Below are 72,089 nucleotides of genomic sequence, written 5' to 3' on the forward strand. Positions count from 1 at the left end.
ACTTCTTTTTCCAATAATTGGGATGCCTTTAAGGCCTCTTTCCGTGCCTTCACTATCTTGTATGTTGCAAAAAAAAAGAAAATCACTCGAAATAAGTATGCAGCTCGACTACAACAACTTAAATTATTGGAACACAATTATTTCACCTCCAAATCGTCCTTGGCTCTTCATGAGCTGATCAAGGCCAAATCTGAACTTAACAAACTTGCTACAGTCGAAGCTTGCAATATCCTTCTTAAAATTAAATCTAAATACCATGGAGCTCAAAATAAAGCTGGTAAGCTGTTAGCTAATTACTTACAAATTAAATCTGAACGCAAAAATATTGGACCCATCTTAAATTAATCCACTAAAAGCTTAGCGTCCTCAGATGTAGATATTGCTAATATATTTCATGAATACTATCAATCACTCTACTTTGATGATACGAATCCCTCTAATCAAAATCTAGATACTTTTTTCACAGGCCTTCCCACTCCTCCTTCCATGCCCGATGAATTTGCCTCATCAGAAGGTGAGGTTACTGCCCAAGAAATAACTAATGCCATTAAATCTTTAAAAAAATCAAAAGCACCAGGGCCAGATGGCCTCTCTGTTGAATTTTATTCTACTTTTTCATCCATTTTTGTTCCTAAACTTTTGGATCTTTTTAATTCTTTTATTGACAAAGCTAAAGCTTCCGGTTCCTTTATGGATGCTTTAATAATTCTCATTCCTAAACCTGATAAAGACCACTCCCTTTGTAAAAACTACCGTCCTATATCATTAATCAACTATGATTGTAAAATTTTTGCTAAAATTCTTGCTTCTCGTCTTGAATGTATTATTCCGTTATTGGTGAAGACTGATCAAGTTGGATTTGTTAAGGGCAGGTTGGCTGCAGACAATGCTCGTATGTTTGCAAATGTTGTTTCCTGTAGGAAAAAATTTAAATCCCCTCTTGCAGCGCTATCTCTAGATGCCGAAAAGGCTTTTGATCGTATTAATTGGCAATATATGTTTAGAACTCTCCAATGGTTTGGCTTTGGTCCTACTTTCATTTCCTATATTAAATTGTTATATTCCTGCCCCCTCGCCAGTATTATTGTAAATACACGTCAGCGGTGTCCCCTTTCTCCCCTGTTATTTGTTTTATGCCTTGAACCCTTCCTTGAACGTATCCGTGTTAATACACATATTTCTGGCTTAACGCATAATTCCTTAGAAACCAAAATATCAGCATATGCTGATGATATATTAATATATACGTCCAATCCTCACCTTTCCCTCCCTCCATTTTTGGATGATGTTCGGTTATATTCCAGTATTTCTGGATAAGTTAAACCTCTCGAAAACAGAAGTTTTACCTTTGAACTCTTTATGTTATCAATACATGTTTAATGAATCTGATTTTACGTGGTGCCCCAATAAAATTAAATACCTTGGTATTTGGTTCTCTCCCTCTTTATCTACCACCTTTAGATTTACGTTCACTAAAATTAAATCACTCCTGCTTACTTGGTCGCCCCTTTATCTCTCCTGGTGGGGTAGGCTAGATACTATCAAAATGATGATTGTTCCCCATGTCCTATACACACTACCTATTTTGCCTATTCGAGTTCCCATTTCGTATTTTTCACAAATCAACTACACCTGTACAAAATTTTTATGGAATAAGAAACACCCGCGAATTGCCCTTACAAAACTTAAACGCCCTAAATCTGAAGGTGGCGTTCGTTTTCATTATTTTAAAGCCTTTCACTCGGCATTTTTGATTAAACAATCCTTTGCTCTAGCTTATGATTTTGCTGATATTCCTATACCCAGATGGATTGTTTTTGAACGTTCCTCATTAGAGGATTTTTCTTTTCATAATGTAATATATATGTCTAATTGTACTTTCATATCAAATAACCCTATATTAAAACACTCCCAAAATATAATGTATAATATATTCACTAATGGTCTCACTCCATTTCAATGTTTTTTATCTGCTACTATCTGGTATAAAAAAATTCTCACATATAAGGGTAAATCATTCTATTACAAACACTGGAAGGAGAAGGGAATTATTTTTGTGTATCAATTGATTCAACAAAGATCTGTTATTCCCTTCATTGACTTACAATCACGCTATCACTTACCTGACACATCTCTTAATGAATACATCTTAATTTCAACTGCTTTACAATCACAATTAGCTTCTTATGACCTTCCCAATGTCTTACCCTCTCTTACTCCATCTACACAACTATACAGTTTGTTTCCGGTGCACAGACCTAAAGCCGCTCATGTCTATAAATTATTGTCGTTACATGTTACTGAAAGACCGAAATCACTTGTTGCATGGGAAACAGACTTGTCCTTTTCATTTTCTATCTCTGTATGGGACAATATTTGGTCTAAGTTATTTAAAGTTTCTGCAGCTGCTCGTATAACCCAATCTTTGTATTTTCTTTACAATAGAGCAGTAATTACTCCTGTTTGTATTTCCAAGTTTTCACCTTCCTCTTCTCTATTATGCTGGTCGTGTTCTCAATACACCGGCACTTTGAGACATCAAATATTTGAATGTTCCAATGTATTGTTATTTTGGAAATCTGTTTGGTCTACTTGCATGAACATTTTTAATTGTAATATTCCATTATCATTACAAAATGTTTTTCTAGGTTCCTCTTCACCTGATTTTGATGACTCCACTTCTATTTTTTTATTGTTCGACCTTTTTATTGCATTAGCATTTAAAGTTATTTTGTCATCATGGAAAGATACTTCTAAAGTATCCTCAGTGACTTGGTGGAACTTTATTTGCGATGAACATAGAATTGCTAATGTCTCTTCCTCTACTCTTTCTCAAAAAATCAAATCTGATCTCCTCTGACTACCATTTACATCGTATCTTTCTACACATGCTCCTATGTCCTAAATTTATTTTTCTTCCTATTCTCCTATAAAGTTTTAGAGCATTTTATATCTTCTTTATTTACTTTGGTATAGTATATACCGAGCCAGCATCCTATAGTAATTTGTTACAAAAATAGATTACTATCAGTTTAATATAAATCAGATTAAAAAATGCTGTAGCTCATCAATTTTTTCCAATCACTTAGGAAAGTAGATTTCCAATGAGCTGTCATTTAGAGGATGCACACATTTTGAGTTACTATAAAATTCAAAGCAGGGAATTTGTTTTAGAGACATTTCGAAATGAATTTAATCACTTGCTATTACAGCATGCACACTAGCATGCAAAGAGCCACTCATATGTACAAGTGATGTGTTTAATGAAAACAAATACACAGATTAAAAAATATATTCCAACATTATTTACCACTTATATGATCAAGCCAAATTAATGAATCCTATACATCTGCAATTATTTGCTACACTGTGAATGAACCTGCAAATGGATCAAATGGAAGTAAACAGTGGAGATTCATTGTTGTATGTCTTCATTGTAAGTGATTTCATGCTATATTTCAGTACCATGCTTAGAAAAGGATAGCTGTCCCATCCTGACATAGAGAAAAAGATCCTTCCATCAGTAGGTTTCTTTTTTCTGTTCAGTGTTGCTAGGAGTGATGTTTAGCATCTAGGATAATCTCTATATAAATGTAAGCTAAACAAAATAAAGAATCTAAAATGTATTAGATTATAAAATTACTTTAGGTTGTTAGCTTAATTGCACTGAGGGGGCTCTAAATGCTAAATGTCATCTCGGGTCCTGAGATTTCAATTATCAAATTGCCACTAGACGGCTCCTCGCAAAGAAATTGCCTCTGCCCCTGGAAAGGTTTCCACTATGATTTGACGCTCTACACCAGCAGCTTCAATTGATTTTTACGATCTATTACGAAACAGCACTCTGGGACTATTTCCTGCCTATCAAAGTACTGACGTCCACAGCATCCTCTTCCCACTTCTTCTTCTGGAAATCCTCCTTTCCAGGTTCTACATCCCTATTAATAGAATGACGTTTTGAAACCAACTCCTTATGAATAAAACGACGTTTTGAAACTCTGGCCTTCTGACTCCATTAATTTTCATGGATCGGGATGTCTACTCTCACTCCCTGTCCTGAAGAAGACCCATCACAACAATCTTTATTGCTGCGTTTGTTAGGGTCGAAACGTCGATAACTTTATTCTCCAATTTCTTTAGGGTCTCTTAGTCCTCAAATGATAAGGCAACTTTGTGCTTGGACAAGGAAAATTTGTAATATAGATAGTTTGGACCTACAAAATGTATTCCTTCTTTCTTGTAAAATTTCTTCACTCAATATGTATATACACCCAGTCACCACCCTTCACTTGGGCACTTTATTCACTATATATTGATGTCACCTACGTCATTTCGCCGTTTTGAATAATTAGAAAGCCCTCATATGCAATCTTGACTTTATTAATTGTTCTTGCTGAAATAGAAAAAAAGAAAAAAATTAAAAAACGGTTTTTGATACTATCAGAAATTGTTTTGTTTCTTGTGTTCCCTTTGTATAAAAAATTTGTCGATATTACTAAAAATCTGTTGACATCACAAATGTTCTGATTTGTAAAGACATTTTCTTACCCGACAGAAACAATTTTTTTTTATGATATATATGCCCAGGTTCTGAGGGATACTGGGTCACCCCGTTGCACATATACATTACTATTAAACACAACAGATAAACTGCTTCTGATAATGTTTGGGAGATCTTGAGCCAAGCTGATACAAAAGCTTTGACCCATCTAATCCTGCTTGACATTATCAAAACTTTCTCAAAATATTCACTGGATTAATTGATTTATGTGTTTCTAGAAAGCATGGTTGCCTAAGATTGGGTGTCCTGGAACTAAACCGAAAATTAAGAAATTCAGGTGTATCAGTTCAACCAGTGAAGAAAATAAGTCAGATTTAAGATGTCTCCTAAAAGCTATGTAAGATGAAATAGTCTTCATGGAATAAGGGAGCTTGTTCCACAACCTACAATTAAGATATTGAAAAGAGCACCTTCCCAGTCTAATTTTATTTGTTTGTGGGATCTTTATTAGTCTAGCAGAAGAAGATCCAAAAAAGTCCACAGGGACATAGTTACAAAATATGACAACAAGGTACTTTGGGCCTTGATCATTCAGGCCATAAAGCAGAGACAAAGCACTGCAAATAAACATCTCTTGTTGCCTGGCGAACAATGGAGACGCCTGAGGTGATTGGAGAGAGGCTAATATTTTTTAACTCTCAAACGATCCCGAGCCACTTGATTTTGAAGTACTGGCAGGATAGCCAGCTGTTTCTAAAGCAGTCTGAGAAACATCAAACTCCAATTCTCAAGCTGCGAAATAATGAAAGCTTGTTTTCTTGTCTTCCAGCACTCTTTAGGAAGGAAAGAATGCATTTTTTAAGGACTTTGGGGCACATGCATCAAGGTATGATTTTGAGAGTCCTTAATTGCGATTATTAAGGAATCGCAATTAAGGACTCACAAAAGCCTATGCATGTAGGAATCACTATAGAAATAGCGATTCCTAAACATTCCTTAATTGCGACTCGCAAATTGTGAGCCGCAATTAAGGAATGGCTCCCCATTCATTTGGGCCTACAGGCCCATAGGAATGAACGGGAAATAGCATGCGCAATTTGTGAGTACCAATAGGTACTCTCAAATTGTGCATGCAATTTCAAGGGTGTCAAAAGGACACCCTGTTGCACCCCTGGATTTGTGATGTGTACCCATCTTGCGCATGCACGTGTCCCAAGAGAGTTTTTCAAAGTTTCTGCAAATTACCGACTAGTTAAATTGCTCCGTAATTTGCATCCCCCAAATAGCAAAATCGCTATTTAAAAGTGGTTATTGCATTGCATTTAAGGAATCGCATTTTGTGATTCCTTAAATGCAATCACAATTTAAGAAATTGCAGTAAATTGCGATTTCTTATATTGCCAGTGCCTTACAGTTTGCTGCATCGCAAAAGCCCTTTTTGCGGGCGCAAACAGCAAATTTTGGCAAATCGCACTGTTTGCGCTCGCAAAAAAGGTTGATGCATGTGCCTGTTTCAGAATAAACAACCAAGGCAAAACGAGTATAGAAATAAGTTCTTAAAAGGAAATGTTTGTGTCAAATATCACTCCAAGAATATGCACTATGCTGGAAGGAATAATAAGAAATGGACCTAGCTGCAGAAGTCATCAACGCACATTCCATAATAAAGTGTTCCCAACAACCAAAACATCGGAATTCGGAGTAAAAAAAAATCAGTGATGTGCATTCTGCATTCTTAGTCATGCATTCCCTAAATCTTATATTTAGAGGAGCTCAGTCCTCTTGAAGTCTGTTGATCAATTATGCACCATTATCATAATCAAATGAAGGAGGCCAAGGACGATATAATGGACTCTAAAGTGTCACATATATATTAAAAAGAGAAGGGCTCAAAACTGAACTCTGAGGGACACTTTTCTTAGCAGATTTGTAGGAAGGAGTCTGTTGTACAAGAAATAGGCAAACCAGTTGAGAACTTGGCAACCATTCCTACGGTCTATAATCTATGTCATACAACTCTATGGGTGACCCTGTTGGCCAAACCTAATCTTTCCTTTTTTAATACTTATAAGTAAGGCTTCCAGTTTTCCATCTTCACAGATTTGTCATCATCATCATCATAAAACTTTATTTCGGTTAAAAACCATAAAAGCGCATATATGCAATACTTATTGCACATTAGTAAGAGTTCATAGATCGTACTACTCCACAATACATTTTCTAAAATAGGAATACAGTACAATAAAAGTTAAATACAACATAGAATCAGTTAAAATGCTTAGAAGTGAAACTAAAGAAATAAGACATTAAAACAAATCAAGGGCCAATTTGAGGACAATAAAGTTCAGGGGGTAGCGTCGTGAGGCTAGGCGCCTTTTAACTTGATTATTGCACTTCTTGCGTACCACATAGAAAGAAGGAATCTCGAAGTTACGAACACAAATACGGGGGTCGTATCATATTTTAATAACCTGAAGACCTCCCTATAGTCCCTAAGGCCCCTCGATTTGCAAAGGGGGACAATCCATTCGGTTCGTGCCCCGATGTAAGAGGGACAAAAAAGCAAAACATGCAGATCAGTATGCATAGTCACATCCAGGGCAAGGGCTCCATGTGGAGGGAATACCCGACCATTTATTTGACAGAGCCCGCAACGGGATAGATCCGTGTCTGAAGATATAATTTTTTGCTAGCGAGGGCTGGATGTCATCCAGAAATTTTTCCACAAAATAATGATCTTTCACCTCCAAAAATCGGAGGGACAACCTGCCCAAGCTAGAATTCAGATCACAGAGATTCAGGTGGTGCTGTTTAAGAATAACCCCCAGTGCCCTCTTACTAATCAAAGGACAAGATGTTTCGGGCGAAATCCACAGATCCTCCCTCTGCAAATCGTAGCAGATTTGTTTTACATGTTTAAGCCATAAAATGTTCCCCGATCCCCTTATAGACAGTAAATCGATTAACTCCTCCTTATAGCTTAAGAGCTCTAAAGTGGACCAATGTCTCCTCCAATATAGCAGAGGTCGATGTAGGATGGTCTCCTGAATAGGAGCCAGTCCTAGATCCAATCTTAGAGGGGTCAAGGGAGTGCTCTTGGGGAGATTTAAAAGACGCCTGATAAAGTTATTCTCAGTAGTGGACATAGAGCTGGCGTGCACATGGCCCCAGAGCTCTACGCCATATAGAGCCTCTCCCCTAGCCTGTGCCCTGTATATTTCAACTGGGGGACCTAGAGGTTTGTGGGAACATTCATTAAAAACCTTCAGGATGCCACTTGTTGATTGGATCAGCCTAAGGTTAGTCTTAGCCATATGAGAATCCCACTCCATCCTATCATTCAGGGTGACTCCCAGGTAATCAAAAGTGGAGACTCTCTCCAAAATGCATCCCTCTAGGTGTGGGTGGGGGTAAGTTGATGGTTTAAAATTGAAAACAATAAATTTGGTTTTTGAAAGGTTTTTCTCCAGATTTCTAGAGCGGCAGAAAGAGCAAAAAGCCTCCAAAGTTCGCAGGACACCCATTGGAGATTTTGAGAGTAAAAGTGTGTCATCAGCAAACATTAGGGCAGGTATTCTGCATGCTACTAGAATCGGAGAGTCTAAATCTTTCGCCCCCAATAGGTGTAAAATCAGACCATTGATAAACAGGGAAAAAAGAGTGGGAGCCAACACACACCCCTGCCTTACACCCCTGTCTACCGGGAAGGGAGCAGAAAGCTCACCATTCTTACCATACCAGACCCTCGCATACGTTCCAGAATGGAGATGCTTGAAGAGGTCACAGAGGTATGGGGGACCACCCATCTCAAATAAGATTGACCAAAGCTTATCCCTCTGAACCAGATAAAATGCGGATCTAAGATCCACAAAGATCAGGTAGAGGGAACCCTTCCCCAACATCACCGTCTTCCAGTATACCAACTGTAACCTGAACAGTCGGTTAGTTGTTGAGACCCTAGAGCGAAAGCCCGCTTGAAGGGAGGATAGGATATGATGTTCATCCATCCAACTTTCAAGCCTAGTTAATAAAAGACGGGCAAACACTTTCTGTAAGACGTCAATAAGGCTAATGGGCTGATAGTTTGCCGGATCTAGTGGAGAGGCCTTCTTGTGGATGGGAATAATTTCTGCACCCTTCCAAGTATAGGGGATGTCCATACCCAAGAGGATTGCATTAAAATATAACAATAGGTATGGTACCCAAACCAACGGTTCACTTATGAATAAGTCCCCAGGGATCCTATCTAAACCGGGAGCTTTACCAGGGGAGAGGCTCTTTAAGGCAGCCTGAATTTCACAAGAGGTGCAGAGTGGAAGGTCAGACGGCCATACTTCAGTGGACACTTGGAGAGATAGACCAGTCAAAAATGGTGCTGACTCAACTAAAATGTCCCTCGTCGGGAGACAAATGAGGGGCTTGAAGTGCGCCAGCCAAACCTCTTCATTCAAGCCGGGAGTTATAGCAAAAGATCCCTCTTGCCTACCACACCTAACTAAGTTCCAGAAGGTCCTGGAATCATGGTTGTCCAAGGCATCCTTTATATTATCCCACCTGGCAGCCTCCCACTCCCTTTTAGATTCCGATATTATGGACTTATACACGTGTCTGGCTCTTCTAATACTATGCGGGGTACCACTTTTCACCTCCCGCAAAAGTGCCCGTTTTGCATCCCTGCAACTAGAGTTGAACCAGTTAACTTGTTTCCTCACCCCATTCAACTTAGAATTGTCCGTAACATAAAAAAAATTAGCAGCCATGGTAATGAGTTTAGAGTGAGTGATCACTAGTTCTAGAAAATATGATGGATCCTGTCTACCCTCCATAAGAACAAACATTTCAGCTAGAAGGATGGGCACATGGGAATAGAGTACAGCAATTTTATCTGGAGTAGTCAAAAACTTTGACCACCTAATACGACGACCACCTGTCACCACTGGTAAATTAGATACTATAGACTGGTCCGGGGTCCTTGTGGCTCGTTTGGGACCCAAGTAATGCAATAATTCCAATCTGAGAAGATTGTGATCACTATCAGCCCTATCCACTATGGTAAAAGATTTAAGATAGGACCAAAACTCCACATTTACCAAAATGTAATCAATAGTTGAGTTTTTCCCAATCTATTATAAGTATACTTCCCCGGGGCATCAGGTACAAGTCTGCCATTACAAGCTCGAAGAGAGTGGATAACTAAGAGCTTGTTGATCTCAATAGCCAATGGAGTTAAACGTTTAGCAGGATACATAAGGCAGTCCTGAATAGCCCAGGTTGAATTCTCCTCAGAGGTAATGGAGGGGATACCAGCCAGGGGTTCGAAGTGGCAGTTGAAATTACCCCCAATGACTTTGTGGACCGATGCAGGAAACAAGGTCAACAGGTCATCGAGGGTGTTAAGAATGGTAAGTCCCAACCGTAGTGGAGTGGGCCGTAGATAGATGTTGATTACCAGTCCTGAAGTACCGTCCCCAAATTTCAGGATGATACAAAGAATATCTAATGAGTGGGAGTCAATCACTCTTACTGTACACCCCATGTGAGTAGCCACCCAGATGCATAAACCCCCCGAGGGTCGCCCCCTAGGAACCTGCACAGCCGGAAAACTATAGGAGGCAAAACCAACCCTAACCGGAGGAGTCACCATCCAAGTCTCTTGAAAGAGGCATAGGTCATAATCATCCACCAAAGCTTCCCAATCAGGAGTGGTACCCAACCCTGCTACACTCCATGATCCAATTTGAGAACCAGATTTGACATCCCCAAGTGAGCCACGGGGTACAATTTCAGAACCTATGAGTGACGGGGGACCTCGGTGGGTCACCAAGGCCAAACCTGCACCGTCTGAAAGATTACCAGTGCTTGAGCCAAAGGAAGTCATTGATGTATTTAGATAACAAGCAGTAGGAAGACCAGCCTCTACACTCTCCCCCACCATCTTGATGGCAGCAACCCCATCATGTATTAAACCTGAAACCCGCAGACAGGGGACTAGTCAAACTTGCTGCCCAGAATACCAAAAGAGTTGGCAACTGGAATGTTATAAACAGCCGTCTGCAAACCACAATAAGAATTCCTTAGGGCAGGCCCGCCCAAACCAGCCGACCGTTGATAAAAATAACCCAGAGGAAGAGGTAAAATCGGGCTCTGGGAAGGCGACCCTTGCCATTCAAGAATGTAATTTACCACTCTAGGATCCCTAAAGTTGATTATGACACAGTCACCCCCCTTTTCTTTTTGATTCACCCCCAACCAACTCACCCTTCTCACAAACAAAATTTCCCCCTGACCCCCTCTTGGCAAATGTCTAGAGATGTTCAACCAGTGAGTAACCTTATTCTTCAGCTCGAGAAAAGATTCCTGGCGTGCACCAGACAATGTGGGGACGCCTGTTAAAACCACCACATATGGCGAGGCCTCCGGAGGCAACTGGGGAAGGAATGATGATGGTAATTGCTCAGTGCTATGGTCGTTCCTGCCTATAGAGTGAGGTATCAAGTCACAGTCCACTCTCCTCTTACCAGATGTAGAAATAGAAAAAGAAGAGAGGGGAGATGGCAAGTTGGATACAGACACAGATGGCCTGATAGGTGGAAGAAGAGCAGGTGCATTAGAACTTAAAGTGGGGGAAAGTCTGTTTGTAATAGCTGATACCCATGCCCCAATATCATTAGAACTAAGTACAGTAGGACAAGTGGCTTGAAGAATAGGCATGGAAGTCACGGGGACCGTATGAGTAGTCTCACTTCCGGAAGGGGCAGGTGTGTGCCCAGCATTTTTATTATTATTAATTAAAGAGACAACTCTATCAATTTTGCTCATCAAGCTTTTAAATTGAGAAGTGATGAGTTGTTCCAAATGGGTTTGCAAATCAATTAATAGATGAGTAGCCCATACCGGAGGAGCTAAGGAAACAAACGGTTGAGTTGGTCCTAGATTTAGAGGTACTCTGGGCACAGAGCTATTTTTAGAAGGTTTGTTAGGTGGCTTTACTTTCTTATTTCTACTGCGGGGCTTTTGAATCCTGGGAGTTTCTTGAAGAACATGGGATGGTGATATATTATTAGACGAACTAACCACTGGGCTGGCAGCTGGGTTTGCTTGAGCACAAGGAAGTTCAGCAAATGAGGGTGCAAACAGCGAGTCCTGATAGTTATCCGTAAAAATGGACACATTCCCAGGTAATGGGGGGGGAATAAACTTGGTGTAAGGGAGAAACGTCTCTCAGTATTCTCTATTGCAGTTGCCACCACCCCTATAGTTTTTTGCAGCATTTTGTCGATGGCTGTGAGGCTTGGGACAGGAGTGTTAGAGACTACATTTTGTCTAGTGCAAGGACGGCTAGTCGCTGACTTAGTTTTACCCATAATCTTTGACCTGGCAAAGATGAAGTAGAAACTAATAAAGAACCCCCAGATCAAGAGCAGCAGAGCGCTATAACATCCCTCGATTACAATACCGGCTTAACCAACAGGGTTGCCCAGAGGAAGATGAAACAAATTGTACAAGCACCCTACTTAAAACAAGGAAGAACCACAATACTGATATTAAACAAACCTGGACCAATCCTTGATTGGCCAACCAAGAAAGGTTGCCCAGCCCGGCCTCCCTCGGCCTCTGACGGCCTAGGACGGCCCGCCCTTGTCCCGGGCTTCTCCCGGCGTGTCCCATGCGCGTCCCGCGGGACGAGGTTCCAAACAGGCCCTTATGCGCCTCCTGGCGCCTGGAGATAGCGTCAGCAGCGTCCTCGCCGCAAGCCGGATTGCTGGGGGATGTAGTCCCGACCACAGCGTACAGCGGAACCAAGCCCGGCTGGAAAAAGAGTCACAAGGAAATAATCCCCCGCAGCAGCATATATCAGTAGGTAGCGGAGCCAAGCCCGGCCACGGATGTTTACTCAGGATAGGTTGCACAGATTTGTACAGATAAATATAGGCAGAATACAATGTGTTTCCTGTCTGTATTTATTTTCAAAAGTGGAAAAAGACAGAAAAACTGTACTTCTTGTGCGAGACTCTCCATGCTGTCTTCCATGAATTCTAGGTAACAGCTGAGTAGATGGTCAGCCTGGGGAGTTAAAAAACAGGATGAGATTTCCTTAAATTCAGGCATATGTTAACATAGATTTGTAGTATAACACTAATATGTACCTGTGAGAGGAGTGCTTTCATATACGTGGCTGATTAATTTGCTAAAACGACACAGGTATCCATGCATGAGTGCACGTCCAAGAGTTAAATAAACGTGGAAACATACCATTTTACAGCTCCATTTATTCTAAAAACACAAAATAAATATGGATAAATACCAATAGGATGGTCGGAAAATAAATATGGATAAATACAGATGTAAATGTAAAAAAAAAAAATGCCAAAAACCGTTAGTCATACTTATAAGTAACCCCTAACGTAGGCCCTAAATGCCGATAGGGCAGAATGCTTGATATTTACAAATTAGGACATGTCTGCTTACATTTTACATGTTCTGGCAATGAAAAATCTTCAAAGTTTTTTTTTACTGTGGCAAGGCTAGTTCTCACATAGAAAAGTACTGGGTTACATTATAATACCTTAACATCGTAATTGTAATTGTATTTATTGAGCACTTACTACCCCTGATGAGGTGTTGAATCGCTTTTCGGTTGGTAGCACGCTACTCTGGAACCCAAAAGGATTAGTGGTAGATTAGAATAGGGAAATAGTAGTTAATTTGAGTGGTGGACATGAGAGTCTGCTAGTTGGATTGAATATGTGAATGGAAGGATTGAGGAAGGAAGAGCCTAGAAAGTGTTAGTTGGGAGATCATACTAGTAAGATGCGGTTTGGGATTAGCAAAAGGAGTAGTGGAGGAGGGAAGAGTCTATAGAAATGCACTATGGAGATCATAATAGTAGAATGAGGGTTGGGATGAGCCAATGGAGAGATACATGGAGGAAGAATTTTGAAAGGGTTGTTTGGGAGATCATAGTAGAAAACTCAGGTGTGGGATAAGCTAAGGAGGAATAGAGGAGAGAAGAGTCTGGAAAGGGTTATACTGGAGACTATAGTAGTAGAATGAGGTTTGGAATGATTCAGAGTAGAAGTAGAGGATATATTGAGAGAGGTATAGGGTGAGACACAGTAGTGCATTGGAGAGAGTCAACGTTTCTTTCTTTCTACCATAGGAGTAGGAGTAAAGTAATACATTTATAGCTATATAACTATATAGAAAGGGGATACGTGCATAAGAAGGAGGATATATTGAGATTTAAAGTTGTGTTGCATAAACCATAATTTTAATTATTATTATTTTTTAATTTTATTTTGATATTTTTCTCAATATTTCAGTATTGAAGCACTTGTAGATAAAAAAGTTATGATAATATTTACATTTTGTGAAAGATAAATAAAACAGAGACCCATAGCATCTAATCAAATGACTTATAAACATGATGCACATAGAATATTATATATATATATATATATTCCAAAAGAAAAGGAAACGTCAGCTCAGTTGAGAATTTCTCCTATGTTTATTGTGGGTAGCAGACAGGTTGCGCTCTCCCTGCCAGCAGGTTTGCCAAACATGTTTCGGGCCAACAGCCCTTGATCACTGGCGGCATTCAAAGTTCAGGCAGCTGTGTCGACTTTGTTAACATAACCCCGCCCAAATGGGACTTCTTATTTGCCAATGCATTCTGGGGTACGTAGTCTGACTCTAACCAAATGGGTGCTGAACAGTACTTTGTGCCAAAAATAATCCCCAAGTGGGTCCAGTGGCAGGGGAACCCAGCGTTGTCCACTATTACCTTGACCCCCAAAGTCTGGTATTCACAACTCCAACGTAGCGCCACTCGTCATAGCACTGCAGGTCCACTGGATATGTGGTGGGGCGTCTCCGCGGCGAGGCTTCGCCGCAAAATTATTCCAAAAGAATCAAGTCGCCTTGCAAGGAAACGCCAGCTCAGTTGAGAATTTCTCCTATGTTTATTGTGGGTAGCAGACAGGTTGCGCTCTCCCTGCCAGCAGGTTTGCCAAACATGTTTCGGGCCAACAGCCCTTGATCACTGGCGGCATTCAAAGTTCAGGCAGCTGTGTCGACTTTGTTAACATAACCCCGCCCAAATGGGACTTCTTATTTGCCAATGCATTCTGGGGTACGTAGTCTGACTCTAACCAAATGGGTGCTGAACAGTACTTTGTGCCAAAAATAATCCCCAAGTGGGTCCAGTGGCAGGGGAACCCAGCGTTGTCCACTATTACCTTGACCCCCAAAGTCTGGTATTCACAACTCCAACGTAGCGCCACTCGTCATAGCACTGCAGGTCCACTGGATATGTGGTGGGGAGTCTCCGCGGCGAGGCTTCGCCGCAAAATTATTCCAAAAGAATCAAGTCGCCTTGCAAGGAAACGCCAGCTCAGTTGAGAATTTCTCCTATGTTTATTGTGGGTAGCAGACAGGTTGCGCTCTCCCTGCCAGCAGGTTTGCCAAACATGTTTCGGGCCAACAGCCCTTGATCACTGGCGGCATTCAAAGTTCAGGCAGCTGTGTCGACTTTGTTAACATAACCCCGCCCAAATGGGACTTCTTATTTGCCAATGCATTCTGGGGTACGTAGTCTGACTCTAACCAAATGGGTGCTGAACAGTACTTTGTGCCAAAAATAATCCCCAAGTGGGTCCAGTGGCAGGGGAACCCAGCGTTGTCCACTATTACCTTGACCCCCAAAGTCTGGTATTCACAACTCCAACGTAGCGCCACTCGTCATAGCACTGCAGGTCCACTGGATATGTGGTAGGGCGTCTCCGCGGCGAGGCTTCGCCGCAAAATTATTCCAAAAGAATCAAGTCGCCTTGCAAGGAAACGCCAGCTCAGTTGAGAATTTCTCCTATGTTTATTGTGGGTAGCAGACAGGTTGCGCTCTCCCTTCCAGCAGGTTTGCCAAACATGTTTCGGGCCAACAGCCCTTGATCAATGGCGGCATTCAAAGTTCAGGCAGCTGTGTCGACTTTGTTAACATAACCCCGCCCAAATGGGACTTCTTATTTGCCAATGCATTCTGGGGTACGTAGTCTGACTCTAACCAAATGGGTGCTGAACAGTACTTTGTGCCAAAAATAATCCCCAAGTGGGTCCAGTGGCAGGGGAACCCAGCGTTGTCCACTATTACCTTGACCCCCAAAGTCTGGTATTCACAACTCCAACGTAGCGCCACTCGTCATAGCACTGCAGGTCCACTGGATATGTGGTGGGGCGTCTCCGCGGCGAGGCTTCGCCGCAAAATTATTCCAAAAGAATCAAGTCGCCTTGCAAGGAAACGCCAGCTCAGTTGAGAATTTCTCCTATGTTTATTGTGGGTAGCAGACAGGTTGCGCTCTCCCTGCCAGCAGGTTTGCCAAACATGTTTCGGGCCAACAGCCCTTGATCAATGGCGGCATTCAAAGTTCAGGCAGCTGTGTCGACTTTGTTAACATAACCCCGCCCAAATGGGACTTCTTATTTGCCAATGCATTCTGGGGTACGTAGTCTGACTCTAACCAAATGGGCGCTGAACAGTACTTTGTGCCAAAAATAATCCCCAAGTGGGTCCAGTGGCAGGGGAACCCAGCGTTGTCCACTATTACCTTGACCCCCATAGTCTGGTATTCACAACTCCATCGTAGCGCCACTCGTCATAGCACTGCAGGTCCACTGGATATGTGGTGGGGCGTCTCCGCGGCGAGGCTTCGCCGCAAAATTATTCCAAAAGAATCAAGTCGCCTTGCAAGGAAACGCCAGCTCAGTTGAGAATTTCTCCTATGTTTATTGTGGGTAGCAGACAGGTTGCGCTCTCCCTGCCACCAGGTTTGCCAAACATGTTTCGGGCCAACAGCCCTTGATCACTGGCGGCATTCAAAGTTCAGGCAGCTGTGTCGACTTTGTTAACATAACCCCGCCCAAATGGGACTTCTTATTTGCCAATGCATTCTGGGGTACGTAGTCTGACTCTAACCAAATGGGTGCTGAACAGTACTTTGTGCCAAAAATAATCCCCAAGTGGGTCCAGTGGCAGGGGAACCCAGCGTTGTCCACTATTACCTTGACCCCCAAAGTCTGGTATTCACAACTCCAACGTAGCGCCACTCGTCATAGCACTGCAGGTCCACTGGATATGTGGTGGGGAGTCTCCGCGGCGAGGCTTCGCCGCAAAATTATTCCAAAAGAATCAAGTCGCCTTGCAAGGAAACGCCAGCTCAGTTGAGAATTTCTCCTATGTTTATTGTGGGTAGCAGACAGGTTGCGCTCTCCCTGCCAGCAGGTTTGCCAAACATGTTTCGGGCCAACAGCCCTTGATCACTGGCGGCATTCAAAGTTCAGGCAGCTGTGTCGACTTTGTTAACATAACCCCGCCCAAATGGGACTTCTTATTTGCCAATGCATTCTGGGGTACGTAGTCTGACTCTAACCAAATGGGTGCTGAACAGTACTTTGTGCCAAAAATAATCCCCAAGTGGGTCCAGTGGCAGGGGAACCCAGCGTTGTCCACTATTACCTTGACCCCCAAAGTCTGGTATTCACAACTCCAACGTAGCGCCACTCGTCATAGCACTGCAGGTCCACTGGATATGTGGTGGGGCGTCTCCGCGGCGAGGCTTCGCCGCAAAATTATTCCAAAAGAATCAAGTCGCCTTGCAAGGAAACGCCAGCTCAGTTGAGAATTTCTACTATGTTTATTGTGGGTAGCAGACAGGTTGCGCTCTCCCTGCCAGCAGGTTTGCCAAACATGTTTCGGGCCAACAGCCCTTGATCAATGGCGGCATTCAAAGTTCAGGCAGCTGTGTCGACTTTGTTAACATAACCCCGCCCAAATGGGACTTCTTATTTGCCAATGCATTCTGGGGTACGTAGTCTGACTCTAACCAAATGGGCGCTGAACAGTACTTTGTGCCAAAAATAATCCCCAAGTGGGTCCAGTGGCAGGGGAACCCAGCGTTGTCCACTATTACCTTGACCCCCAAAGTCTGGTATTCACAACTCCAACGTAGCGCCACTCGTCATAGCACTGCAGGTCCACTGGATATGTGGTGGGGCGTCTCCGCGGCGAGGCTTCGCCGCAAAATTATTCCAAAAGAATCAAGTCGCCTTGCAAGGAAACGCCAGCTCAGTTGAGAATTTCTCCTATGTTTATTGTGGGTAGCAGACAGGTTGCGCTCTCCCTGCCAGCAGGTTTGCCAAACATGTTTCGGGCCAACAGCCCTTGATCACTGGCGGCATTCAAAGTTCAGGCAGCTGTGTCGACTTTGTTAACATATCCCCGCCCAAATGGCACTTCTTATTTGCCAATGCATTCTGGGGTACGTAGTCTGACTCTAACCAAATGGGTGCTGAACAGTACTTTGTGCCAAAAATAATCCCCAAGTGGGTCCAGTGGCAGGGGAACCCAGCGTTGTCCACTATTACCTTGACCCCCAAAGTCTGGTATTCACAACTCCAACGTAGCGCCACTCGTCATAGCACTGCAGGTCCACTGGATATGTGGTGGGGCGTCTCCGAGGCGAGGCTTCGCCGCAAAATTATTCCAAAAGAATCAAGTCGCCTTGCAAGGAAACGCCAGCTCAGTTGAGAATTTCTCCTATGTTTATTGTGGGTAGCAGACAGGTTGCGCTCTCCCTGCCAGCAGGTTTGCCAAACATGTTTCGGGCCAACAGCCCTTGATCACTGGCGGCATTCAAAGTTCAGGCAGCTGTGTCGACTTTGTTAACATAACCCCGCCCAAATGGGACTTCTTATTTGCCAATGCATTCTGGGGTACGTAGTCTGACTCTAACCAAATGGGTGCTGAACAGTACTTTGTGCCAAAAATAATCCCCAAGTGGGTCCAGTGGCAGGGGAACCCAGCGTTGTCCACTATTACCTTGACCCCCAAAGTCTGGTATTCACAACTCCAACGTAGCGCCACTCGTCATAGCACTGCAGGTCCACTGGATATGTGGTGGGGCGTCTCCGCGGCGAGGCTTCGCCGCAAACTTATTCCAAAAGAATCAAGTCGCCTTGCAAGGAAACGCCAGCTCAGTTGAGAATTTCTCCTATGTTTATTGTGGGTAGCAGACAGGTTGCGCTCTCCCTGCCAGCAGGTTTGCCCCTATCCCCTTCCTCCTGTCCTCCATGGTCCATTTTACTGCCACGCCCTTCTGCCCTCCCTGGTCTGTTGTGCAGCAACTGCTCCTCCTGCCTGCCCCGCGTGGTCTGTTGTGAGGCCCCTTTCCCTGAACTCTCTTGTCTGTGCCCAGGTCCTGACCCTCCCTTCTATCCTCCATGGTCCTTTGTGCATGCCCCTGCACCCTCCTTCTTGCCCATCATAGCCATTGTGCTGTCACCAACCCTCCCGCTTGCCAAGCATGGTCTTCTGTGCTGCCATGGCCCCTCCCACCTTCCCTGTGTGGTCAGCTAGCTGCCCCTGAGCCCCTCCCACCTTCCCTCCATGGTCTGTGTGTATGCCATCATAGTCTCATTGTTGCTCTCCATGGTGTGTCTTGTTTCTAGTGCCCATCCTGCCTGACCTCCATGGTCATCTTGCTGATCCTGCCCTGCCCCCTTGCCCCCAGCCCTCTGTTTCCATGTGCAGACCCCTATTCCCTCCCTCCTGGGTTGTCTGTTCCATTGTAATGCCCCTGATCCGTCCCTCCTGCCCTTTATGGTCTGTTATGCTGCAGATTTCTCTCCTGTCTGTCCATTATGGTCAGCTAGCTACCATTGCCTCTTTCCCCTCTGTTCTCTGTTGTCCATGTGCATGGTCCTGTCCCCTCCCTATTGCTTTCTATGGATTGTTGTGCTGCACTCCCGTCCCACATGCGCTGTGTGGTGTATTGTGCTGCTGCAAACCCTGATGCCTGCCCTGTAGGGTCAGTTTGGTGCACCTCTCCATGTCCCTCCTCTCCTCTGTTATCCGAGTCCATGTCCCTACCCCAATTCCTCCTGCCTCCATGATTCAATGTACCATACTTGCAAATATTTTGAACTTGGTAAGAGGGAGATTTTGAAAAAAAACTGGGGTATTGATTTTCCCCTTTGAGTTACATTGAAAAAGAGGAGATTTTAGACAGGAGACAGATCAAATAAAGCCCATTTGAGCTTAAAAACCTTGGACGTTTCCTGGCTGAAACGGGTCTGTTGGCATATATGGTTGTACTACCACTGCCTCTTCCTTTTGCCCACAATGGTCTATTATATTGCCACAGCCTCTCTTGCCAGTCCTGTATTGTTGGTTTGTTGCCCCTGCCCCTCTTTCCACTGCCCTCCATAGTCTGTTGTGCTGCCACTGCCCTTCCTGCCTGCCCAGTGTGGTCAAATTGTTGCATCTGCACTCTCCTACCTGCCTTCAATTTTCAGAGTCCGTGCCCCTGGCCTCTGCCTCTCAACAGTATCCCAATGAACAACTAGATTGCTAACATTCTATATTTATTACAAAAGTGTGGAACGCCTGACGTCATCTTGATGTAATCAAAACTGTAATACCTGGAGTATTTCCTTTAGAAATTACATATATGAGAGGGTCTTATTTGCATCAAAATTATGGTTAGTGCTCTAAAAAACTAAAATGAGGACATATTTTCTGAGTTTTCAAATAGCGACAAAGAACTTTTAAATTATTTGTAATCTTTATGTTTTTTTATCCAGTTGACCACTTGATTAAATGTTGCACCTAGGGGAGAGGATGTGGTGTTACTTCCAGAGCTGCAGACTTTGCAACTGGGGAACCAGGTTGGAGTTTCTGCTTCAGCTCAACATTCTGTGATTCTGGTCAAATCACTTAATCTCCCCATGTCTACAACCATAATGAATTTGATCTTGTGTGATGTAACCAATGCTCATGTAAAACACTCAAATACCTGACAAGTGTGCACTATAGAAAATTGCAAATACACAAAACATAAGTGTTTTGCACACTTCTGTCACTGTGCTACATGTGGGCTACATCTGGGTGATATTTGTGCTGCATTTGGGCTCTTTTGTCTCTGGTGGCCATCTTGGGAGATTTATTTGTTATGAAGTTTCCTAACTTCCTCATTTACTGCAGTCTCCTCAGTAGGAAATGCTTTCAGTTTTTTACTTTGATTCCATCAAGAAGGTATTCAGATATGTCACACATTTGCCATAAATTCTGAATGTTAGCACTCTAGTTGCTTATTAGATCACTGTAGTAAAGCTACTGCTCACCAGGGAAGTCTGCTGCTGGTATTGAAAGTGCATGTTTCAGTCTGCATGTCAGTATGTTTTAATGAAATAGAAGAGGATTTGAGAAGTCACTCAAAATGTGCCCTAATTTTTCTTTCTGCAGCACTAATCATACTTTCTATGGCAAAATGAACCCCCTCATTTTGTTCCTTTTTAAATTAAATGTTTTAAGAGTTACCACTTTTTTCCAACCAAGATGGCTTCAGGTGTGCCATACGTTTGTCATAAGTAGGACTGTTAGCGCTCTAGTTGTTCTTTAGAACACTCTGGGAAGCTGCAGTAGAACACAAAGGAATCAACTGACAGTCTCCGCCCTTGTTGGATGTACATGTTTTACTGAGAATGTCAGACTTCATTCTCACATGACTGAAAAAGATAATGTGAATTTACAGAAAATATGCTCTCAGTTTAGCTTATAGATCACCTTCCAAACCTCTGTGGGAAAAGCATGAGAAAATAGTTTTCTCTCAAACATGATTCATGATATCACAGCAAAAGGCTTTTTCACATGGTAAAATCACCTTAGAACACACCACAATTCCTAAAATGAGTATGGTACCATCAACAAATGATTTATAATGTAACTAAAGTCTTAAAACCTTCTATTAACTGCAATGCTTTTTAATGAGGTGCTATCATGTATATTGGTCCCAAGATGGCTGACAACACTTCTTGGATGATGTGCTGACAGCCAATCAGATCTCACGATGAGATGTGTGGTTAGGCTCCGCCGAGATATATATGTGATTTTACTGTGCGCGCGTTTTTCGCCGTTTAAAAAAACAAAAAACAAAGGGGGCCCCAGAGGGTCCTTCTGGGACCCCCTAAGCACCTCTAGAGGGTCAGAGTATTTCCACTCTGCCCCCTTTATATGTTTTACACACTTATTCCCCTTGCTTCTTCAGCCTCGCTTCTACCGAGGCAGAAAATGGCTGCCAACAGTTCCTGGTTTCGAATGTAGAGAGACACTCGACTGCCAATTAGCATTCAGCGTGCGATCGGGAGGGTGCGCGCTCGGTTCGGGGAGGGTGCGCGTACGGTCCGCGGATCATCTGCGGCCATAGATATTTATGTACTTTTAACTCTAATTATCTCAGGAACTACTGAACGGATTTACACCATTTAAGCAAAAGGCACGAGTCTGAACTGAGGACTACCTCTTTGCCAAATTTGGTGTAATTCCGTTCAGCACTTCGGACTGTAGCTGCGTCAACAGGTCCTATGGGAAAATGCATGGGGAAAACGCGTTTTGGGACCCCCCTTTTTTCTCGGCCCCCGCTTGACGAATCACCGAGAAATTTACAGGATAGGAGCGGACTGGAGCTGGCCAAAAGTTTGGAAAATTTCGCGAAGATTCATCAATTGACGCCAACGTTATTCCAAATAGAATGTTGCGGATTTCCTATGGAAAATAGGTCCTAACTATAACTACCTACTGGCGACTGCCAGTAGGTAATATATCTATATATATCTATATATATATAGGTAGTTATAGTTAGAACCTATTTTCCATAAGAAATTCGCAACATTCTATTCCCAATAAGTCTGGCGCCGGTTGATGAATCCTCGTGAAATTTTCCAAACTTTTGGCCAGCTCCGCTCCGCTCCTACCCTGCAAATTTCGTGGTGATTCGTCAAGCGGGGGCTGAGACAAAAAAAATGGGGGTCCCAAAACGCGTTTTCCCCATGCAATTTCCCATAGCATCTGTTGTCGCAGCTATAGCCCGAACCGCTGAACGGAAAGACACCAAATTTGGCAAAGAGGTAGTCCTCAGTTCAGACTCGTGCCTTTTGCATAAATGGTGAGAATCCGTTCAGTAGTTCCTGAGAAAATAAGAGTTAAAAGTCCATAAATATCTATGGCCGCAGATGATCCGCGGACCGTACGCGCACCCTCCCCGAACCGAGCGCGACCCTCCCGATCGCGCGCTGAATGCTAATTGGCAGTCGAGTGTCTCTCTACATTCGAAACCAGGAACTGTTGGCAGCCATTTTCTGCCTCGGTAGAAGCGAGGCTGAAGAAGCAAGGGGAATAAGTGTGGAAAACATATAAAGGGGGCAGAGTGGAAATACTCTGACCCTCTAGAGGTGCTTAGGGGGTCCCAGAAGGACCCTCTGGGGCCCCCTTTGTTTTTTGTTTTTTTAAACGGCGAAAAACGCGCGCACAGTGCGCGTATCCTATCGCGTTGGGTACTTGGATCCACGGATTTTTTTTTTTAAAAAAAGACAAGAAATCATTGGTTGTATGACTATTTTGTACACTGAAAGGTAGGGCGTATATTTCTGTTTTTTAAAGGTATGATTCTTATTGGTTAACAAAAACAGATCGTAAGGAACATTATATATGATTAGCTGATATTTTGAAAAGTGAAGCACACTTCCTCTCTTGTGTAGGAACATTGTGTGCTGAACTTCTGACCTGTGTGCTTAGTGCCGTGTTCTATGACCAGTTTCTATGGTAACAGGCAGAAGGCAGATTGGGGGAAGGGTTGAAATGTCTTTCAGTTGGACAGGGTTGAAATGTTTAACCAATAGAAATGTGTGTTTGCTTTTGAGTTTATGTGTGAAGGATTGTGATGTGATGTTTACATGGATATGTGTGGAAAATGAAAGGGAAACTTTTCCATTCTTTGTTTTTGCTGAGAGGTGCACAGTGCAGAGATTCTGTAAAAGAAAATATGGTGAGTGACTGATATACTTCTTAATCTACAAAAGAACTTGAAAGATGAGTTATTTAATTGTGAGGGGATGTATGTAGACTATTTGATTTTAATCAGACTAATGTATTTCTCCTGCTAAAGTGTAAGGAGTACTTTTTTTCTCTACAATCTTATTGACAGTGTGTGTGCATGTAGAAACCATTCTGTGATAAGCATATGTGTTTTTCATGTGTTTGCAGACAGATAACTGTGCTGTTTTTATATTTTAGTAGAATTAGAAACCAGTCATTGTTTATGAATTTGTGAAATTAGTTATGTTATTTTTCTATACTAAAATGTAGTACTACTTCTAGATGAAGAAAGGTGTTTTTGTATAGTGCAAGGCAGCGTTTCCCAAACTGTGGTCCGCGGACCCCCAGGGGTCCGTGACACATTCCCAGGGGGGGCGCAGTACTTGACTGCCCACCGTCGTTGTAAAAAACGAAACGCCCATGTGCCCTCACAGCACATAAGAGGTGAGAATGTTGTTGGTGCCAGGGTGGCAAGACTACAATACAATCCGGCCAATCACCATTCAGCTTTAGGTGCAAGCTGAAGGATGATTGGCTTTGTTTTATTATTTGCTTCTGCCGGTCACCCGAAGTTGCGCTCGCACGGCAGTGCGTGCGTTAACTCTTCTGTTTGTGGACAGGCCCAGGGCATTTGGCTACCATATTTGCCCTGAAAGCATGGTACAGCTGTGCCTCGTGTGTCGAGATTGAAGAGCATTGGAGCACCTTGAACGGGCAGGAGGGCTCTTCTCCGTCTGGAACTGCATGTGAGAGTTTAATTAGTGTGTACGCATTTACAGTAAAAGTGCGCGCATGCTTCAAAAACGTGTTTCCTTTCATCAGCGCCTCGTGTAACACAGCTGCCAAGGTTTCAGATTGCTGTGTGTGACATTTTCATGATTTAAAGTAATTATGAGTGACATTTCAATGACTATGGGTGATACTTTCTCCCGAGTAAAATGAAGCAATGGGAAACATAGAGACTGTATTAATTATTTCATAATGACTTTTAGCTCACACTGATGAAATTCTTTAATAGCTGAGCAGCTTACTGCCCAGGGTCCACCGTGCTGCCCGCTACTTGCAAGTTCAGTGGCCCACATCAGTGGCGCTAAGTCACCCCGGCCAAACAAGTTACTGCGCTGATCATAATGCACAAAAAAAGACTGCACAGTTCTCAGTGACACGGCCGCAGGCAGCACTGGATGACCGCTGTGCGCCTTTAAAGGCATAACAAGTTAAGTACAACTAGGAGAATCAGGCATAGTACCGTACTTCTTAGAAAGGTGAGCCAGTGCCGCGGCGACAGCCCGGCCCGCAGTCATGGACTCTCACTCCCGTGGCAACCAACGCCAGGCCTCATAATTCTGGCAGGCACACACATTGGACTGGTGACAGTGCTCTGGGCTGAGGACAACCACTCCAGCCGCAGCCACGGTCCGTGGTTCTCTCTCAGCCTGGCCGCCGGTGCCGGGTCAATCCGGGCATAGCGGGATCAATTTAATTAATAATTACAGCCGCTGTGCGAGCGACTCTTCCAACATCTTGCCAACAGTAGGTACTTTTACGAGTCTGCCGCTGGTATTAAGATCGGGCCCAGTCATGGATCATAACTGCCCAGGTACCGTGATTACTCCTCACTGCAGTGCAAATTTCATAACATGCCGCCCATTTGAGTCGCAGCCGATTTTGTTCTAAAAAAACACAGTGATTGGGAATGGAATTAGCCATGGGGCAGCCCCGGCACTGACTCTTTACGCCAGTCAGTGAATGTAATGAGCCTCGGGCCATACCTTCTGCAGTGCACACACTCAAGTGGACTCTGCTGGTGAGAGCTCAAATGCCTTCTGAGAGCCTGTGCCTTTACAACGTGTCCCCGTGTGCCTTTTGAGCACCAGGCTGCAGCTCACACCCCTCTCCCCCAGCAGCACAACACAGAGCACTTTGACACTGACATACCAGTGTCCCAAAATCAGATGGCACGGTTGGTATAAATAAGAAAAGGATAGGAGGAGGCGTAGAAGCACCTGAGAAAGAGGCATGTTTTATCTTTGTGTTTAGAGTCTGGCCGAACCACAGCAAGACTTCAAAGTAAATGTGACACTTCCTTTCTTTACATTTCAATTGAGAAGGACACTTTTAAAGAAATGCACTGTAAAAACAGAGGCCTTTCCTTCTTTTCATGTCTGCGTGCAAACCTGCTTGTCCTTTCTGCTCAATTGAAAGGATTCAAACACGTTGCTACGCTTGCTGTGGATTTGCTACAAGCAAGCGTGAAACTCTTGTTCCTTCCTTCCCCTCTTGGTTACTTTCCAACAACAGTGGCAGCTGGGCATTGAGTCTGATTCCCGGGTGGGTGCACGTGACGTCATCTGATTACCATGGCCTAGCTGTCATATCTACAGGCTGCTTTTCATTAGGTGCCAGGCCATTAGATTAAGCACACGGAGTCACCGCGCTGCTATATTCTCCAGCTTTCACTCAGTATCGTCCATCGAGCTTCCCGGACAGCTACAGCAGGCAGCAAGCTGGTCGTGTGGAAGGGGTGCTGATGTGTGTCTATGCATTTTAGTCCAGTGATTACTGTTTTATTTTTTTTTAATTTAAATTGTACAAATTGCTTAGGGGTCCCCGGCTTCCAGTAGTGATTCAGTGGGGGTTCTCAGGAGTCAAAAGTTTGGGAGCCACTGGTGCAAGGGATAGTGTTGTTTGTCTAGAATCACACAATGAGTCTGTGTGCATTTGGGAACCACTGTGAGAGAAGCATTTGGTAACATTGTGTATTTGCTGACAGATAACTGTTTTAACCTGTCATGTTGTGAAGTTTTAGTAGCATTAGACAACAGTTATGGCTTATGATTTGATTAAATGAGTCAGGTTTTGACAGAAAAGTGCAGTTCTGAAATATGTAGATTGTGTGCAGTTCCCTTACCACTTGCACTGTAGTGAATGAGTTTTGGTAAACTCCTAGGGATAGTGGTGCTTGTCTAGAATCACACTGTGAGTCTGTGTGCATTTGGGAACCACTGTGAGAGAAGCGTTTGGTAACATTGTGTATTTGCTGACAGATAACTGTTTTAAAACCTGTCATGTTGTCAAGTTTTAGTAGCATTAGAAGCCAGTCTTTGCTTATGCGTTGATTAAATGAATCAGGCATTGACACTAAAGTGCAGTCGTGAAATATGTAGATTGTGTGCAGTTCCCTTACCACTTCTACTGTAGTGAATGAGTTTTGGTAAACTCCTAGGGATAGTGGTGCTTGTCTAGAATCACACTGTGAGTCTGTGTGCATTTGGGACCCACTGTGAGAGAAGCGTTTGGTAACATCGTGCATTTGCTGACAGATAACTGTTTTAAAACATGTCATGTTGTCAAGTTTTAGTAGCATTAGAAGCCAGTCTTTGCTTATGTGCTGATTAAATGAGTCAGGCATTGACACTAAAGTGTAGTCGTGAAATATGTAGATTGTGTGCAGTTCCCTTACCTCTTTCACTGTAGTGAATACGTTTTGGTAAACTCCTAGGAATAGTGGTGCTTGTCTAGAATCACACTGTGAGTCTGTTTGCATTTGGGAACCACTGTCAGAGAAACGTTTGGTAACATCGTGCATTTGCTGACAGAAAACTGTTTTGAAACCTAACATGTTGTCAAGTTTTAGTAGCATTAGAAGCCAGTCTTTGCTTATGTGTTGATTAAATGAGTCAGGCATTGACACTAAAGTGTAGTCGTGAAATATGTAGATTGTGTGCAGTTCCCTTATCACTTCCACTGTAGTGAATGAGTTTTGGTAAACTCCTAGGGATAGTGGTGCTTGTCTAGAATCGCACTGTGAGTCTGTGTGCATTTGGGAACCACTGTCAGAGAGGCGTTTGGTAACATTGTGCATTTGCTGACAGAAAACTGTTTTGAAACCTGTCATGTTGTCAAGTTTTAGTAGCATTAGAAGCCAGTCTTTGCTTATGCGTTGATAAATTGAGTCATGCTTTGACACTAAAGTACAGTACCATGTAGTATTGTCTTTACTGCCCCAGAACTGAAAATTTAATATTTTTACCCAGGCACTGTCCTAGAAGTAGTCTGATGATTTAGTCAGTTTCTAAGTACTTATGTTGTGAACCATTCATTACCAAATAGACTGCTTCAAATGTCCATGCAGTATGCATGTAGTTCTCTAACCACCTACACAGTTGTTTTTCACACCTTCAATTCTCTAGACAGTTTCCATACACTTCCAGGAAACACCCTATCACTCTCTTTGTAGTCTTCTAGTGACCCATTCAGCACCATGTAGTAATTCATTCACTGTGCCAAAACCCAAACATTTATAAATTCACCAAGACACTCTCTTTCCAGTACTCTAATGATGCAGTTACTGTCTAAGTATTCATGCACTGAGCCAGGACTTAGCACATGGACTGCTGCAAACCCCTATGCACAATGCATGCAGTCTTTTAACCACCTAGAGATTTGTCTTTTATACTTTCAATTCCCTAGTCAATATCCATATAGTCCAGCAAACATCTTGTCACTCCCTTTGCAGTCTTTTAGTGACCTTTTTAGTACCAAGTACTAATTCATTCCCTGTGCGAAAAGTCTACCAGTTATAAATTCATCCAGGCAGTCTCCTTGCTGTAGTCTAATCATTCAGTCAGTACCCAGGTACTCATGCAGTGAGCCGGGCCTTAGCACATGGACTGCTTTAAATGCCTATCCAGTATGCATTCAGTTCTCTAAAGAGCTACACAGTTGTCTTTCACAGCTTCAATTCCCCAGTTAGTATTCATACACTTCTAGCAAACACCCTGTTACTCACCCAGTGTGTCTCTTTTTAGTATTTTTAGTACTGTAATCATTCAGTTAGTTAGCTTGAAGTCTCTTAGTGAGGTAGGCTTTAGGGCATGAACTGCTTCAAAGTAGTATGCATTATGTATGTAGTGTTTTAATCATCGTCACACTTGTGGTTCAGGGCTATAGTTTTTTTGTCTGTTTTTATATAAAATGTTTTTGTATAGTAATGGAATATTGTAAATTTGAAAGTTATTAATATACATTTATTTGTGACTCTTTTTTGCAGATACTGTTTTTCAACGTTAAAATCGAGAAATTATGCCAGAAAAAAAAAAAGAAAAGAACAGAGACAGGAGGATTATTTGAAGAAACATCAACCACAAGTATTGAATGAAAATGATAATGTGGCTAAAAGGAAAAAATCTTCTGGTAAGATCACGAAGCAATTTATTAAAAATGTTTGTAGGAGCAAACATAATGTAGCGAATGCTGCAACTTCAAATAATTTTTTAAGTAAGAAAAAAAATCAAAATAAGAGGAAAAGTAAAATAGCAAATGTTCAGTCAAAGGAGATAAAGTATGGTAAAAGAAGACAAAATCAGTATAAGGAATTACGCAAAAAAATATTTTACAAGAGAGTAGTGCATAATTTGCAGAAAGATGTAAAGAAATATAAAAAGAGAGCTTTATTTTATAAAAAGAAGAAGCATATTGAAAGCACTGTGGAAAAGGCTTTTGAAGTAAAAAGGAAATTGTTTATTTTAGTGTTAAACAGAATTCGATCACTAGATAAATCAATATATGTAATGAAGGCCAAAAGTAGGAGGAAAAGAGTTATTAATAAAAAAAAATGTTGTGATGTTTTTTTGGGAGAATGGAAACACAGTTCTAGTTCAGAGCCTTTTTTTAATGAAGAGAGTTATTCACTAAGTGAAAAATTATTGTATGCAGTTGACACCAGTGGTAGAGGTTATGAGGTTAGAGATGGTTGTCCAATGGAGAAAGAGAAAATGGTTGAAAGAAATGCAGAAGAAGTGATAGCTGATGAAGTTTTAGGGAGACGTGCTAAAAACCCTGTGTACACTTGGGATTGCAGTAGTGTTTGTAGTGTACGACAGGAACCTATTGAAAAATTATGTAGTTTTTGACGAGTCTATACTAAAAAAAGTGTATAACAAAAGATTAAGCTGTTGCAAGGACTAGACCCTTGCAGAGTGAGAAAACATACTGGTTTGCAAGGTCATTCTCTGGCTTGTCTTTCTAGGAAAGTTTGTGAAAGTGTTTTTCACCATTTCAGAATGCTGGCAGTACATCATACTCAAATGCGGAAGTTAGTGAGAAGGTTGTATTATGCAAAAAGTCCAGCACTAAAGTTAAGTGAGTTGAACAGTGCTCTTTTGCTTGGGTCAGTTTCAGATGTGAAGCAGGTCTGTGAGGATATTAAGTTTTGTTACTTTGAGCCTCAGCAAGAGAGTGAAGAAACTGACACATTAGTAGAACAAAATGTTGAAGACAATGTAGAACCTGTAATTACAGAAAAATTTGAGGATGAAATGACAAAGTTTAAGGTAATTTCAGGTGAAAGACCAAATGTTTCTTGTATTTGTTGTCGGCGAAGTCACTATAAAAATCAGACTAGGGGTGTCAATCTGTATTTAAAAAGTGAAATAGAAGATAATGATAAGTGGATGGAATTTGCAACTTATTTGTTGGTAGAGGATTGTTTTGATTTGGGATGTGAGCAGCGTATTTGTAAATATTGTTATAATAAATTAGATGAGAATAAAATGCCTGCTAGAACTGTTCATAATAATCTAGAGTTGGTTACTATTCCTCCAGAGCTGATGGATTTAAATACGTATGAGTCTATTCTGATACAATGTGTTCACCCATTTCAGGCTATTGTTCGTATGGAGCCCAAAACAAGTAAATTACCTCCATCAGAGTTGCAAAGAGGATTGAAAGGAAGAGTTGTGTATTTACCATTAGATTTAAGGAAAAATGTTGAAACTATTGGTGTAGATCATGCAGAAAATGAGTCACTAGTCATTCTAGTTAATGGTGTTCCTACTAAGAATAAGAAAATCTGGCAAGAGTTAGCGGATGTTAGAAAAGGGCAAAATGCATCATTGTATCTGATAAAAAATAATGAGTACTATAGAAATGTGTTTGTTGGAGAAGAAGAAATAGATTTAGCAGAAGATAGTGAAACATTAAGTGGACAAATTGAAAAAGTGGACATGTCCAGATGTGAAGAGATCTATGAACATTACAGTGTACATCCACTTCATTCCAAAGAGGTGATGGGGAATACAATTGAGTTGTTTCAAATGAAAAAAGCAACAGGAAGTCCCATGAGTGTATGGGAAGAGAGTTTGGAAGCTAGTTGTTTCACACAGTTGTTTCCAACAGGAAAAGGTGGACGATATGATGAACGTCCTGTGCAGATTCCTGCATCTGAATATCGGACAACAAGATTATATGCAGAAGATCCAAGATTTCGACAATGTATCCCTTATATGTTTCATCTTCTGTTTGAAAGTGACTTGTCTGGACTTTCATATGCAGAAAATCACATTTTAAAAACTGGAATGCATCTGCAAAATGTAACTGCAAAGGATTTTATAGATAAAGTGCATCAGAGAGATGATCATTTAGAATCTCAGTTGATTAATCTGATGGCATGTCAGCGTGGGACTAATGAATATTGGTACCGTCGACATGGAGAACTGAAATGCATGCTACGGAACTTGGGAACTCCTACATGGTTTGTTACACTAAGCTGTGCTGAGTATGCTTGGGATGATTTACTTGAATTTCTTCAAGAGGCAAATTCCAATATAAATAATATTGAATACAAGACACCTGGAGAATTGTGCTCTTTGGATCCTGTCAATGTATGCAAATATTTCAATCATAGATTTGAAGCTATGATGTCTTTCAAAAAGAATCCTCCTCTTGGAGAAGTTGTGGATTTCTTTTGGAGAAAGTAGTATCAAGCAAGAGGTGCTCCTCACATACATATGTTGTTATGGGTCAAGGATGCCCCCAAATTTGGAACAGATTCAGATGAAAGTGTTTTGTCTTTCATTGAAGATTATGCTACATGTGCTGTACCAAATAGCAGAGAAGACAAAAACTTAAAAGAACAAGTCTTACGATTTCAAAGCCATAGGTGTGGAAAATACTGTCGACGAAAGTACAAGTCAAAGGATAAGTTCTATACCAAATGTCGTTTTGGATTTCCACGTCCTGTATTAGCCAAAGGAAGAGTGAACAGTTTCATGTCAGCTGTACGACATACCATCACAAGAAAGTCTCCGAAAAACACCTACAACTTAAGAAGAATCGAAGAATCAAAATACATAAATGACTACAACCCAGTTATTTTATCCATGTGGAATGCTAACTTGGATATTCAGTATGTTGCGGACAATTCTATTGCGGTTGCTCGATATGTAACATCTTACATTACTAAATCAGAAAAGACTGAATTGAAAGAAATGTGGGAAGAGATTTCTCATGAGAAGAGTCTAAGTAAGAAATGATACAGTTTCAGTTTGAAAATGTTATCGCATCGTGAAATTGGAGCATATGAATGTTCAGATCGGTTATCATCTGCAAGTCTATATTCCAAAAGTAGAAGAATCATTTGGGTGAGTCTAGGTCTTGCAGGAATGCGAAATCGGGTACTGAAATCTGTTCAAGAAATTGAATATTTAGCAGAAAATGACCCTGAAAGTACAGATATTTTGAAAACCAATATGTTGGACACATACTATCCAAAGAGAAGTCATCATCTTGAGAACATGTGTCTCTATGAAGTGTTGCAAAACTACACTTTTAAACGGAATATTACAGAGAACATCAACGATGGAAAATATGGATTGATTGGTTCTGAAAGATGTCTGGTGAAACAAAGGAAAGGAAATTTAATTAATCACAGAAAACTGAGTTGCGACACTGCTGACAAAAGGGAATTTTACTATTTAGCCCTTTTACAAATGTTCAAACCATGGCGTTCTGAACTGGAATTACTTGGAGATTTTCCCAGCTATGAAGATTCATTTAATGGTTGTAAAGATAGCATACAATGCAGTGCTTTCGCAAATTACGTGAAAATGTTGAATGATGAAATTGATCAAAAAGCTACAATTGCAGCTGAGATTGCTAGAGACAGTTCTCAATACAGTCAAAGTTCTGCTGCACTGAGTCAAGATCCACTTGGACAACCAATTGTTGAAAATGAAGCAGCGATTGCCATGAATGAGGTGGAAACAGCAATGTATCAAGCACAAGAAGATACAATACAGTTAGGAAACTTGGAAGAGCAATTAAATGTTAAACAGAAACAAATATATCAGCAAGTGAAAGAGCAGATTGACCATGGATTACTTCATGAAAAGAAAGACTGCTCATGTACATCATTTCAACCTATCTGAATGTATGTGAGTGGTCAAGCTGGAACAGGAAAGAGTTTCTTAATTAAAGTAATTACAAGTTATCTGCAAAAAACAACTGAGTCGCATTTGTCTTGTGATGTCACTGCTCCAACTGGGTTGGCAGCACATAACATTAAAGGAATTACTTTACATCGTTTACTAATGCTGCCAGTAGAGCATGAGAACAAATTGGAATACCACAAGCTATCTGGAGAAGCTTGTTGTGAAGTTTCAAGAGTGCTGAAGAAAATGAAACTTCTCATTATTGATGAGGTGAGCATGGTTTCAAACTTGATGCTTGCCTTTGTGCATTTAAGAATGCAGCAAATTCTTAAAACAGAGTATGACGTGTTATTTGGAGGAAAACACCTCATAATTTTTGGAGATCTACTGCAACTGACACAGGTAAAAGGACAACCGGTATTTAAAACACTTGCCCATGAAGATACTAGAAAGTCACTTGGCAGTGTTGGTAATGTGAACATTTGGAGTAATTTTAATACAAAGAACTGACAACAAATATGCGACAGGCAAATGATGCTGAATATGGAAGTATTCTTCAAGATATAAGAATTGGAATTCTGTCAAAAAAAGGGAAAGAAGCTTTGGAGAGTCGATTACTTTGCAATGTCTTTCCAAATGAAAATGCAGTTGCTGCAAAAGTGTACGTGGAAATTGCTAAAAATAAGTCAGTGATTTGCTTAAAGCCAACACTGCGTGAGTGTTCAATATTCAACAAAGAATTATTAAAATTGGAAAATGAAGAAATTGTCAAAATGGAAGCCATCGATAAAATACTGCATGAAGGAATCGCTATTATTTTAACGGGTAAGTTGAGATCAAAACTAGATTGTTTAGAAAAAAAAATATCTAAAACTGCTGGTTTGGAAAAGACACTGTATGTGTGTGTAAACTGTCGGGTAATTTGGATGTAGAGAAAGGTTTAGTTAATGGTGCAATGGGCAAAGTGGTGGATTTTGTGAATTATCAGAAAAAAGAAGGAATTGAATTTTTTAAAATTAAATTTGATCAGATTGATGAAGTTAAAGAAATTGTTCATTATTCAGTTCGTTTTTTGCTTGTTAAAGATTTTAATGTCCGTAGGAAACAATTTCCATTTTCTCTGGCATATGCAGTGACTATTCATAAATCTCAAGGATTAAGTGTAGACAGTGCATTGGTGAACATTGGATCTACTGTATTTAAAGAGGTTATGGCATATGTTGCTTTGTCACGAGTCAGAACATTATCTGGTTTGTTTTTGATTGATTTTAATGAGACAAAGATGCAAACTGTGTAAAAGAGTATAATAGGTTAAGAAGGGTGTATGCTCCAAATTTAGGTCAATATCCTGTATTTGAAAAGCGTGTGGTTGGTCGAAAATGAAGGTTAGAGAATATCTGTTCTGAAGGTATCAAGAAAAGAAAAGAACAAGATAATGTTGTGATTGCAGTTAAAAAGAAATTGGACACTGTTGAAGAGATTGTTGGTTATCAGTTTGAAAATAGTTCTGGTGCCAACTGCTATGCTAATGTAGTGGTCAATGTTGTTTTTTATCTTGAAGATTTGCAAGAGCAAATTATGGAGAATCGGCAAAAAAGATTTTGTTCTCTGTTGCACTCTGTTTATGAAAAATGACAACAGATAGAAGTAAAATACAATCTGTTTCAGATGTTCGTAGTCTTTTGGATGTGTGTTCTGGTTCTACGCAATTTACACAAAATATCCAACAAGATGCTCAGGAATTTTTAATGTATATGCTTACCCTTTTTGAAAATGAAGGTGTAGAAATAGAAAATATTTTTGGCCTTTCTTACAAATGGGAACATTATTGTGAAAATTGCACGTATACATGTAGTACCAATGTAGACACAGAGAGATTTCTGTATTTAACATTACCAGACTGTAAATCAGTGGCTTTCAATAAATTTGTGAAAGGTGCAATTCAAAACATGGAGTGTAGCCAATGTAAATCAGAAAGGTTATCCACATTATTGTTAACAAAATATGGAAAATACATCATTTTAATGATGCAACGTTGTACAGCTGATGGAAGAAAATTGGATACTTTAATAAAACAATTTGTAGCAGCATAAATATCAATATCAGGAAGGACTTTTGTAGCAATTGCAATAATTTTCCATGATGGTCCTTCCACCACATCTGGACATTACACTGCCTATCTAAAATGTGACAAAGGCTGGACACTTTGTAATGATGCCCAGTTGGTTTTCAAACAACGTTTGCCTAGGGAATTACAAAATTCCTACCTAAAATTTTTGAAGTCAAAGTTTTAGGAAGCTAATTCACTCTCTGAGTAATTTAATATTATAATTTAATAGAACTACCATTGGACAGTTTACATAAAGAAGAAGTGCAAAAATACCATTTGGCCTCAAGGAAAGGTATATTTTTGAATTATGGACTTTTTGGTGGTCATTTATTCGGTAATTATTTTAATGTGGCAACATTTACAATTTTTATAAGTCAAAATTATAAAATTTTGTAATCTGTAAGCATTTCATATATGTATGATTTGTATTTTCTGGTATTTTACTGAGAATAGTATGTTGTTTTTTTTTTAACAATCTTTCTGATTGTTTTTTTTTTGCCCGCTGTTAAATGATGAGTACCTTTGAAATCACTATTTCGAGTGAAATTCAATATATTCTGAAAACAGCAAAAAAGGCAAAAAAATTACTTTGTGGAAATTATGTTGTGTTGTAAAAAATGTATTATAATATGTTATAATTTTTATTTTATTTTCTTTCACAGATCCAAATTTTGAAATGAGCAATTTTTAAGAATTTATGAAAAATAGGCAAAAATGAATAACAGTTTTTATTCCTATTACTGTGAAGGTAAGATTAACTAAGTCTCAATATGCAGAATGAAGAGGCCTGCAAGAATCTACAAAGTTGAAACATGTTTCTTAAAACACTTTGTTTATGTAGTTTTGAAATCTGACCATAATCGGATATCAAGTGACCTGCAAAAAAAGAGATTTGAGGGGTTCATAATATTTCATCTTTTTAGCTGTTGAAGGACCGCAATCATTTCAATCATTCTTTGAACATCTTTGCAGTCAAAATTATGTGCTTACCTTCTATCATTCGCAAGGAAATTTAAAAGCAGAAATATGTCACTTTTTGTAACATAGTTATTGTGTAAGATACTCTTTCATATTTTCAAAGAGAGGAAAAGGCACTCTGTGCACTTTTTATACTCCATGAAAATATAACCTAATCATGCAGACCCCTTTCGGTTGAAAGGGTGTTCTATAAGTGTTGTTGTGCATGATTGCACTTAATACTCATAGAACAAGACACATGTCTAGATTTATTAGAAATTGTAAATCTCGATATGTGTGTGAATGGTGCACCATTCTACAATTGGTGTAGGAAAGCACAACAAAGAGAGTTGTTTTAATTTCTCCACATTTTTATATCTTCAATGCATGCTGAAATGTTCAGCATACATTGGAGGAGAAAAATGCATTTTCTCATTGTTTTTGTACAGGAATTTGTGTCTTCCTGTAGAAAAACAAACAGCACATGACACAGATATCCTTGCACTATTGTGCAAGGGTGCCTGTGTCACCACATGGCTGCAGTTTAAGCAGCCGTGCAGAGAGAAGCATCGTTTTGCAACATATTTATGTACATATGTTGCATCCCTGTGCTTCGGAAGTACTACAGCACAATACAATTAAAGAGGTTACTGTGTGATGCTGCAGCACTTCCTTATAGTTCTGCACTTATACATTCACCATACGCTTCTAATGCATTCATTCAGTCAATTACGTACTACACATACATTCATCTAAACTTTCACACACTAACAAAGAAATTTAGCTCTTTTTTTAAACCAGGAAAGTTAGTTCTTACAAGTTTCTGAACAATTTTGTGATTTTTTTGGTTTTTCTGAAAAAAAACAAGAAAAAACAGGAGAAACCAAACAATGAACTTCAGGGAACAGTAAAAAAAAACAAAAAAAAGCCTAGCAAATATGACTTTCCTGCCGGCGGCAGATGAGGTCGATTGACTGCTCGCCATAGCACAAAGTCTTATTGCACTTAGTGCAGAGCACTTTTAAAAATTGAAATTGAGGACGGATGTCCAAGGTTTGGTCTGAGGGATGCATTCTTTTTTTTTTTTTTTTTCTTTTTTTATTTTTTTTATAAGACCTTTATTTAAACTTTACGGTACACAGCAGAGAGCCTACAACCCTGCGGGCCGGCCGCAGAGAACACAGTTGGATTTATGTCGGATCACACAGCCCTGTGCCGTCAACCCGGAGGTACGGCGGCGTTGAGGAATGCAAACGTACCGTGAGGTAGAGAAGAATGTTGCAGGTCTCCGTATTACAGCAAACAACCATAAATTAAGGGCATGCTGCCCTAGGAGGCATAAGGTGCCTAACCGTCCAACTCCCCCCCCCCTCCCTAAACACCGGTCAACACTGCGCTATCGTGTGTGCCCCTGGCTCGGGCCAGCAACCCTCCCCCCCCTCCCAGCTCCCCAAGCAGCAATGGCAGGTGTCTAGACATCTCCGGGTTCTTCCTGCACAATGGAAGGAGGCTCGCAAATGCCCTCCCTAAAATCATTCCATTTGGACCACACCTCAACCCACTTGCGCGGGCACCCTCTCGCCACATATACTGTCCTTTCCTGCAGCATGCACCAGTCCATGTCGCCGGTCCAGTCTGACAGTCTCGGTGGAACAGCGCTGCCCCAGAGCCTGGCAATGTTCCTTTTTGCTATCATTTGCCCGAGTGTCACCCAGAGCCTCCCCTTTGGCGGCAGGTCAGTTGGTTCCCATATATTGAGGAGGCACCTCTTGGCCTCCGGGCGAATCTCCACCTCCCACACCTCCTCCATATTCCGCACCACCCTCCTCCAGTACCTCTGAATCTTCGGGCAGTCCCACAGCACGTGAAAAAAGGTTCCATCACCTCCACACCCCCTCCTACATAGCGTTGTGTCCGCCCTACCCATCATATGTAGTCTCGTGCAAGAGATATAGACTCTGTGTAGGATCTTCAATTGGATAAGCCGCAATCGGGCCGATATCGCGACCTCACGTGAAGAAGCCAAAGCATGCAGCCACTCCTCGTCATCTATTTCCAGCCCTTCAGCGACCCACTTTTCTTTAAGGGGAAGAAGCAAATCTGGGGGGTTATTAATAAGTTTTTTGTAGGTGAGGGATATGGCGTGTTCCGCGAGGAGTCCATCCAGCAATCTATCTTCGAGCGGGGAGGCTGGCGGCAGCTTGACCTCCGGTGGGATATTCGCCTGTAAGGAGTGACGCACCTGCAAGTATCTAAAATATTCGGCATCTGCCAGCTTGTACGCGTCCTGCATTTGGGCGAATGTGCGGATCCCGGCAGGTCCCCAGATGTCTTTAATTTGAGAGATGCCGATAAGATCCCAACTGCGGAATCCTTTGGTGCGCCGCAGATTTCCCAACGCTTCTGAGGCCCATAGTGGCGTGGCCATCGTGAGGACTCCGGACCATCCGAGCTTCTTCTGTGCGATGTGCCACTGCTGTACCAAATGAAGTGTCGGGCCTGTGAGTCTGCGCACACCCCGTCTAGAGTAGAGTGCTATTTCATAGTTCCCCCCGGGAAGCAGCCATCTATCCATGCCGTAAGCCGGGTCGTTCCCGTCCCCGTACGTCCCTTGGTTAATCGCGGACAGGTGGGCCGCCCAGTAGTATTTACGGATATCGGGGAGAGCGATTCCACCATCGTACCACCCCAGCGTGAGTTTGGCCAGCGAGATTCGGGGCTGCCCGGCCCAGAGGAGGTCGCGCAGCGCAGCTTCGATTGCTAGGAAGTAACTGTTCGGGACCAGGTGTGGGTCATTTTGGAGCGCGTAGAGAAACCGCGGGAGCGAGAGCATCTTAAATAAGGCTGCCCTGCCCAGCAATGACAGGGGCAGATGCTGCCAGGATTTCGCCTCCTTTTGAAGCCGAAGCAGCGGCGGCTTGAGATTGTGCTCATACAGCAGAGCCTTATTAACAGTAATATACACTCCGAGATACTTAAACCCGTCCTCTGCCACCCGAATAGGGCAAGTGTCAGGGAGTCTGGGAGGGTCCCCACGGAGGACGTATAGATGTGATTTGGCCCAGTTGACTCGGAAGCCAGAATTGCGACCAAAACTGTTCAGTATATTCAGCGCCGCGATCAGTGACCCACGCGGCTTCGAGAGGTAAAGAAGTATGTCATCGGCATAGAGGGATATCTTATCCTCCCACCCCTCCGCCCATGTTATGCCCTGCACGGTGGCAACCTGTCTTATCCAGGCCGCAAGCGGTTCGAGGGAGAGGGCGAATAGAAGGGGGGACAGGGGACAGCCCTGTCGAGTTCCTCTGGCCAGCGTAAAGACTTCAGACACCTTATTGTTTACCAGCACCTGCGCCAGGGGTTCCGCATATAGTAATCGCACCCAAGCGATAAACTGGGGTCCAAAGCCCAGCTTGCGCAGGACTGCGAACATGTATGGCCACTCTAGGGTGTCGAAGGCCATGGTGGCATCCAACGAGACCACCTCCGCGTCCTCTTGTAGACTGTGGCACTGCCCTAGCACCCCATGCAGTCTCCTAATATTGAGGGCCGTGTTTCGGTGGGGCATGAATCCCGATTGGTCAGGGTGGATTAGCGACGAAAGCACCTGTTTAAGCCTATTGGCCAGCGTTTTGGCCAGTATTTTAGGTTCCGCGTTTAGAAGCGAAATTGGTCTGTATGATGCGCAAGAGTCTTTGGGTTTACCTTCTTTCGGAATTGCCACTATGGTCGCTAAGCGCTGGTCCCGGGGCAGCAGCCCTACTGCTTTACTGCGGTCGAACATGAGTTTGAGGTGCTTACTAGTGACGTCTGGCTGGAGTTTGTAGATCTCTATGGGTATGCCATTCGGACCGAGCGCCTTACCAGGACGGAGGTCTCCTATTGCCCGCTGGAGCTCAGCCTCGGTGAGCGGGCTATCAAGAGCCTCCCGATCTGCGTCCGAGAGAGTGGGCAAGCGTATGTCTGCGAGGAGGTCCATGGAGTCCTCCTCCGGCCGGTCCGACTCTCGCCTGTAAACCTGCTGGTAATAGTCGGCGAACTGTTGTACTATTTCTCGGGGTTCCGTGAGCACTCTCCCCAATTCAGTGTGCAACTCTGGCACCACCCTGATGGCCTGTTGTTTCCTCTCAAGCCAGGCAATAAGTTTCCCGGCTTTGTCACCTTGATCATATATTCTACCAATTCTATGCCGAGCCACCGTCTGGGCCTCCTGGGTCACCAGCGCTTTGTACTCTGCCGCCTTTAGCTGCATCGCGTGCCTGAGCTCCCGGTCGCCGCTGGTCGTTGCCTCCCTTTCTAGTTCCTCAAGTTGCTCCTCCAGCGCTGTGGTCTGCTGGCTGCGTTCCCGTCGCCGAGCCGCGATAGCCGATAGCGCCTCGCCCCGCACCACAGTTTTAAACGCCTCCCACAGGGTGACAGGTGAGCCGACCGACCCATCGTTTTCTGTGAAGTAGTGCGAGATTGAGGTGGATATGTGTTTCCTAGTGACCTCGTGTTTCAAGTGCCAGGGATTAATTGGCGCAATGCAGCCCTCCCGTCTACTTCCAAATATAATGTGTGCAAGGACCGGTGAATGGTCAGAGATGCCTCTGGGGAGGAATTCGGCCTCCAGTACCTCCATGTCGTGTTGGAGCAGGGTGAGGATGTAGTCCAGCCGTGAGAAGGAGTGGTGCGCCCCGGAGAAGAAACTAAAGCTACTTTCAGTGGGGTGGAGTAGGCGCCAAACGTCCGTCAGCCCAAAGGACTCGAGAAAGTCCGGCAGCCACCTTTGCCCCTGGGGCAGGTCTCTAGGTGGCAGCCTGTCTTGGGCTCCCGATGCCACTGCGTTCAAGTCCCCTCCCAGAACGAGCCGACCCTCGGGCAGCGAAAGGAGGAATGAGCCCAGGTCTGCGAAGGCCCGGGCCTGTAGGCCTGGGGGGATATAGACTGAAAGAAGATTAAGCGCCCGGCCTTCCCAACGCCCCGACACAGCCGTGAAGCGGCCCTGCGGGTCGGTCTTGGTGATATCTACATGAAGGGGCAGCGAGCGTCGCAGGAGTATACCCACTCCTCTCGATCCAGTGGTGAAACCTGAGTGTGCTGCTAGAGTGTAACCATATCTATTCAGGGCATGACAGACATTCCCCAGTAAGTGTGTTTCTTGCAAAAGCACCACATCTGGCTGGTGCCGTTTGAGGAACTGCAAAACTATAGTACGCTTAAGTCTGTCCCCCATACCGTTGACGTTCCAGCTGAGGATCTTCAAGCTTTTTTCCCACCTCCTAGCCATAGCTGTGTCTTACAAGGGTGCCTTGTCCCACCACCCGGGCATCAGTTGTGTTGACATAGTTTGTGTGACCGTAAAGGATCCCCAACTCCCACCCCTCCCTGAGTCCCACCCCACAATGACAAACCATACAAAATACAACAAACCCAATAAACCGGACAATCAACTCCCTCCCTCCCGAAGCTGGCCCTGACCTCCCTGCCCCCCCGTCCCAAAACAACCCCCCCCACCCTGCCCCCTGCTCCGTGGGTCTTGAACTACCCACCACCCCAATTAGCAGAGCGCCTGTCGCCCCACCCCACCCCGGTGAACCCACCGAGGAACTCAACTTGGGAAGTTCGTGGGCTAGTCCCCTTTGGTCGCCCGTCCGTGGTGTCCCAGTTCGTTCAGCCCCTCTGTCCCGGAGCCACCCATACATTGAAGCCAACCGTAGAGGTAGTGAGGCGGCCAGTGTATCCCAGAGTTAACTAGTCTCAAAGTAAAGGCACGTGTGGTATACTTTACTGTCTGATGTCTTCTCAGCGCTATCTCTCGTGGTCTCAGCGCGGCGTCCCTTCTCTGGACGAGCCCCAACGGGGACTGTTGGACCTGGAACGCCAGGACCGCTGACTTGGCTCACCACCCGCTGGGTGTCCAGGCGCCGACTCCGTGGCGGGCAGGCCCGCGTCTCGCCGCTGTACATCTTCACGTCGGGAACCCTGCGTCGCCTCTCCCGCATCCAGCCACTCCTGCACCGCTTCCGGCGTGGTGAAGAAGAGGGATCGTCCACCAGTGATGATTTTCAATTTGGCGGGAAAGAACATCATATATCTGATCCCACGCTCGCGTAGCGCCGCCTTGACCCCTTGGAAGGAGCGCCTTTCCCGCTGGACCTGGAGCGTGAAGTCGGGAAAGAACCGGATCGTGGCCCCTTCATACTGTAGGTCACCGTGCTGTCGTGCCGCCTGGAGAATTGCGTCACGGTCCCGGAAATTCAAAATTTTGGCTATGATCGTCCGTGGCATGGCCCCAGGCTTGGGTCGTGGGATAGGGGCCCTGTGCGCCCGCTCAATGGTGAAGAGCTTCGAGAGACGCTTGGGTTTAAGGTGTCGTAGGATCAGGTCCTCCAGGAAGAGCTCCACATTGTCTCCTTCAAGTCCTTCCGCCACACCCACGACGCGGATATTACTTCTCCGAGCCCTCCCTTCTTGGTCATCAAGCCGCAGGGCCATCAGGCGGTGCTGGTGCACTAGCTCATTCACCCTACCCTCAAGCCGCTTCTCCGAGTCCTGTAGGGCCTTTATATCGACTTCATTAGCCTTGGACCGGTCAGTGGTTTTCCCCAGGTCGGCTCGAAGCAGGGCCACTTCAATGGTGATCTTATCCATTTTGGTTTCCAAGTTCGTGCCCAGGGTTTGAATCGCAGCCATGATGGACTTCAAGGAAGGGTCCGCTGGGTCCGCATCATCCTTCGGAGCCCTTTCCGCCTGAGGCGGCGCCTTGGCTACTGTGTACTGGTCAAGCTTGTTGGCCTGTGTTGCGGCGCCACTCTTGGGTCGCATGGCGTTCCGGGCACCCTGCGGGCCGTATGCGACACCGCCCGCCGCAACACCAAAGTGCCCTTTGGTCCGACCAGCGTTCGCGGACGTAGCCTTGGGCCCACCGCTCTTGTTCAGGGATCGATAGAGGGAGGAAGACCTCCGCCGCCAAAAGGGCAGGCCCGAAATCAGATCCAGTACACCGTCCCACTCCCGGTCAGCCAGGCGGTGCGCAGTCCCCAGTCGCGCTCGTGGGTCTCACTGGATGAGTGGGCAGGGCGCTCCTCTGCAACAGGCCACCCTCTGCTCTTCTGTGGCCACAAGTTGGCTTCCCCTTCTAGGCCGGGGAATCACTCCGCCGCAGCCCCAGTCGCGATCGTGCACCTTCCCTTGAACGACTGCTGGTCCCCGCCGCAGCACCCAGGCGCCCCCTGGTCCGGGCCGGGTTTCACGGACGTATCCTTGGGCCCACAGCTCTCTCTCAGGGATCGATAGGGGGAGGAAGGCCTCCGCCGCCAACAGCCGGGCCCGATATCAAGTAGAGCGCTCCGTCCCACTCCCGGGCAGCCAGGCGGTGCGCAGTCCCCAGTCGCGCTCGTGGGTCTCACCGGATGGTTGGGCAGGGCGCCCCTCAGCAACAGGCCTCCCTCTGCTCTCCCGTGGCCGCAAAATGGCGCCCTCTGCTCGGCCAGGGAATCACTCCGTCGCGGCCCCAGTCGCGATCTTGCACCTTCCCTGTGGACGACTGCTGGTCTCCGACCTTGGCCGCAGGCTCCCAGGCCCAGGGGCGGTCCCGAGCCGCGATATCAGCCGCGTTCTCCCACGACGGCGTCACTCCGAGCGCGTCGCTAGGCAGGCCCACGCCGGGGCCTCAGGTAGCGCCGGGAGCAGTCACAGAGCTCCGGAGCCAAGGCGCCCGGCCGCCGTCATCCGCCGCGGCCACCCTCCCGGGCCGCGTGAGTGTCTCCTGGGGTCGCCGAGCTGCTCTCGGGGGCACCGGGTCAGGGGGAGCCGGGGGAGCTTCAAGGGCACTCCCCTCAGCACGGATTAATTCCGGATTTCGATGGAACACCAACGGCCCCGGCGGAGCTCCGGGATCAGGCGGCCATTCACCACGGCGCCTAGCCACGCCCCCCCCGAGGGATGCATTCTTGACGTGCTCGGCTGCGATGAGGTGGATGGCGCAGGAGTGTCTCTCATCCGTCGGCACTCTTCACGTGCAAGATTGTTTGGATGAAGGCTCCTCATGTGCTTCATCATACTTGCCGTGCCGCAAGAGTATTTCTTGGTAGGATCCCCTCTCGATAAGACTCTTTTGCAAATCTTACATGTGACCAAGGTGGCATTGGTCTTATTCTGTCCTTCGGGAAAAGTAAAAAATTTCCACACCACTGAAGCAAAACGTTTTTTGTGTGGTTCCTCCGGCAAAAATTCATCCCCCGAGGTTTGAGGTAATGCAGGTGATGCCTGCTGCCCTGAAGCCATTTTTGGTTGCAAAAAGTTAGAACTAAGTGTATACTTAGTCTAAAAAAATCTTCTTCTCTCCAAAGAGATGGTTCTCCAAAGAAGCTCAAAGAAGAATGATTGAAATGGGTGGGGTCTTTCAGTAGTTAGAACAGGAAGTGTAATGAACCAATCAAATCTCTTTTTTTGCAGGTCACATGAGATCCGCGCACCGTGCGCTTACGCAGCATGCACCCAGCGCGCATCCGCGAAATTGAATTAAAAAAAATTATAGGATTAGATGTAAAAATATATTACTTTTAAGACTAGTTTAGAGTTTGTCTTCAATTAATATTCACATGAAATACATAAATCTGTTTTTTTAAATGTTAAATACTTCGCGGGATCCGCGCACCTACCGCGTCACGGACGCATATGATGCATCGCGGAAGCCCGTACACGTCGCGTTACGTACATCGAACGTATCGCCTATAGGCTGGGAGTCGCGTACCGGTCGCATAGCGATCGCCCACTAAACACGTACCCAACGCATACCATGCGCGGATGCTATCGCGTGCGGATCGTGAAAGGTGCGCTCAGGGTGCGCGGATCCAAAAACATTGAAAAAATATATATCTAAAATAAAGTTTTGCACTTATAGTTAAAAAAATATTTTGAAAAATATAATAAAATATGTTTGAAAAACCCATTAAGTTCAAATAATATTTTTTTATTTTTAAAAGAATTAATTGAAAAAATAAGTTTAAAAAATGGTGATAAAAAGTATTTAAAAAAAAAATAATTAATGAAATTGACACACTGAATTTGAAAAATATAGAAATCCAATCAGAATCATTAAACATGATATCTTTAGAGATAAGTTATAGATAGGAATTAGCATTTAAAAAACCTTTGAAATTCACTGAAAAAACCATAGGTTTCAAGCACGTTATGGTTAGGAATTGGCATTTAAAAAACCTTTGAAATTCACTGAAAAAAACAAAGGTTTCAGGGGCGTTATAGTTAGGAATTGGCATTTAAAAAACCTTTGAAATTCACTGAAAAAACCATAGGTTTCATGCATGTTATAGTTAGGAATTGGCATTTAAAAAACCTTAGAAATTCACTGAAAAAACCATAGGTTTCAGGGGCGTTATAGTTAGCTGGACATTTCCCTCGTACAAAACCCTAGAAATTCCGCTGTTATAGTTAGTTCAGCTAACTATAACTCGCGCCTCCGCAATGCACTGCTGATGATGTCACATATTACATCACTCATGACATGGTCAGTGACATCACTGATGACATCACTGATGACATCTCAAATGACAAAACTGATGACATCACTGATGACGTCATCTATGTGATAAATTAGTACACCTTTTCACACCCTAATATAACTTTTGATACACCAACTCAAAATTTCAGACGGCCATTTTGAAGACCATAGATACTCCAATACCAATAACTACATACCCACTCATTGACTCTCAGATCTACATGCATCTCCACTCACTCACCTGTACAGTCACTCATACTTACAGTTAAAAACACTCAAGTTCACTTACTCATAAAAATACTAACAAATTCTGTGTCTTCCTGCAGAAAAACAAACAGCACATGACACAGATATCCTTGCACTATGGCAAATGCGCATGCGCGGACGCCCGCGCATGCGCATTTCTCGCAAGAAGTTGGAAACCAGGAAGAGGGAGCCCCGGAGACGCCACGCTTCAGGTAAGTGACTTTACTTTAATTTATTATAAATTCAGGGTATATTTTAAAAGGAGGGCGGGCGGGAAGCAGGTGGCGCGTAGTGGGGCTACGCGGAGCGCGTAGTGTGCGTAGATTTGGGCACACTACGCGCTGCTTCACGTAGCCCCACTACGCCCACTACGCCCACCCTTAATAGAAATTTGGTTGGTTATGCTGCTGTTCAGGTATTCTGGTCCTGTGTTGTGCTGGGCTTTGTACATTTGAGTGAGAACTTTGAATTACCTGCACTTGTGAATGGAGAGCCAATGAAGCTTCCTGAGGTGCGTTGTGATGTGGGTGCAGCATGGAAGGTCAAGTATGAGTCTTATGGCTGCATTCTAAATGGTCTGGAGTCTGTGTAGGAGTTATTTAGAGATTCCGGCTTAGAGAGTGTTGCTGTGGTCTAGTCTGCTGGTGATATGAGTTCTTGAGTGAAGGTCCGTCTGGTGTTCTGAGCCAACCATTTTCAGATCCTTTGCAGCATGCATAGGATGTGGAAGCAAGAGGTGCACACTGCATTCACTTGAGCCATCATGTTGAGCTCGTTATTTTAGAGTTTGTATCTGTATACTGCTCTTTGTTATCTGTTGCCTGCAAGTATGCTGTTTTTCAACAGCTTTTTTCCTCCCACCTCCCATTGCCCCTCCCACCACCTCTGCGCCCTTTCCTTCTCCCAACCTACTTATTGGAGGCCGCAGTGCAGCTGCGCTGCCGGCGCACCAAAGGTACACCAAAGGGAAGCCTGTCTGCTCCTGTCTGTGCCTGGACCATGCCCAGCGCCAGGAATGCTGGCTTCTGAGCTCTGAGCCCTGGACCCTACAATTGCTGCTGCACCTCACCTTAATCCACGGTAGGACTGTTCACCTGCTGGCACTGCCTCCTCTCCTGCAACACCGAAGCACCCACACACACGGCATCTACCACCATGCACTCACCTAATCCACTCCACTGCCTTCTGTTCAATGCACAATCACTCTGCAAGCATGCCACAGAGATCTAAGATGCCATCACCTCACTCACCCCATACATCATCTACCTAACTAGACTTGGCTTAATCCCACTTCTGCATCAGACATCACCTCAGCAGCACCAGATGACTACAAGGTTGTACACAGAGACTGCATCAACAAACACGGGGTGTTATCACCATCATCCACAAAGAAACAATCCTCTGCACCACCACCAAGGATGACGCCCCCGCTCATGGAACACCTCAACTTCCAACTCCAAACTGACAGCAAAACCACCCTCAGAGGCACCCTGTCCTACAGGCCTCCAGGACATCAACCAACTTCTGCGACCATCCCGATTTCAACGCCCAACTCACCATTGACTTGAATCACTACATCGTCCTCGGAGACCTCAAGTTTCTCTTCGACGACCTCAACGACACCAACATTGCAAACCGTGAGAGCATGAACATTATCAGCTTCACCCAGATTGTCACCAACCCCATCCACATCTAAGGAAACATACTCAACCCCATCTTCACAGCCAGAAACAGAGTCAAGTACAGCCATGTCACCAAGCTCACCTGCACAGACCAGGCCACAGTCCACTTCACCATCACAGGATCCCCCGGCTCTGCCACAAACCGGCTCAGCACTCACCACCACAGCTGGAACAAAGTACCTGAGACCCAGTGGACCCACGCCCTCACCACCTCCCAACCTGACACCTTCATTCAACTTAGAACAAGCTGCCCACACCCTTTCCACCTGGATCACTGACTTTCCCAACCAAGGTGCCCCTGTCAAATTAGCCAAACTGAAAAGAGCCAGCTGGTACATCAAATTATTATTATTTTTTTTTTCACAGAACTGAGAACCACTAAATGCACTTGCAAGCATTTTGAAAGAAGACGGCTCACTTCCAAGGAGCCAACGGACTGAGCCACCTTCAAGACATCCCTCAACAATTACCACAAGCACGTGAAAAAGATGAAAAGGAATGCCCTCACAGACAGCATCAAGGCCAGCTCCAACCACAGCAAAGAACTCTTCAACATCATCAGAGAGTTCTGCAATCCCTCAACCACCAGACACATCATCACCCCCTCATAGAAACTCTGCGACACCCTTGAAAACATCTTCCACAGTAAGATCACCACCATCTACAGCAACTTAGAACCCCAAACCACTGCAAATCCTAACCCCGCCCACTGACTCACCACCTGCGCACATCTCACCATTCAAGACAACACCACCATCATGAATTCCAGCCACTCAAGAGCTCACCCAGACCCCTGTCCCCACCACAATTTTAACCTCGTAAGCAAGATAATCATAAGCAAGCTCACCACCATCTTCACCGTATCCATCTCCAAGGATATCTTCCCCAAAGAATGGAAACACGCAGAAGTCAAGCCCCTTCTCAGGAAACCATCCGCTAATGCGGCCACCTCAATCAATCAATCAATCATAGTATTTGTAAAGCACACTACTTACCCGTGAGGGTCTCAAGGTGCTGGGGGTGGGGAAAACTGCTACTGCTCGAAAAGCCAGGTCTTGAGGAGTCTTCTGAAGGTCAGCAGGTCTTGGGTCTGCTGTAGGTGGATGGGGAGGGTGTTCCAGGTCTTGGCGGCGAGCTAGGAGAACGATCTGCCACCAGAGGTTGCTCTTCGGATGTGGGGGACTGTGGCGAGGGCGAGGTCGGCGGAGCGGAGCTGGCGGGTGGGGGTGTAGAAGCTGAGTCGTCTGTTGAGGTTTGCTGGTCTGGTGTTGTGGAGTGCCTTGTGTGCGTGGGTGAGGAGCTTGAAGGTTATCCTCTTGTTGATGTGGAGCCAGTGCAGGTCTCTCAGGTGGGGTGTGATGTGGCTGTGGTGAGGGATGTCGAGAATCAGGCATGCAGAGGCGTTCTGGATGCGTTGAAGCCGTTCCAGGAGTTTGGCCGAGACTCCTGCGTAGAGGGCATTTCCAGAGTCCAACCTGCTGCTGACGAGGGCCTGGGTGACCGTTCTTCTAGTTTCGGTGGGGATCCACTTGTAGATCTTGCGGAGCATGCGAAGGGTGTTGAAGTAGGAGTAAGAGACAGCATTGTCCTGCTTAGTCATGGAGAGGGTGGAGTCGAGGATGACCCCTAGTTTGCGTGCGTGGTCGGTTGGTGTTGGAGCTGTTCCCAGTGCAGTCGGCCACCAGGAGTCGTTCCAGGCCCAAGGGATGAGAGGATGAGGACCTCCGTTTTGTCCGAGTTCAGCTTCAGTCGGCTGTTCCTCATCCATTCGGCGACGGCCTTCATTCCTTCGTGGAGGTTGGTTTTAGCAGTATTGGGGTCCTTGGTGAGGGAGAGGATTAGCTGGGTGTCATCGGTGTAGGAGATGATGTTGAGGTCGTGCAGTCGGGCGACGTGGGCGAGCGGTGCCATGTAGATGTTGAACAGCGTTGGGCTGAGGGTTGAGCCCTGGGGGATGCTGCAGATGATCTCTGTGGCTGCGGAGCTGAAGGGTGGGAGGCGGACGCTCTGTGTTCTGCTGGAGAGGAAGGAGGTGGTCCAGTCCAGGGCCTTCTCTTGGATCCCGGCGTTGTGGAGGCGTGTACATAGTGTGCGGTGGCAGACCATGTCAAAGGCGGCTGACAGGTCCAGGATGATGAGGGCCGCGGTTTCTCCGTTGTCTAGCAGGATCCTGATGTCATCGGTGGCGGCGATGAAGGCAGTTTCGGTGCTTTGGTTGCTGCGGAACCTGGATTGGGACGGGTCCAGGATGTTGTTCTCCTCGAGGTAGCGGGTCAGTTGTTTGTTGACGGTCTTCCCGATAACCTTCGCCAGGATTGGGAGCAGGGAGATGGGCCGGAAGTTCCTGAGGTCCTTGGGGTCCGCCTTGGGTTTCATGAGTAAGGCGTTGATCTCGGCGTGCTTCCAGCTCTCCAGGAAGGTCACTGTCTCGAAGGAGATGTTGATAGCTTTCTAGAGATGGTGTGCGATGGTGGTGCTGACTTTGTTGAAGATGTGGTGTGGGCAAGGGTCTGACGGAGATCCGGAGTGGATGGTGTTCATGATCTTGATGGTGTCGTCGTCGTTGATGTTGGTCCAAGAGAGCAGGCGGTTGGTGCGGATGGTGGCCGTGGGGGTGGAGGTCTCAGTGGTTGTCTGTGCGGTCATGGCGTTAAAGCTGTCGTGGAAGTCTGCGATCTTGCGATGGAAGAAGGTGGCCAGTGAGTCACAACAGGTCTTGCGAAGGTGGGATGTCATTGGTGTTGGAGCTGTGGTTGGTGAGTTCCTTCAAGATGTTGAAGAGCTCTTTGTTGTTGTGTGCATTGTTGTCTAGGCGGTCTTTGAAGGAGGCTCTTTTAGCTGATCTGATGAGGTGATGGTGTCGGTGGGTGGTGTTCTTGTGGGCTGCGTAGCTGTCTGGTATTCGTTCATGGAGCCAGTTCTTCTCCAGCTTTCGGCAGGTTTGCTTGGAGGCCTGGAGGTCGTCAGTGAACCAGCTGGCTCTCTTCCTGGTGTGACTGTTGGAGGGTGTCTTGAGCGGGGCGAGGGTGTTGGTGCAGTCGTCGATCCACTGTCTGAGGTTGCGGGCGGCGGTGTCGGGGTCGGTGGGGTCAGAGGGTGAGCTCTGGGTGAGTGTGGTGGTTAGCTGGTCTTCGGTGACTTAGCTCCAGCAGCAGCGAGGCATCTGTTGGGTGCGGTGGTGCGTGGTGGGTTTCCGGAAGGTGAAGTGGATGCAGCGATGGTCGGTCCAGTGGAGTTCGGTGGTGTGGTTGAAGGAGACGTGGGGGGCTTGTGGAGAAGATGGGGTCGAGCATGTGACTGGCGGAGTGGGTGGGTGTTGTGACGAGTTGTCTGAGTCCAAGGTTGGCTAGGTTGTCGATCAGGGTGGTGGAGTTGGTGTCGTTGTTGTTCGCGAGGTGGAAGTTCAGGTCCCCGAGGAGGATGTAGTCCATGGAGGCGAGGGCGTGTGTGCTGACGAGGTCGGTGATGGAGTCGCTGAACTGTGGTTGGGGCCCGGGGGGGTCTGTAGACGAGGGTTCCTCTGAGGGTGGTGTTGGGGTCGGTGTGGATCTGGAAGTGCAGGTGTTCAGCGGTGCTGAGAGTGTCGTCGGAGTTGGTGGAGACCTTGAGGGTGGACTTGTGGACGATGGCGATTCCTCCTCCAACTCCGTTGGTGCATTCTCTGCGGGTGATCTTGTAGCCGTCCGGGATGGCTATGTCGGGTGCCGAGGAGTCGTTCAGCCAGGTCTCTGTCAGGAAGGCGACGTCCGGGGAGGACGTGTCGAGCAGGTCCCAGAGTTCGACGGCGTGTTTGCGTGCGGAGCGGGTGTTCAGGAGCATGCAGCGGAGGTGGTTGAGTCCAGTCCTGGTTGGCGTATTGGCGGCTCTGGTGCTGGTGAAGCTGCAGTTCCGGCAGGAGAAGGGTCCTTTGGTGCCCTTCGGGGCAGCCTGGAAGCAGGTGTGTTCTCGTCCGGTGTTGAGTGCGTGGAGGGTGCTGGCATCGTAGCGGAGTCGGGCATCGTGGCATTCGCGGGTGCCAGCGGTTCTGGCGCTGGGCGCGGTCCAGGCGCAGATGGGCGCAGATGGGCTTGCCTTAGGTGTGCCTCCGGCACGCCAGCGGCGCAGCCGAACAGCAAAAGCCATAAGAAGGGGAGGTGGGAGGGAGGAGGCAGCTGGGAGGATGAGCTGACAAATGTGCGAGTGGGGGGTGGGGCCGCAGGGGAGGCAGGGGTGGGAAAACAGGGCAGGAACGGCAAAGGAACAGAAGGTAAAGGGGCACAGGGCACAGAATAGAAAAATGGGGAACATGGAGGAAGAAGTGCTAAGCAGATAAGGCAATACAATTACAAATACGGAAAAAACAGGGGCAAAGGGGCATGGGGAACAGAATAAAAAAGCGGGGGAAGAAACAGTAAACAAATAATGCAGAACAGATACAATTACGGAGGGAACAGGGGTAGAGGGGCACGGGGCACAGAATAAAGAAGCGGGGAACAAGGGGGAAGAAATGCTAACAAATAAGGCAATTTACAATACAAGGACAGATACGAGGCAAAACAATTATGGCAAGACAAATACAGCAAGACAAAAACCTACCTACGGCCTACCACTGGCCACCAGGGATGAGGCGCAGGTGGCAGCCTGTGGGTGGAGAAGGGCCCCGAATTCTCCTCAGCAGCGGCAGCTGGGGCTAAGGCAGGACACACAGGCGGTGCTGTGCGGCGTGGGGAGCGACCTGCCTAAGAAGGGTCAAAGGTCGCTCTCCTCACTGCGCAGCGGCTGCCATAAGAAGGGGCGGTGGGAGGGAGGAGGCAGCTGGGAGGGGGGAGCGGACAAATGGGCGAGTGGGGGCCGGGCCGCAGGCGACGCAGTGGCGGGAAAACGAGGCAGGAACAGCGAAGGACCAGAAGGCAAAGGTGCACAGGACACAGAATAAAAAACGGGGAACAAGGAGGAAGAAGCACTAAGCAGATAAGGCAATACAATTACAAATACGGAGAAAACAGGGGCAAAGGGGCATGGGGAACAGAATAAAAAAGCGGGGGAAGAAACAGTAAACAAATAATGCAGAACAGATACAATTACGGAGGGAACAGGGGCAGAGGGGCACGGGGCACAGAATAAAGAAGCGAGGAACAAGGGGAAAGAAACGCTAACAAATAAGGCAATTTACAATACAAGAACAGATAGGAAGCAAGACAATTACGGCAAGGCAAATACAGCAAGACAAAAACCTACCTACGCCCTACCACTGGCCACCAGGGATGAGACGCAGGTGGCAGCCTGCGGGTGGAGGAGGGCTTCGAATTCTCCTCAGCGGCGGCAGCTGGGGCTAAGGCAGGACACACAGGTGGTGTTGTGCGGCGTGGGGAGCGACCTACCTAAGAAGGGTCAAGGGTCGCTCTCCTCACCGTGCAGCGGCCACCATAAGAATGGGAGGTGAGAAGGAGGAGGCAGCTGGGAGGGGGGAGCGGACTAATGGGTGAGCGGGGGGCGGGCCGCAGGGGATGCAGCGGTGGGAAATCGGGGCAGGAACGGCGAAGGAACAGAAGGGCAGGAACGGCGAAGGAACAGAAGATATATCGTCCCATCTCTCTGCTCCCCTTTCCAGCCAAGGTTCTCGCAAAGGCCATCAACCATCAACTCATGGAACACCTTAAGAATAACAGTACCCTCCTGGACCAGGATATGCAGCGACCCTTATCCTCCTCGACCTCTCAGCTAAGTTAGACACTGTATTGCACAACACCCTCATTAAGAGACTCCACCGCATTGAAATCCAAGGAAATGCCCTCAAATGCATTGCATTCTTCCTCATCGGAAGAACATAGAGAGTCCACCTACCCCCTTTCACCTCAGAACCCAAGAACATCATCAGCTGCGTCCCTCAAGGCTCGTCCCTCAGCCTTACACTGTTCAACATCTACATGACTCCTGAATGGCCAATGTCATAAGAACACTTGAACTAATCATCATATCCTATGACAGCAGCACCCAGCTCTTCTACACACTATTGGCAGACCCCTCCACCATCATCAACAACTTTCACAGATGCATGACAAGCAGCACCCACTGGATGAAAGACAATGACCTAAAACTTAACACTGACTAAACGGAAGTGCTGATCATCAGGAACAACACCTTGTCATGGAACGACTCCTGGTGGCCTTCCAAACATGAACCTTCACCTACTTCGACAGTCCATGTACGCAACCTAGGTATCATCCTGGACAGCAACCTCACCATGAAAATCCAGATCAACGCAGTTTCATCTGCCTACTTCCTCACACTTTGCATGCTCTGAAAAAGTTTCAAATGGCTTCCCTTCGAAACTAGAAGAACCGTCACTCAAACCCTAGTCACCAGCCATCTGGACTACGAGAACGCACTTTACGCAGGAATCCCAACTGATAAGACTACAGAACTTACAGAATTCAGCTGACAGACTCATCCTTGCCCTCCCCAGAAGAACCCATATACACTCTCACCTCAGGAAGCTTCACTGGCTGCCCATTCAGAAGAGATGTCAATTCAAGCTGCAGATCCACATTTACAAAGCCTTGCACAACCAAGGGACCAGCATATATCAACCACCTCTTGAACTTCCACCAGAAACCTGCTCTCTGCCTCCCTCTTCCTCGCTCACACCCCCGCTTCCGCTGAAGCAAGAGCAGAGGTTCCTCCTTCTCCTATCTCACTACTGGGTCCTGGAACTACCTCCCTTGCTGCTAGATTTCAGGAACAGGCTCAACACCTGGCTCTTCAACTGAAGCCCACTCCTCCGCAGGGTTCACAGCACCCTCACCGATAATTAGCCAGGCGTTACAAATTCTGTTTGATTGATAGGATAAGCCCTAGATTTCTTTCATACTGGGTGGACTTGGATGTTAGTTCTAGCTGTGATTGCCACCAGATGGAATCCCATGGAGAGTTCTTGTTGCAGAAGGCCAGCACTTCCGTCTTGCCAAAATTGAGCTACAGGCAGTTGGTTTGCCTCCAGTCTGCTACCATGGTTATGCAGTTGGTAAAGTTGGTTCTGCTGATATTTGTCTTGTCAGTCAGGGAGAGGATGAGTTGAGTGTCATTGGCGTAGGAGATTGAATGACTTTGGCGAGCGATGTCATGTAAATGCTGAAAAGAGGGGGGCTGCGGTACATTCCCTGTGGGACACCGCATATCGGTTTTTTGGTTTCTGATGTGAAGGGTGGCAGCCTGAACCTTTGGGTTCTTCCTGTGAAGAAGGAACAGATCCATTTGAGAGTGGATCCTTGAATGCCAATCTTGTGGAGTCTTCTGATGAGGGTGTTGTGGGAGACAGATGTCGAAAGCCATGGAGAAGTTGAAGAGGGGGGCCGCTGTTTCTCCTCACTCCAGGATGTTTCAAATGCCATCTGTGGCCGCAATGAGTGCTGTTGTGGTGCTGTGGTTCTTTCTGAATCCTGATTGTGTGTTTTCTGGAAGATGGTCATATTTGAGTTGGGCTGTGAGTTGCTTGTTAATGGCCTTCTCAATCAAGTTTCCATTAGTCTGGGAGTGTGGTGGGCATTATGAAGGTGTTGATTATGTGGGTCAGGGTGGTGTTGTTTGTTGATGATCCCAGGTTGTAGATGTCGTGGGGGCATGGGTCCATTTGGGCCCCTGTATGGTTGGTCTGTATGATTGATGCTATGTTGTTTCTGGTAAGCGTTGTCCATTCGGTCAGGTGGCTATCTTAGTTGGTAGTGGGTAGGTTAGCAATGAACTCTATTTGGGTTCGGTTGGTGTACAAAATTGCTGTTGATGTTTGTAACTTAGCTGTGGAAGAAGTTGGATAGGTTGTCAAAGAGTAGTTGGGAGGCAGCAATGTTGTTGACAGTGGCTGAGGGCGAGGTAAAAACCTTGATGATTAAGAAGATCTCCTTACAGCTGTTGGAGATTCCTCCAATGTGGTCCACTAGTGCTTTCTTCTTGGTGGCTTTAATGTGTTGGTGATACCATCTGACTGCAGCCTTGTAGGTAGTTCTGTTGGTGATGTCGTATCTGGCTCTCTGTTTCCTTTCTAGCGGTTTACAGTGCCACTTGGTGTCGTGGAGGATTTCTGTGTAGCAAATGGCCTACCTATTTGATCTACTATAGTTGTTGGGTTTGATGGGTCCAAGTAAGTCCACACAGTACTTGATCCAGTTGTTGAAGTTGTTGATCTCCTTGTCAAGGTTGTCTGTGGGACTAGGCTGATCAGTGCTGAGGGTGATGAGCCAGTCTACTTCTGTGATTTTGCCCCAGCTATGGCTTGAAGTGCTGAACCTGGTAGGGGTGTTGACTAAAGGTGTGTTCATTTGGAAGAGGATGTTAGGGTGGTCATCCATGTGAGCTGTGTGGTGGAGTTGTATTTGATGCTGTGCTTGTGGTGAAGATAGGGTCCAGTGTGTGTCCTGTGGTGTGTGTTGGTTCTGTGATGAGCTGGATGAGTCCAATGTTGCTCAAACTTTCTAGGAGTGTTGTGGAGCAGGGGTTGTTTTGGTTTTTCAGATGAAAGTTGAGGTCACCAAGGAAAGTGTAGGCTCTGTAGTCTATGGTGAGCGGATCAACAAACTTGGTGTTGAGGTCTGTAAAGGTGGCTCGTGGTCCGCGTGGTCAATAGGTGAGGGTTTCATTTAAGGTGAATTTTTCAGAGATATGCATCTTGAAATGCAGATGTTCCATGAATAGAGTGAGTTCTCTGTGGATGTTGTGCATTTGATGGTATCCTTGTAGATGATATAGAATGCTCCTCTTGGCTTGAGAAGGCGGTCCTGTCAAGCGATCTTGTAGCCCCCTGGGATTGCTATAGCGAAGTCAGGTGCTGATGTTGTGTTGAGCCAGGTTTTAATTGTGCAATTGCTGAGTGATCGTGTGTTGAGAAGCATGCATCTGAGTGGGAGTTGACATGAGAACTTGCTTTGTTGTGTAGTGTAGGGTGGGAGTGTAGGCATTGTTGGTTCTTGTGTGGTGTTTGTTGGGTGGAGGTGTTGAGGGTGTTGATAGTATTTGTGTGGGTGGATGGCTGCTGGAGAACTGGCAGTGGGTACAGGTGAAAGCTCATAATATGTTGTGAGGTGCGTTGTGTCAGAATTTGGGGGAACGACATCCGGGGTCTAGCAACATTAGGAGTGCTGCAGAGACTTCCTGGGAAGTCATCGGCCCAGGGTTCCTGGCGCTGAGCATGGTCCAGGCATGAATGGACACAGACGGGCTTGCCTTTCGCGCACTAGAGGCACATCCACTGTGCGTATATACTGCACATCTGTGTTGAAGCTGTCATTAAGTAGATCCTGGGAGGAGGGAGGAATCCAGTGTGTCATGATGTCATTTCCTGTGCAGATGGATGATGGTAAATTTGATGATGTTACTTTTATGAAAGTGGATGATGAGCGATCCAATGATATCACTTCCTATGCTGATGGGTTTTGGGAAATCTTGGCACACTGTAAAAGATTGGTTGTCTCTATCTGAAATGTCAATGTTTCTTTCATCAGGCCGAATGCACTCTTAGATCTAAAGATACCAAGCTGGTGGTTCCACTGCAGTTCAAGAGATGCAGAATAGGGGGATACTCCTTCTCCTATCTGGTTGAGAAAGGGTGGAACCCCCTTCCATTTAATTTCCTATGAGCCCCTAACCAGCTTAAGAAAAAGACTTAAAACCTTTTCAACTTCCCTAACTTCCAGGCCTATGAGTATTTTGTGCTTATACAGCACCAGGAGGCCCTTATTGGGTAGTAGTGCGCTTCAAACAGTTTTGATAAATATACAAATAAAAAAATATATAAAAATCTAGATTGTTGAAAATTATTTCTTTGGTTGACCTCAACTAGTGTTTAAAAACTGGGGTGATAACGTTTTATGCAATTAGATTTTTTTGGCGGAAAAAAACAGACTGAAAGATTGCAATTTTGCTTTAGACTATCTACATGCAACATTGCCAGTTTCATTTGGGGTAGTAAAATCTATTGTGAAAAGCAAAATAAATTAAACCATATTTAATAATGCAGGTATTTTGAGCAAAGGAAAAAACATGGCTTACATGTTTTTCAATTGCAATATAGCTTTGTCTGATTAAGCATATGCACTGCAATTCTATGTCAGGACTGGAGGCGAGGATTATGCCTTCTTTCTCCACTTTATTCACATCAGCAGCACAGAAAGAACAACAAAGACTACGTTTCCCATGAGACATCGGGAAAAAACAGTAGTCAACAACAACGTGGTAACAACCAATCAAAACGATTAAGAGTGTCCAATCAGAGCTTCTCCTGTAGATATAGTCCCTTGTTAGTGTCCAGATCTCCTCTTTCTTCGCTGCTGCGCAGCCAGTTAAGTCCCTCAGGGTTATGCTGTTTGGGGGGCTTGTGATAAATTTCATACTTGTTATTCAAACTGGTTATTTCATACATGTATTTACATAACTGTTATTTCGCTCCAGTTGAGAGTTGTTAGTTACGTTTAATATATATTGCAGTAGACGCGTTTCTTCTTCATTGTGTTTTTCGCCGATACGGTGTTAAATGATTTTATTTTCCCCGTCGTTATGGTAGGGGGTGTGTTTTTGCGACGAATTTCGTCTCGTCTTGGGCCGCGGGAGTGAGAGTCGTCTCCCACTCCTACGCGGCTCCGCTGGCGCGCTCTGGTCCTCCCGCCGCCTGAGGGCGTGAGAGGCGGTGACTGAACGCGACGCGTCTCTGGTTTTCATGGTTTCCAGAGACACGCGCGCGCTTAGGTGCCTCCGGAGCTCTGGGCTGAGAAGGGACGCCGACTGTGGTCTGTACCGGCCTCGCGAGCTTCAGTTTTCAGCTCGCGGGCCTATTACTTGCATTGGTGACGCTCGGTTCCCGCGTTTGCGTTAATAACGGGGAACTCGAGTCTGGTATTTCGCACATTAGTGCTGACGCCTCCCAGGAGGTCTTGTACTCGCCGTTAGGCGTACTTTGGGGACGTTTCCAGCCCAGTCTTCTGCACTACACAATTTGATTTGCTTCTGCCAGCTTATGTCCCCTCAGGGCTAGTCACCCTGCATGAAAAAATATAGTGTGGATCTACCACGTTTAAATCTGTCAACTGACACCCAGTTGTGAATACTTCTTGCGAGTGCAGCGCAAAAGTCTTTCGCCCTTTTTCCCCCATAATGGAGTTTTACGGGGATTACCAAGAGGAAGAGGAGGATCCTCTAGCAGATATGCCGTGGGGCGATGCCTTTTATGAGGCGGTTGACACCTCTATTTACAGGGCGGTGGACCAGGCCATATCTCCTTTGGAGGACAGGCTGACGCAAAAAATAGAACAGGCATTTTTGCGACTTGAGCGTCGATCGTCCCTGCCTTCTACTACCCAGGAACTCCAGGGGCCTCCCCCTCCCAAACGCCCCCGGGCCCCCGGGGTAGACGTGGACGCTTTTGAGAGCCTCAAGCGGGCCTTCATTGATAGCCAACCTTTGGGGGGTGCGGGCGATTCGCTGGCTCCTAACCTCGATCCCCCCCCTCGCCTCCAGGTCCTTCTGGGGATCCCGATGCCAGCCCGTCCAGGTCGTGGCTCCCGACCCGGCCCTCACAGACCCCTTTGGGGCCCTCTAACTTACAACCTCCTCCTACTCCTTCTGACATGTTGGACCCTAATGATATTGTTCACCCTCGCTCTTCAGACTGGGTCCCAGCTGACAAGGTAGCTACTTACGTCGCGGAGCATATCAGGCGCCCACTTGAAAAGGAGGCCCGCAGTTGTCTCCGAGCGGAGTGTCCTCGCCCCTCGCTGGAGGGGAAAGTGGCCCTGACCCCGGACATTGATCCAAGGATGTTGACATTCCTCCAAAAATTTATTCGAGACCCTAAGAAGGGCATCGACAGGTCTTGGAGAGCATGCCAAGACAAGCTCTTGGACGTTTTGGGTCCCGCCACAAAAATCCTCGACATGGCGGAGGAAGCGAAAGCTTCGGGATCGATGATTTCCCCCGAAACCCTCTCGGGTTGGGCTCAGCGGGTGGTGGTCTTCTTAGGCAACGCCAACTGTGCCCTCTCTACCGAGCGGAGGAGGTCCCTTTTAATTAAGATTGACCCGAAACTCGGCGACTTAGCGGATTCGGAAGCAGGGGCTGTCGCCCAAGGAGGTCTCTTTGGTGAACCTTTCATTAAGGAATTAGGCAAGTTCGTTAATACCTTGACGTCACTGGACAGGGCGCAGTCCACTATTAAAAAAGTGTTCCCACGTGTTTTTCGCGGGGCCGGTCGAGGGAGGGGCCGCTCGACCGGTCGCCAAGGTCACCAAAACAACCAAAGAGGCTCCGGTCAGTATCAGGATCAGTCGAAGTTTGGAAACTTCTACCCCACGAGAGGACGCCGCGGCAAAGGCAGAGGTCACAGAGGAGGAACTTCCAATTCAAACTCCGGTGAGTGTTATCCCTTTTTCCCCTCAAAGAATAGGGGGGCGCCTGGCAAGTTGTTACGGGGCATGGTCACAGCTCACCCACGATGCCTGGGTTCTTCAGACGATAAGGGGATTTCACATAGAGTACTTCGGACAGCCTATGCAACGGGTTCCCCCTCGCCCTATTCAGTTTTCAGGTCACGATGCTCAGCTAGTAGACGAGGAGGTGGCTTCCTTGCTTCGCAAGGGGGCCATCTCGCCAGCGACGCGTCACCCGCGCGGTTTCATCAGCAACCTCTTTTTAGTGGACAAGTCGGATGGAGGCAAACGTCCAGTCATAAACCTCAGCGAGTTCAACGGGTGGTTAGTTTACCGCCATTTCAAGATGGAGGGTATTCATCTCCTGCGGGACGTTCTCCGTCCACACGACTGGATGGTTCGTTTGGATTTGAAGGACGCCTATCTGGTGATTCCTATTTTTCGGCCTCACCGCCGTTTCCTTCAGTTCGAATGGCGTCACCGGATTTACGAGTTTTCGTCACTCCCTTTCGGGCTGTCTTCCGCTCCCTGGTGCTTCACAAAAGTGCTCAAACCAGTGGTGGAGTTCCTGAGAGCTCGCGGAGTCAGATTGATCGTCTATTTAGATGACCTACTCTTGATGGCTCCCTGTCCCATCCTTTTAGCCAATCAGTTACAGATGACAGTGTCCTTGCTGCAGGACCTCGGGTTCGTGATCAATGGGAAGAAGTCCCTTCTCCATCCCGCTCAGTCGGTCACCTTTTTGGGGTTCGTCGTCGACTCCGTGTCATCCACTCTCAGTCTGCCGTCCAGGAAACTTGCAAAGATCCGCCACGAGCTGCGTCGCGTTCTGGCTCGACAGCGCGTGTCCCTCCGCCAGCTGGCCCGGGTCGTGGGCCTGCTGTCGGCTTCTATTCAGGCGATTTTTCCGGGCCCGCTCCACTACAGGGCCCTTCAACGCCTCAAGGCGTACTTTCTTCGGAGGGGGTTTCCGTACTCCCACAAGGTTCGCCTGTCCGACGAGGCTCGGAACGAAATCCAGTGGTGGCTATCACACATGGAGGCATGGAATGGCAGGGCCATTTTCGGTTCAGTGCCGGATTTGGTCATCGAGTCCGACGCCAGCAAGCTGGGTTGGGGCGCCCGTTGCGGAGAGCTTTCCACAGGAGGCTTGTGGTCTCCCGCCGAACGCAAATTACATATAAATTGTCTCGAGCTTCTGGCCGGCTCGTTTGCAGTGAAATGTTGGACCAAGGACTCAGTGCAGTCTTGCGTACTTTTGAAAATGGACAATGTGTCAGCGGTCCGTTATATCAATCATCTCGGGGGCACCAAGTCGAAAGCCCTCTCAGATTTGGCGGCGAGCTTCTGGCAGTATTGCCTAGACAGTCAGGTATCGGTCACAGCGTAGTATCTACCGGGCCGGGACAATGTGGAGGCCGATTATCAATCTCGTCACTTCCGAGACTCCAGCCTCTGGAAGTTGGATCCCTCGGTATTTGCCTCCCTCAGCGATCTTTGGGGTCCGTTTACAGTGGATCTTTTTGCATCCCGCCTAGATCACCAGCTCCCGAAGTTTTTCAGCTGGAGGCCCGACCCCCGGGCAGCGGCCACGGATGCGTTTCTCCAGGATTGGAGTATGGATCACGGTTACGCGTTCCCTCCCTTTGCGATGATTACCCGGGTGACGGCTCAGGTTCGCAGACAGCAGGCGGACTTGGTTCTCATCACACCTCTGTGGAGGTCTCAAGTATGGTTTCCAGTTCTGCTGGAACTTTCCTGGGATTTTCCAATCCTACTCCCCCGGACCCCGGGTCTCCTCAAGGATCCGTACGGTGCACCTCATCCTCTGATGTTAACGAGCTCGTTGTGGCTCATGGCGTGGAGGATTTCAGGGGTAGATGGTAAGCCCCGGGACTTTCGCGGTCGGCTGAAGAGCTCATCGCCAAAGCCTGGGCCGATAGCACCGTTAAACGATACAAGTCTGCGTGGGGCAGATGGTCCCGTTGGTGTTTGCGACGGGATTACGATCCCGTGGGCGCAGATGTGGTCCACGTTGTAAACTTCCTGGCTCATTTGGCCTCCAATGGCCTGGCGTACCGGTCTATCAACACTTTCAGATCAGCCATTTCCTCGGGTCACGTCCCAGTGGGCGGTTCGGCGGTGGGCGAACACCCCTTGGTTTGCAGACTCCTGCGGGGCATTCGGCTTTCCTTGCCCCCGGAGCCGCGATACTCGGCTCTGTGGGATGTTAATCAAGTCTTGAATCTCTTCTTGTCTTGGCAACCCAATCGGTTTTTATCCCGCAAGGAGTTGTCTGCGAAGCTGGCAATGCTTCTTTGCTTAATCTCTTGCCGCAGAGTGTTGGATGTGCGCGCTCTGGATATCTCAGGTCGGATGTTTACTCCGGAGGGAGTGACTTTTACCCTCTCTCGCCGAACAAAGTGCCATACAAGAGTCGTCTCTTACCCGGCATTTCCGGATTCACCGAAACTTTGTGTGGTCCGCTGTCTCAAGGCCTATGAGGAAATGACGGAGGAATATCGCCCTCCGGGGGAGCGACAGCTGCTTATTACGCTCCGGAAACCCTTTAAGGCTGTTTCTTCGCCCACCATCGCGAGATGGGTGCGTTGGGTGATGCAGGAGGCGGGCATTAGTCTCCGATATTTTGGGGCACACTCCGCAAGGGGAGCGATGGCCTCGAAGGCGTTTGGTCTAGGGGCCCGCCTGGAGGACATTCTGAACGCAGCGGACTGGTCCTCGGATTCCACCTTTAAGAGGTTCTACTTCAAGCCAATAATCAATATGGCTCAGTTGGTTGTGGGCAAGCTTTAAACAAGCATAATCCTCGCCTCCAGTCCTGACATAGAATGAAAATTTTCCTAGCTATCGTAACGGAAAGTTTCAATTCTATTAAGGACTCGGAGGCGAGGATTATCCCGCCCGATTCTCAGAGGAGATCCCTCCCCGTACAGATGTAAGTCAAATTTTTCCATTCATGTTATATTGATGAGACTTGCTCGTTGTGCCCTAACGATTCCGTTCCATCTTCTGATCTGCTACCTAGGGTTGTGTTTTCCCCTTGGTAATACTGCCTTGTTTGTTGCAGGTTCTGATACCCACAAACAGGATGCCTGAAGTTGAGTGCTGGGCTGTCTTCGCGCTCCGAAAGAGGAGATCTGGACACTAACAAGGGACTATATCTACAGGAGAAGCTCTGATTGGACACTCTTAATCGTTTTGATTGGTTGTTACCACGTTGTTGTTGACTACTGTTTTTTCCCGATGTCTCATGGGAAACGTAGTCTTTGTTGTTCTTTCTGGGCTGCTGATGTGAATAAAGTGGAGAAAGAAGGCATAATCCTCGCCTCTGAGTCCTTAATAGAATTGAAACTTTCTGTTACGATAGCTAGGAAAATTTTCATTATGCATTAATTAATTAATAAACCGTTACCACATTATATTCAGAGTTTTCCCTGCATAAAATCGCAATCACCAACACTTCAGCTTAGCTCCTTTATTAGCAGAGCATCGAAATAATTAATCTCTAATTAATTCAACTTGAACTGCACAGATTAGACAACGATGATCCCCAAGTCGCGACCCATAAAGCCCTCTGAATTTCGTATTAGAGAATAAGGCCAGTAATAAAATAGATGATCTTACCACGCTCAGAGAGCCAGAGTTCATATAAATGGCGATATTGGGAATCAATGTAGAAATGACATACATTATCAGATAAAGATTTTCAAGTTCTACAATGTATGTACTGAACTATACGAGTAGTAGGCGTTTGATTTTGCAATCTAAATTGGGGCATGCTTTAATATTCATTTAACTAATTCAATTCAATAATATTTGCTATGTGTTCTCGGAAATTAAATGCTCTCCCTATCTTCGTTCTGCTGCTAAACACAGTTTTATTTTGATCACAGATATAGAGGAATAAAAAAGTAAAAAGCACGGTGACCATATAGTGTGTGATAATGCAGTTCTTGGTGCCCGGTTACGGTTCAATAAAAACGATACAGTTGTTCGGTGACAATTAAAATAAGAAGGACACCAAGAAAATGGGGAAATAAAGTGATAGGGGTATATGTTAGTTGAAAAAGATTGCTTTATTAATGCTTTATTACACTGGTACAGGAAACGTCCACATTCATGGTTTGTGTACTCCGTGTAATCCACTTAACATGTCGACCTATCGGCCCTACTGTAGTGAATGTGAGGGCCAAAATCAAGACTTTTGTTGAGTTAGAAGTATATGAAAGTTGAACGGAAATCCAATCAGCCGTTTATTCCCAGTTATGAAATGCAGTCAAAAGAATCAGCGTTGAAGCGCATCGCGGATTGGATGTTCTTTGCCAGTAGACTTCTAAGAGGAGGAGGTCCATGCTACTTCAGGTGGCTGCAGCCTACTGCCGCCTTGCTGGTGGAATTGCCCTTTCGTTCTTCGTGTAGGGTACTTATCAAATTAATGTATTGCTGAGTATTTCCCCCCCCTGAACATACATTGATGTATTGGTAATACCATTGCAGTTTTCTGGCACTTAGAATAGCAACATCGATGGCTTTCGCTCTCCTTGTACTGAATCAGCCTGGGTGATACCGTGACCCTTTTAACACCATGGTGAAAGGATGTCCTTAGGCACTACCAACTCAATGTGCTTCAGTTCTTTGGCCAAGATTCGCTAAGCATTTTTCCCAACCTGCACTGGGAAAAAAATGCATTTTTGCATCTACAAATTTAATATGGAATTGTTTGCATGCATAAGATGTGATGAACTTGAGCAAATTCCCTAGACGTTTGCTGGAATATGCACACGATGCACATTTTGTTAAACGCCTAGCACAGGTCTAATGCCTAAGAAGATGCAATGGACGTTGGGATTCATGAGTGGGGCAACACCTATTTGCACTCCCACCCCTAACTTGGTTATGTAAATGTGAAGCACCAACAGGAGCATAAACTATAAAGCCAGAACCCGTGAATTCTACTCCCAGTGGTGACACGGGCATGGGGGCGGGGCCTCCCAACTGTAGCAGCCTCCATCACTATGCCTGCTATGGCTCCTGAGAAATAAGGCATCAAAACCTTGTTGTGCTCCCTCCGCTGCTTTGCAATAAATAGACCACTGGCCAATAAGCACATGTGCAGCATTTCCACAACACTACCAGTGGACATTTTTTTCTTTTATAAATCAGGACCAGCAGACAAAGAGAATGTGACTGTACATTTGTGAGTGGCATTTATCTGCTGTACGGTCAAATTTGTGTAACTCTGGACCATTGTTTTTAATATTGTGTGTAACAACCTTTCACTTGCTCTCCCTTACTACAATACCCTGCACTTCGCAGTCACGTGACCTATTAAATGCCTCATATAAGATATTTTCATGAGTTCATGTCCGTCATTTGTTATGAATTTTTTTTATTTCTATAACTGAAAACCCTATTTGTTCAATGCAAGGTCTCTGAGTGTTCGATAATATGATCAACCTGTAACTATGGTACTGATGCATTAAAAGGTTATATATTTTATTCTCTTTGCTACGGGAATGCGTTGACACATAAGGGCCTAAATTGATTCCATAGTGTGCTAAAAATCAATAACATGTGAGAGGCAAGATAATATGAAAGTTTTCTGAAAAAACGTTATATGTTTAATTACAGGTTTTTCCTGACTTTAACTAAAAACCCGTCTAACTGTAAAACTCGCTGAATGTCCAGTTTCATCCGCACTTGATGCAAATGGGACAGACCAGGTCTGTGGATCTGAGCACTAAACAAATGCACACTCTGGAGCAAAAGATGGAGAAACAGGTCAGCCGATTGGTAGCCTGCATTTATAGGGGGCAACCCCTTTTAGGGGTGACCATGGAATGTACCCAGTATCCTCTATGCACTAACCGTGGTAGCATATAGATAGGGCAACTTCTGAGAACATCTCTGCCCACCCCTGCCTGTTATATGATGTTGACTACACCTCAATAGAAGTGAGAAAGTGACCCCTACATAAAGTGTAGGTGTGAATGTGTGCACTTGGTCAATTGGTATTATAGTAAAAGGTGCACATAATCTGTTGACCTTCTGTACTATGCAAGTGCCCTGGGAGTGGCAAAAGTTAATATCGGTCTTCCTGCCTGTAATGCTTATCTCTCTTAAGTCCCATTCAAAGTTAAGTTTTTGGCTCAGAAACATCACATATGGATAAATGTAAAACACCACAAGGAAGTTCGTTTTTAAAAAACAATTTCTGCTTATTCTCACAGGTTAAGGACAATAAATATTATTTCATTTGCTCTAAGTGGTGAACAAATTCGTGCAAACCTTAATTTGCCAACGTACACTTTTACAGTAAGGTCACTCTCTTTTTGCCCAAGTATACCTGCAAGATTACGTTGTATTAGCCTTTTCTATGTATTTGTGAAACTTGTATGTGATTGCAGATCATTGAAAAAAGCTATGCCTTTATTTATGGAGAAAAAAAACCTGTGCACCTCAAACTGCGAGAATATTAAAGGATATCTTTAAGGTGATTTATAAATCATTACATAACCAAAATAAAACGTCTCCTTTTCTGCCAGCCATGGGGCAGGGTGGTAGTGGTAAAAAATGTGAATTATGGGCCTCATTTATGGAATTTTAGCATAGCACAGCACAAAGTGAAAGGGCAGGAATGCACTGTATTTAAGCAATATGCTGCATTCCTGTCCTTTCTGCCTGCCCAACATAGGCTCACTTGCACTATTGTTTTTGGGCAGGAAGGGCCGCTTGCTGCACAAAAACAATCCTAAGAGGGGTTTCCCACTTTCTATATGTGCTACGGAATACAGCACAGATGGAAATGGGACAAAACGACGAGAAATGAAGTTATTTCTTCATGTTATGCCACACCTCAGAAGGTGTAGAGATTGGGCACTTTCCCAGGTTTATGGGCCTCAATTATAGCATTTTGGCATAGGACAGTGCAGCAAGGCACTTTGCTATGCTTCCCTTCGCCAAAGTGAAAGGGCAGGAATGCACCGTATTTAAGCAGTACGGTGCATTCCTGTCCTTTCTGTCTTCACTGGAGCAGTTTTGGCAGCATAGCTCCAACTTAGGCACCCTTGCACCATGGTGCAAGGATGCCTCCATTGCAGGCAGGATTGTTTTTTTGCAAGAAGGGAAGCACACTTGGAAAGAGGAAATAACAAGGAGAAATAAACATATTTCTCCTCTTTATGCCACACTTCGGGAGGCAAATGGATTTGACACTTCCCCAGGTTTATATCACCTTGTAAATCTAGGGCACTGTCAAATTCCATGGGTGTTGCATGGGAAAACCCACCGCAATGCCCATGGAACACCTCCGACTGCAGAGTAAGGTGATGTGGCGATTTGCGCTGCATTGCCTTACTGATGATTTACGAGGCCACTCAAAGCCATGCAGGGTGGCTTTGCATGGCTTCATAAATCTTTATGAGAGCCCTGCATCATGTATGCACCACTTTACATGGTGCAAAAGTGACACAGGGGTCTCATAAATCAGATCAATGTATTTGTACAGTGCAGCACTATCATCCCTAGGGCTATCTGGGCGCTGAGGGTGTGATGACCCAGTTCAAAAGCCAGGTCTTGAGGTTCTTTCTGAACTCCTGCAGGGAGGGTGTTGTTTGAAGATGGAGGGGCAGGTAGTTCCAGGTCTTGGCAGCACTGTAGGAAAAGGTTTGGTCTCCAATGTGACTGGGGTAGATGCAGGGGTTGATTGCATGGGCTAGCTTGGTGGAGCGTAGTTGTCTTCTTGGGTGATGGAAATTCCGCTGATGGTTGACGTAGGCCAATCCTAGGTTGTGTATGGCTTTGTAGGCATGAATTAGAATCTTGAACTGCCATCTCTTCTGGATGGGGAGCATGGAGGTGTCTGAGGTGGGGGTGATATGGGTCCTTTTAGGGAGGTTGAGGATGAGTCTGGCTGCCACATTCTGTATGGGCTGGAGTCGTATGAGGAGCTAGGTGGAGATGCCTGCATAGGGAGCATTGCCGTAGTTGAGGCCACTGGTGACGAGGACCTGAGTGATGGTTTTTCTGGTGTTGGTTGGGATCCATCGGAAGATTCAGCTGAGAGTGTGAAAGGTGTAGAAGCAGGCGGAGGCAACAAAGTTGACTTGCCGTTTCATGATCAGTTGGCTATCCAAGATGATGCCTTGGTTGTGTGCCTGGTCTTTTGGTGTGGGTCCGAGGTCAGTTGTCCACCAGCTGTGGTACCAGATGAAAGTGTTCTTCTCGAAGATCAGTACTTCTGTCTAGTCAGAGTTGAGTTTATGGCAGTTGTTCCTCATCCAATTGGCTACATTGGTCATGGTGTTGCAAAAGTTGTTGGCGGTGGTGGAGGGTCTTTAGAGAGCAAGAGGATGAGTTGAGTGTCATCTGTATATGAGATTATGTTCAGGTCATGAGATCTGAAGATGCCTGCGAGTGGGGTCATGTAGGTGTTGAAGAGGGTGTGGCTGAGGGATGATCCTTGTGGTACCTTGGGGTACGCCACATATGATATCCACCCATGTTTGTGTAAATCTGAGGCTACATCAAAATCCATGGCTGTTGCGTGGGAAAACCTCCTGTCCACAGAGTAAGGCGACATAGCAATTTGTGCTGCGTCACTTTACTCATGATTTATGAGGCCACCCAAAGCCACGCAGGGTGGCTTTGCGTGGCTTCATAAATCTTTATGAGTGCCATGCGTCACGTATGTACTAAATTACATGGTGCAAATGTGAAGTAGGGCTCTCATAAATAAGCCCCTTACTATGTAGCTTTTTAATTGGAGAGTCTAAATTTTGATATCACGAGACTTGAGAGTCTGTTCTGCTCCAAAACTGGACATGGTGGGCAACCTGATTCCTAATGGAGCTGTAAGCAAAATTGGAATACCGAGCCATGATTTTCATACACTTTAATATTTTTTATGACATTCCACCTATACTCTCTAATGTTATGAACATTAAAAGACACAGGGTTGCAATGGTGTTTTTACTTCCAAACAATCATAGCAAGTTGGATGTGACTCAAGAACTGACACGTAGATTTACAAACAAATGAAAAGAGTGTGACAACATCACTGGGCCCCATTTCTTAACGTTCACATATTTTAAGAACAAACATGTAAAGAATTATTTTAGGAACAAAAACGTAAAGTATCATAATATAGCATATTAATCAACTGACGCCAATTCCTACCATCTCTCCCCGCCGTCCCACTGACACATATTTATGCTTTCATAGAGTATTAAACATATATTTAATTGAACTCAAAAACAAAGAGTGCTCAAATCACTGGCGCTGCCCAGATCGAACTGCAAAATGCACAATATGCAAATGAGGTTTAAACATGTAAATCATCAATACTTTTAGTAGGACAAAAGATCTTTAAAATGATATAGTTCTCATATTCTTAGGGTTTTATGAAAAACATATTTTCTGCCCATAATGAGCATTGTTATTCAAAGTACGGTGCAGGATACTTTTTATATTCAGCTCATGGTTACTAATGGAACATCGGTCCAGAAGAATCAGGGCTCGGTCACCCTCTCCTCGATCTGAGCCTGTAAATCTGCAATTTGCAATGAGAAATAAAAGTCAGTATTTTATTTTCTACTAACTGATTAAACTAACAAGCAAATATTCCCTCCAAAAATGCATTAGAAATAGAACCCGTGTATATTTAGTTTGCTTTGGAAGGGATGTTTAATACCAATCAGTGTGCAAGCATTACTTTATGTATCATTCAACACAAAGTAGGATGAGCCTTGTGCCTCATTATGCTCAGTTGTTTTGCTTTTTGTCCCTATAGAAATCACTACTCCCTTTGCATGGACACTAGCATTGACTTTTTTTATCTCAGAAAATAGAGAGAAGCTATCCTACTTAAGTATTCTAGTGCAGAAGCTAATTTAATTGGTGTGTTCCAACTACTATTGCTTATTTCACACATCAATAGGTAAAGATGCATTAATAATCGAAGTTTGAAACTGTAATTAACATTGTGCTTGAGGCTCCTGACAATAAAATGATTACATTTTTATATATGACTTTATAAACAACATTAATCTAATGCAGGAACACGAAAAAAAACTATTATGAAAACATGCAAATGAGGAAATCGATTCCGTTGGGCTAAAACAGTACATATTTTGTAGTTTTCAGAAATTCACAGAAATGACAACAGGCAAAGGCATTTGTGTTAAGCATAATTTGATCTCTGAAAAATGATTCTGCAGTGAGCATTTTTTATTCTGCTGTTGCACTCTATATAAACTGAACAGGCTTTACATGACTATTGTCTGTGTTACATAAATAGAAGTTCTCTACATTATCGTTTGACACTCACTTTTTAAATTCCTGGTCGGTGCAATTGGCATATTATTAACGAATACTGCTCTATTATTTGTATTTCCACAAATGTATTTTTGTTAAATGGTGGAGGAAATAAGGAACTTAAATATAGGCTCTTGTATTTAGTCTAGGTCACTGTTATTTAGCGATGTGGAAATGTTGCACAGAATGACAAGGCATAAACGCACCTCTTTACAGTACAGTACAGTGCTGACACTGTTAGCTATAACGAGAGCTATTTCGGAGGCCTGGCCCGTACTTTGTCGGTTGCAGTAGGCATTGCGGGCGGTGCTGTGCCCTGTTATTGCCTTGAATGAAAGACTGCACGCCGGAGCTTCCAGATTTGACTGAAAAGTTCAGGCATGGAATATGTCCTTTGTGGAATGATTTGAATGTTGTATACAAGAGCTAAATAGGCGCTCTGATCATCTAAAAGCAAACATGGGAGTGTGTCCAGGCATTTATTGTCACAGGAAAATCTGTTAGATAGCATAGGAGTCAGACTTTCCGTATAAGTGAATGTTGGAATGTGCATGGGAACCTGTTCCCTACCTAGGATAGCGGGTGTCAGGTGTGAGGGCACCTTTGCCTAGCAAAGAGGGTGATGGGAGAGCACCAGTTGGCAAGGACAGATGCAGGCGTATTGTATATGTTCATGTCACAACTTTGCAGTTTAAGTTTATTTCTATTCTCTAGTGTTCGGAAAATGAGTTTATCTTCATCTCCTTGAGAAGTTTCAACTAGTCCAAAGTTGGGTACAGGATAGGTCTCTACACATCCTGGCAAAGTGACACTTTTTCCCACATTTATATCCAAAGTATCCTTAGCTTGACAATTGGTTTTATTTGAAAAACGATTTATGCTTCCACATTTACTTTTGTCTTTCAGGTGTATGTTGTTTGAGGACCAGTTCTCTTTCGTAGTGTGTAAGACCACTGGCTTCCTCGCTTTCTTGATAGCACTTACTGTTTCCCTTGAAGCTCCTTTATTCATTCTGCAGTGAGTTCCACGCTTTAACTATGTTTATGGCTTCTCTTAGATCAGGATTTAGGGCCAGAAGCTTCTCTTGAATTTGGAGGTTGTTAGTGCAGGGAGCCGGCTGGTCTCTGATCAAAGAGTCGCACAGGTCACCAAAGTCACAATTATTGATCAGGCCACAAAACAATATGTCAATACTTTTTCATTCTTCCTTTAGGTTCTTCCAAAGAATTTGTGTAGTTGTAAGAATACATTATCTTTCCCACCAAAATTTTCCTCAAATTTTCTGAAGGGTGTTTAATAAACATGTAACTAAGCATCCGGGCCTTCTCCTCCCCCCTGTAAGTTGGTCTTGTGTACTTTCATAATTTTGCCTACTTTCGATGCCTAGATTGTGTAATTGTTTTTTTTTTTTTTTTTAAACACATTTTTTATTGGTATTTCACATATTCGACAGCTTACAGTATGATTATTCATCGCTTACATCATGTGATAACTGCTGTGTACCATGAATACCTGTCAACAGTATTCTAGGGCATCATTGCAATATTCCAGCTCCCCTCTTAACTCTATCCTCTAAGAGGATGCTACGAATGACTTGAACCCAGTTCTACAGAATCATTTCTTTCAAACCGTATACTTACTACTCTGTATCATACCCTATAAACTAACCCAAATTATTCCCCCCTGCCCTCCATCCCAGGTGTGTCACGTATATCTAAACCCCTACTCAGCTGACTGAAGGATGCCCTATACGTGGTTCAAACAGATACTATTATAGGCCAATATTGGTATCCTGTTCATCATAGTATATACGGTGACTGTATGCCAATTGCCTAAATCATCATTTAGCGGAGTTCAGGGTGCAGGGCTCATCCTTCATCTGCAGGAGTTTCTTCTGCCTGGTTCTCATCTCCCTCATTCTCCGGGTGTTTTAATAATTCCACTAATGCTGCCCAAGCCCTAGCTATCTTCAGTGTCTTTTCGCTCCCCGTCTTCTTAGCTATTTGCAATCTGATCACCCCCACGCAGTCTGCCCATTTTATAAATTATTTTTTCCACCTGAGTATGTTAGGGCCATCCCTTGACTTCCAATGACTGGTAATGTACCTTTTGGCCAGTACCAGGCCAAGATCCTGGAATTTACTTGTCACTTTATTTTTGGATGTGTGGGTAAACCAGTGAAAGAGGCAATACCCAGGTGTAATTGCTATCTCTTTGTCCGTCACATCTG

The sequence above is a fragment of the Triturus cristatus genome, chromosome 7 (assembly GCF_964204655.1).
Source record: "Triturus cristatus chromosome 7, aTriCri1.1, whole genome shotgun sequence".
Classification (NCBI taxonomy): domain Eukaryota; kingdom Metazoa; phylum Chordata; class Amphibia; order Caudata; family Salamandridae; genus Triturus; species Triturus cristatus.